General features: G+C 39.8%; 2 long non-coding RNA genes across 2 annotated transcripts in view; both read right to left on the bottom strand.

Annotated features, from left to right (window-relative positions):
• Positions 1-18,926, bottom strand: part of LOC123618915 (uncharacterized) — a 31,209-nt gene extending 12,283 nt beyond the window's left edge. The window contains exon 1 of the long non-coding RNA XR_006727400.2: positions 18,557-18,926. This is a non-coding gene — a long non-coding RNA (uncharacterized LOC123618915). The remainder of the gene's footprint in view (positions 1-18,556) is intronic.
• A 4,533-nt stretch (positions 18,927-23,459) lies between these two features.
• LOC141573763 (uncharacterized) lies at positions 23,460-41,190 on the bottom strand. Its single transcript, XR_012499881.1, has 3 exons — positions 40,455-41,190; positions 34,087-34,425; positions 23,460-26,090 (listed from the first exon to the last, which is right to left on the bottom strand). It is a non-coding gene; the product is annotated as an uncharacterized LOC141573763 (long non-coding RNA).
• Positions 41,191-72,089: the final 30,899 nt, after the last annotated feature.

Raw genomic sequence — 72,089 nt, 5'->3', positions numbered from 1 at the left:
CATCTTGAGCCTAATGCTAGGACCCACTTCCCTCACCACCCCTGCCCAAACAAAAGCAAAAGAAAAACAAGAAAACTTCCCTCTGGCTTCAAGTGAAAAACTAAAAATTCTTGTCTCTTGACAATGCAGAACAACGTTAGCCCCCTGGTCTCAACCACTCCCACCTGGGTTAGCCCCTTGCCTAGACCAAACAAACAAGACTGTAACTCATCTGTCTTCAGCTTTCAACCCAAAAAGCAAATTGCCTTTTTTTAAATTAAAGTATAGCTTTTTTTTTGCCCCCTTCCTGGTACCTCCCCATCTTAGAAAAGAAGAAATCAATTTAGAAAGGTGAAGCCATGTGGCCAAACGAGAACTTGAGTACTGATCCTACACAGTCGTCCTGCGGTCTCCACGGGGGATCAGTTCCAGGACCCCCGCGGACAGTAAAATCCGGACGCTCAAGTCCCTCACAGAAGCCGCACGTACAGTCCGCCTTCCGCAGCCGCGGGCCCCGCACGCGGGGGTTGGCTGACCGCAGCGCCCGCATCACTCTCTGCCGGTGCTTCACTGTGCCCGGTGCAATCCTGCCGAAAAGGTGCTGGGGCCTCCACCTGCGCACCTGGTTGGGGGCCGTCTGTAAACACCAGGCAAAAGTTCTAAGAGGCGCAAAGCAAGAGTTCTTAAGGGTAAGGGCTGAAACTGGTTCCTTCAGTGCCTCACACAACTCCTGCCAGACGGAAGGGTTCAAGACGTTTGGTGGCACGGGGGTGGGGGACTCTTTGCAAACCTTCACGTTATCTGCCCAAGGGTTTTGGAATCAAGACCCACCAGGATTCTTTCACTAAGGAAGGGATACTTAGCGGTGGCCCAAAAGGAGCTGCATTTACGACACTACTCTTTTAGGGGCTGACCATTTAATCTTCTAAATGACCTGTCATCATAATGCCTCTGGCTCCAAGACTCCTGCTTCACCACTCAAAAACCGTCCTCCGTGGCTCCCTCCCTCCAACGAGGCAACCCCAATCTCTCCCCCTCCTGTCCATTCTTACAGAGGACAAAGCTGGGCTTGTGTTGTCTCCACGAAGGTGGACACTCAAACCCACGTGTACCTCCTTACCCCTCTCACTGCCCCATTCCCTCTCTAACCACACCAGAAGACCATCCCTCCACAATCCATGGAGAATTAGGGCAGTTCTCAGATCACACCTGAAGAGACAAAAGACATTTTAGGTAGCATCAAGAAATTATGCATGAATGATAAATGCTGGAGCGGGTGTGGAGAAAAGGGAACCCTCCTACACTGCTGGTGGGAATGCAGTTCAGTGCAACCATTATGGAAAACAGTATGACAATTCCTCAAAAAACTAAATAGACTTACCATATGATCCAGCAATCCCACTCCTAGGCATGTATCTGGAGGGGATTCTAATGTGAAAAGATACATGCACCCCAATGTTCATAGCAGCACTTTTTACAATAGCTAAGACATGGAAGCAACCTAAATGTCCATCAACAGAGGACTGGATAAAGAAGTTGTGGTATATTTATACAATGGAGTACTACTCAGCCATAAAAAAAGAACAAAATAATGCCATTTGCAGCAACATGGATGAACGCAGAGATCATCATTCTAAATGAAGCCAGAAAGAGAAAGAAAAATATCATATGATATCACTTATACTTGGAATCTAAAAAAAAGAGAGAGAGACACTATGAGCTCATCTGCAAAACAGAAACAGACTCACAGACACAGTAAACAATCTTACAGTTACCAGGGAAAGGGGGTGGGAAGGGATACATTTGAGAGTTTGAGATTTACAAATGTTGGCCACTATATATATAAAAATGTATTTTAAAAAAATGTCTTCTGTATGGCACAGGGAACTATGTTCAATATCTTGTAATAACCTTTAATGAAAAAGAATATGAAAATTAATATATGTCTGTATATGCATGACTGGGGCATTGTGCTGTGCACAAGAAATTGACACATTGTAACTGACTGTACTTCAATTAAAAAAAAAGAAATGATGGCTGTTTGAGGCAACACAGTTATGGGTCACCTATATATGCACATATATACAACATGGGTGAATCTCAAAATCCCAAAAGCATTAGGTAAAGTACATGAAGTCAGAATCAAAAGGCTATGTAATGTATCATTCCTTGGCTATGACATTCTGGAAAAAGCAAGACTAAAGGAACAGTAATCAGGTCAGTGGCTGCCGGAGACAGGAGGTATCAGAAGTGGATTTATTACAAAAGGATCCTAGCGAAATATTTGGGGTGATCAAATACCTTCAGTGTGATGGTGGATAATGACTATGTAAGCATCTCAAAACTCACAGAACTGTATTCTAAAAAGGATCAATTTTACTACATATGGAAATTATACCTCAGTAAACTTGACTTAAAAAAGAAAAAAACACCACTGGGAGCAGCAAAAGGCCAGGCCCCAGGAGCTGCATGTTCAACCTGCTCCCCAGGTAACTCCGTGGCAGGCTGTCCACAGCCCACGCGCTAAGGGGCACTGCTAACACATGGGTTGTGTTCTAACACCTCTGTCCTTTTTAGAACGTGCAATGTGTGTACTTTCTGAACTGAGCATCATTTCACAGAGTTGAGGGGGACAGTAAGGTCAAGAAATCTGCCCACTGGGGAACCTGGTAGCGTGGCAGTGAGACTTAATTTAAAAAAAAAAAAAAAGGACAAAGTATGCTCCTGCTTAAAAAAGTGTCTGTGTTTTAGAACTTACAAATGGAACGGTCCTGAAGGTATGCTGCATGAGGCTTCTATTGTTGCCATAACAAATTACCAAAAACTGAGTGGCCTAGAACCACAAAAATGTATCATCATAGACTTCTTGTTGTCAAAGTCTAACACGGGTTGGCAGGGTTGAATCCCTTCCGGAGGCCCTAGGGGAGAATCCATTTCCTTGCCTTTGTCAGCTTTAGAGGCTCCTGCACTCCCTGGCTGCTGCCTGCTCGCATCGGCAAAGCCAGAATCGGCCAGGTGAGTCCCTTCACTCCCTGCATCACGCTGACTGCGATGCCCTGCCTTCCTCTTTCACTTGTTAGGGCCCTTGTGAGTATCCCACTTGGAAAATCCCAGGAAATCTCCCCATCTCAAAAGCCCTAACATAATCACATCTGCAAAATCCCTTTTGCACTGTAAGGTAACAGTACGTTCACAGGGTCCTGGCATTAGGACATGGACATCGCTCAGGGGGCCAGTACTCTGCCTTCCACATTTGCCCAAGCAGAAACCAGGCAGGTGCTTCGGGGTAAGACAAGGAGAACAACCCACCTGTCAAGTTTTCAGGCTTGGCTGATTTGCATACAGTTGGGAAGGTCACATGCTCTCATGGTCCAAACAGGCTGAGCAAGTCTGCTCACTAACAGGACCAGAGAGGCTGCTGAAGCCACGCAGGATCGCCCCAGACGGGCTGTGGCTTCCTTTTACTTTCACTATTGATGCTCTCGGAGAACTAGAAACAGCTATTTTAAAACGTGTTTGATTGTGCGCACGCACGCGCACACACACACACACCTTATTGGAGGTTTTTCTCTCAGGTTTTACTTGTGAGGATTAACACTTTAAGAATAAGTTAAGATCCAGAGAGGTACAGTGAAAACAAAAGTGGACCATAAACTTCCCAGCCAGACAACCCTTGCTGATTAAACAAACACCAAACCATGCCTGTGTGAGACCAGAAATTTTAAATAATATACCATTCATATTTCTTCTTTGGTGAAGTGTTTATTCAAAGTTTTTGCTTACTTTTTTATTTGTTATCATTGAATTTTGAAAGTTTTGGTTTTTATATTCACGTTTCCAATTTTTTATCAAATATATATTTTGAAAATATTTTTTCTTGGTGTCTGTGATTTTTGTCATTTCATTTTCCTAGTACAGCTTTTTAAAGACCAAAAGTTTTTAATTTTGATGAAAGTCAATTTATACTTTTTTTCTTTTATGGTTGTTTTTTGTATCCTAAGAAATGTTTGCCTAAATAAGATCCCAAAGATGTTTGCCCTACGTTTTCTTCCAAGACAGCTACATACAATAGAACTTTCTGTGATGATGGAAATGCACTGTAATCTGAGCTAATTAATAGAACAGCTTTAGCTAGCCACACCCGGCTACCAAGGACTTGACATGTGGCTGGAACAACAAAGGAGTTCAATTGTTACACTGTATTTAGTTTTAATTATTTAAATTCAAGTAGCCACATGTAGCCAGCATATGGGACAGGATATTCTAGAGGTGCTAAATTTAAATTTTACATTTTGGCCTATGATACATTTTGAGTTAATTTTTGTATATGTACAAGGTATGGGTCAAGGTTCATTTTTTAAAATATGAACGTCAATTAATCCAGCACCATTTTTGAAAAGACTATCTTCACTCCAATGAGTTACCTTGGCACCTTTGTCCAAAATCAATGGACCGTGTTTGTGTGGTCTGTTTCTCTGCACTCTATTCCTTTGACCTCTGCGTCTTTCCTTTCACCAATATCACATGTCTTCGTATATGGTCAACTAATCTTCCACAAAGGTACCAAGAACACATAACTGGGAAAGAGTTGTCTTTTCAACAAACGGTGCTAGAGAAAATGGATATGCAGATGAAAAGAATGAAACCAAACCCTTATCTTACACCATACGCTTACATTTTTAAAACATTTTGAATTGATGTTTGTTTAAGAACTGAAACGGAAAAACTTCAAGAAGAAAACACAGGGGGAAAGCTTCATGACACTGGTCCTAGAAGTGATATGAACACCAAAAGGACAGGAAACAAAGGCAAAAATAGACAAGTGAGGCTACATCAGAATAAAAAGCTTCTGTACAGCAAAGGAAACAATAGAGTGAAAAGGAAACTTGTGGAAAGGGAGAAAGTATTTGCAAACTGATAAGAGATTAATATCCAAGATATGTAAGGAACTCCTACAACTCAAGAGCAAAAAAAAAAAAAAAAAAAATCCAAACAACTTGATTAAAAATGGGCAAATGATCTGAGGAGACATTTCTCCAAAGAAGATACACAAATGGCTAACAGGTACACGAAAAGAGGCTCGTCATCAGGGAAACACGCATCAAAACCACAATGAGGTATGACCTCACATCTCTCAGGACAGCCATGATCAAGACAACAGAAAGTGACAAGTGTTGGTGAGGATGCAGAGAAACTGCAGCCCCTGGGCACCGCTGGTGGGAATGGAAGACAGCAGCCACTCCGGAGAACAGTACAGAGGCTCCTCAAAAATTAAAACCAGAACTACCACACGACCCTGCAATCTCACCGCCGGGCCCAAGAGAACTGAAATTGGGATCTCAAAGAGATATCTGCGCTCTCACGTTCACCGCAGCCTTGTTCACAATAGCCAAGGGGTTTGAACACCTGAAATAATTAAGTCAAGAGATGAATGGATAAAGAAAATGTGGCGTATACACATAGTGCAGTATTATTATTCAGCCATAAAAGGAGATCTTTTCGTACGCTACAACGTGGATGAAACTTGAGGACATTATGCAAAGTGAGAGAAGCCAGTCAGGACAAATACTGCATGATTCCACTCCCATGAGATATCTGAAGTAGTCAGAGTCATCAGAACACAAGTAGATTGGTGGTGTCCAGAGGCTGAAGGAAAGGGGAAATGGGGAGTTGCTATTTAATGGCTATAAGGTTCTAGTAATGCAAGATCAAAAAGTTCTCGAGGTCTGCTTTACAGCACCGCGCTGGCAGTTTACGATTCTGTACTGTACACCTACTTATTAAGACGGCAGATCTCACATTATGTGTATGATCTTAGCATGCTTTAAAAAAAACCACACACTGTCCCAATTACTTTAACTTTCTACTAAGCCTTGAAATCAGGTAATACGAATCCTCAGTCTTTTTCTTTTTCAAAATTGTTTTGGCTACTTTAAGTTCTTTACTTCTCTATATAAATTTTAGAAATAGCCCATCAATTTCCACAAAGAAGATGGCTGAGACTGCGATTATAATTCCATACAATCTACACATGAGTTTGGGGAAAAAAAAACTACATTTTGACAATATTGAGTCTCCCAACTTAGGAACACACACCACCTCACCCCTAATTTAGGTCTTTGGTTTCTCTCATCAATTTTGTAGTTTTTAGCAGAAAAATCTTGTACGTATTTTGTTACATTTATCCCTATTTGAATAGTTTGGATGCTACTGTACATAACACTTTAAAAAGTCTTCAAGTTCAAAATGTTTCCTGTTAGAGAAGTGTAATTCATTTTCATATACTGACCTTGTAACTTGTGACCTTGCTAAACTACAAGATTCAGTAGCATTTTTGTAGCGTCTTTGGAAATTTCTAACAGACAATAGTGGTATCTACAAACAAAGGCATTTTTATTTCTTCTTTCCAATCTGTATGCCTACTTCTTCTTCTTGCTTTACTACACTAGCTAGGAAAATAATAAATAAGAGTGGTGAGAGCCAACATCCTTGCTTCGTTCTGATTTTAGAGGGAAAACATTCAGTCTTTCACTATTAAGCATAATGTTAGCTGTAGGTTTTTCATGCATGCCCTTTATCAGGTGATGAAAGTTCACTTTTGTTCCTAGTTTTCTGAGACTTTCATCAGGAATGAGTAATAGATGTTTATACAATGCTTTTTCTATATCAACTGAGATGATCTTTTTTAGTCTGTTGATACAGTAAATTGCATTGATTGATTTATAAATAGTGAACCAATCTCACATCCTGGGATAAACCCCATGTGATCATGATGTATTTTCTATTCTTTTTATATACTGAATACTTTTCAACTTTCTTATTGTGATAAAACCAACAAACTTTACCATCCTAACCATTAACTGTACAGTTCAGTGGTATTAAACATATTCACAATATGTACAACCATAACCACGATTCATCTCCATAGCTCTTTTCATCCTGGAAAACTGAAACCCTGTACCCGTTAAATAACAACTCCCACTGTCCCTCCCCGTCAGCCCCTGCAAATCACCGTTCTACTTTCTGCCTCTATGATTTCTGACTACTCAAAGTACCTCATTTAAATGGAATCAGACAGTATTTGTCTTTTTGTGACCAGCTTATTTCACTTGGCATAAGTTTTATCCATGAAATAGCATGTACCAGAATTCCCTTCCTTTTTAAAGATGAATACTATTCTGTTGTATACATATGCCACATTTTGCTTATCCATTCAACTGCTGATGGACACTTGGGGTGCATTCATCTTTTAGCTATCATAAATAATGCTATGAATACAGGTGTACAAGTATCTCTTCAAACCCCTGCTTTTTCTTTTTAAATTGAGGTATAGTTGATGTACAATATTATGTTAGTTTCAGGTGTACACATAGTGACTTGACAATCAAACCCATTATGAAATGATCACCACAGTAAGTCTAGTAACCATCTGTTACCATACAAAATTACATTATTAACTACATTCCTTATACTGTGTATTACATTCCTGTGATATAAAAGTGGAATTGCTAGATCACACAGGAATTCTATTTTTAATTTTTTGAGGAACCACGATACTATTTTCCATAGCAGCTGTATCATTTTGCATTCCCATCAATAGGGCACAAAGGCTCCAATTTCCCCACATCCTCACGAAAACTTAATTATTTCCTGAGTCTTTTGATAGTAGCCACCCCAATGGGTGTGAAGTATAATGCTACCTTATAAAGTTATTTGGGAAGTCTTAATTGTCTGCACAGGAACACATCCTCTTTAAAAAAAAATAAAACCTAAAAACACAGCCTTCAAAACCACAGAACATAACTGATACTTATAAATCCAAAAAATCAGAGAGATAGAAGTAAAATGAAGAAGCAGAGGAACTACTCCCAATTAAAAGAACAAGAAAAGTCCCTTGAAAGAACAATCAATGAAATAGACCTCAATAGTCTACTATCTACTAGTTTTTGAAGATCATGACTTCAAAAAGAGGGTAATAAAAGCACTAAAGGAAATAAAATAACCCCATCCAAAAATGGGCAAAGGGCCTAAACAAGCAATTCTCCAAGGAAGAAATACAAAAGCTCAACAGGCACATGAAAAAATGCTCAATATCACTAATTATCAGAGAAATGCAAATCAAAACTTCAATGAGGTATCACCTCACACCAGTCAGAATGGCCATCATTCAAAAGTCCACAAATGACAAATGCTGGAGAGGCTGTGGAGAAAGGGGAACCCTCCTACACTGCTGGTGGGAATGCAGTTTGGTGCAGCCACTGTGGAAAACAGTATGGAGATTCCTCAAAAGACTAGGAATAGACTTACCATATGACCCAGGAATCCCGCTCCTGGGCATATATCCAGAAGGAACCCTACTTCAAAATGACACCTGCACCCCAATGTTCATAGCAGCACTATGTACAATAGCCAAGACATGGAAACAGCCTAAATGTCCATCAAGAGATGACTGGATAAAGAAGATGTGGTATATTTATACAACGGAAAACTGTTCAGCTATAAAAACCGACAACATAACACCATTTGCAGCAACACTGATGTTCCTGGAGAATGCCATTCTAAGTGAAGTAAGCCAGAAAGAGAAAGAAAAATACCATATGAGATTGCTCATATGTGAACTCTAAAAAGAAACAAAACAAAAACACAAAATAGAAACAGGCTCATAGACATAAAATACAAACTTGTGGTTGCCAAGGGGGCAGGGGGCAGGAAGGGACAGACTGGGATTTCAAAACAGAATAGATAGTAGTAGAATAGATAAACCAGATTATATGGTATAGCACAGGGAAATATATACAAGATCTTATGGTAGTGCACAGAGAAAAAAATGTGACAATGAATATATATATGTTTATGTATAACTGAAAAATTGTGCTCTACACTGGAATTTGACAGAACATTGTAAAATGACTATAATTCAATAAAAAATTGTAAAAAAAGATAATAAAGGAATTAAGAGACTATGAATAAACATGTATAATACTATAAAGGAAATAGAAACTATAAAGAGGAGCCAATTAAAAACAGAAAACTCAATGGCTGAGAAAAGAGCTGAGCTGAAGGCAATCAAAAGCAGACCAGACAGAGGAAAGAGTAAGTGACTTAGAAGACAGGATAAGAGAAATCACACAATCAGAGCAACAGACAGAGAAGCAAGTGATTCTAAAGGCAGAAAGAGAAAAACAAAGAGTTACAAAGGAGCCTCCATAAGGCTTTCAGCTGATTTCTCAACACAAACATTGCAGGCCAGAAGGGAGAGACAAGATATATTCAAAGTTCTGAATGAGAAAAAGCTGCAACCTAGGATGCTCTATCCAGCAAGACTATCCTTTAGAATAAAAGGAGAGAAAAAGAATTTCACAGACAAGGAAAAACTAAAAGAATTCAGCAATACTAAACCTATCCTAAGAAAAATATGGAAAAGTCTACTCTAAATAGAAAAGAAGGACACTATAGAAAGGAGAGAACCATTAATTGGAAATGAGATAACTACAATGAGTTGCAATAGAATAAACATGAAGATGTAAAACAGGACATCAAAATCATTTAAGGTGGGAGAGGGAGCAAGAAAATAAAGACTTTTTTTCTTTTTTTCATTCATTTTAGGATGTGTTTGGGCTTATATGACTTTATAGCAAACAGATATAGTAATGGGTCAATATACTTGAAAATCAGGGTAACCACAAATCAAAGAATACAATAGAGTCACAAAAAACAAAAAGAAACCAAGATAATATGAAAGAAGATATCACACCACAAAAAGAAAAAGAAATAAAGAGGAAATACCAAATCAACTGGAAAACTAAGTTCAAAGTGGCAATAAATACACATCTATCAATAATTACCATAAATGTCAATGGACTAAATGCTCCAATCAAAAGACACAGAGTGGCAGACTGGATAATAAAACAAGAACCTACAATATGCTGCATACAAGAGACCCACTCTAGGGAGAAGAACACACATAGATTGAAAGAGAGAGTACTGAAAAAGATACTCCATGCAAATAGAAATGACAAGAAAGCAGGAATAGCAATACTGATTTCAGACAAAATAGACTTTAAAACAAAGGCCATAAAGAAAGATAAAGAAGGACACTATATAATGATTAAAGGAGCAACACAAGATGAGAATATTACACTCGTAAACATACATGCACCCAATATAGGAGCACCTAAATACATAAAACAAATACTAACAAACATAAGGGGAAACTTGACTGGAACACAATCACAGTAAGAGACTTTAACACCCCCTTAACATCATTCAACAGATCTTCCAGACAGAAAATCAATAAAGCAACAGAGATACTAAATGACACAATAGAACAGCTGGACTTGGTTGATATTTTTAGGACGTTACATCCCCCCAAAAAACAGAATATACATTGTTTACAAGTGCACAAGGAACATTCTCTAGGATAGATCATATGCTAGGACACAAAAGAAGCCTCAGCAAATTTAAGAGGATAGAAATTATTTCAAACATCTCTGACCACAATGGCATGGAACTAGAAATCAATCACAGAAAAACAAAGAAGGAAAAAATGACAATATGAAGATTAAACAACATGCTATTAAAAAACCAATGGCTCAAGGATGAAATCAAAGAAGAAATTAAAAAATAACTTGAGACAAATGACAATGAAAACACAACCACACAAATCCATGGGATGCAGAAAAAGCCATCCTATGAAGGAAGTTCATAGTGATACAGACCTTCCTCAAAAAACAAGAACAATCTCAAGTAAACAATGTAACTATCATCTAAAAGAATTAGAAAAAGAAGAACAAAGAAACCTAAAGTCAGCAGAAGGAAGGAAATAATAAAGGTCAGGGAGGAAATAAATAAGAGCTTTAAAAAACAATAGAAAAAAATCAATCAAACCTAGGGCTGTTTTTTTGAACGAGTAAACAAAACTGACAAACCTCTGGCCAGGCTCACCAAGAATGAAAGAAAGAGAACACAAATAAACAAAATTAAAAATGAAAATGGACGAATTACAACCAATACCACAGAAATATAAAAGACCATAAGAGATTACTATAAATAACTATTTTGAAACAAATTGGACAACCCAGAAGAAACAGACAAGTTTCTGGAAACATTCAGTCCACCAAGACTGAATCAAGAAGAAACAAACCACTTACACAGTCTGATCACTAGAAATTAAATAGAATCAGCAATTTTAAAAAAAATCCCTGCAAACAAAATTTCAGGACCAAATGGCTTCAGTGGGGGAATTCTACCAAACATTCAAAGAAGAACTCATACCAATTCTTCTCAAACTCTTCCAAAAGATTGTAAAGGAGGGAATACTCCTAAACTCATTCTGTGAAGCCACCATCACTCTGATACCAAAACCAGACAGACACTACCAAAAAAGAAAATTATAGGCCAGTATCACTGATGAACATAGATGCAAAAATCCTCAACAAAATATTAGCAAACAGAATCCAACAGCACATTAAAAAGATCATACACTGTGATCATATTGGATTCATGCTAGGAACACAAGGATGGTTCAACATACGCAAATCACTCAGTGTGATACATCACATCAACCAGAAAAGGGACAAAAATCACATGATCATATCAATAGATGTAGAAAAAGCATCTGATAAAATTCAACACCCATTTAAGGTAACTCTTACCAAAGAGAGTATAGAGGGAGCATATCCCAACACAATAAAAGCTATTTATGGCAAACCCACAGCCAGCATCATACTCAACAGTGAAAAACTGAAAGCCTTTCTGCTAAAATCTGAAACAAGACGAGGATGCCCACTCTCACCACTTCTATTCAACATAGTTTTGGAAGTCCTAGCCTCAGCAATCAGGAGAAAAAGAAATAAAAGGAATTCAAATTGGAAGAGAAGAGGTAAAACTGTCACCATATGTGGATGACATGATACTATATATAGAAAACCCTAAAAGCTCGCCCAAAAAACTACTAGAGCTGATAAAAAGAACTTGGCAAAGTAGCAGGATACAAGATTAACATACAGAAATCAGTGGCATTTCTTTACACTAACAATGAAAGATCAGAAAAGGAAAGTAAAGAAACAATCCTTTTAATATTGCATACAAAAAAAATAAAATACTGAGGAATAAATCCGACCAAAGAAGTGAAAGACTTACATGCGGAGATCTACAAAACATTGATTAAGGAAATTAAAGATGACTTAAAGAAATGGAAATATATCCCATGCTCTTGGATTGGAAGAATCAGTATTACTAAAATGGCCATATTGTCCAAGGAAACCTACAGATTTAACGCAATCCCTATCAAATTACCCAGGACATTTTTCACAGAAAGAGAACAAATAATTCTAAAATTTATATGGAATCACAAAAGACCCAGAATTGCCAAAGCAATACCAAAGAAAAAGAATGAAGCTGGAGGAATAACCCTCCCAGACTTCAGACAATACTATAGAGCTACAGTCATCAAAACGTCATGGTATTGGTGCAAAAACAGACATATGGATCAACGGAACAGAACAGAGAGCCCAGAAATAAACCCACAGACCTACAGTCAATTAATCTTTGACAAAGGAGGCAAGAATATACAAAGGGGTAAAGACAGTCTCTTCAGCAAACGGTGTTGGGAAAACTGGACAGCTGCATGTAAATCAACAAAGTTAGAACACTCCCTCACACCATACATAAAAATAAACTCAAAATGGCTCAAAGACTTAAACAGAAGACAAGACACTATAAACCCCTTAGAAGAAAACATAAGTAAAACATTCTCTGACATAAATCTCAGCAATATTCTCCTAGGGCAGTCTACCCAGGCAATAGAAATAAGAGCAAAAATAAACAAATGGAACCTAATTAAACTTACAAGCTTTTGCACAGCAAAACAAACAATAAGCAAAACAAAACAACAATCTACAGAATGGGAGAAAATATTTGCAAATTATACAACTGACATAGGCTTAATTTCCAGAATATATAAATAGCTCATACAACTTAATAACAACAACAACAAAAAATAAACAACTCAATCCAAAAATGGGGAGAAGTCCTAAACAAGCAATTCTCCAGTGAAGACATACAAATGGCCAACAGGCACATGAAAAAATTCTCAATATCACTAATGATCAGAGAAATGCAAATCAAAACTTCAATGAGGTATCACCTCACACCAGTCAGAATGGCCGCCATTCAAAAGTCCACAAACGATAAATGCTGGAGAGGCTATGGAGAAAAGGGAACTCTCCTACACTGCTGGTGGGAATGTAGTTTGGTGCAGCCATTATGGAAAACAGTATGGAGATTCCTTAAAATACTAAAAATAGATTTACCATATGATCTAGCAATCACACTCCTAGGTATATATCCAGAGGGAATCTTAATTCAAAAAGATCCATGCACTGCAATGTTCACAGCAGCACTATTTACAGTAGCCAAGACAGGGAAGTAACGTAAATGTCTATCAACAGGTGACTGGATAAAGAAGCTGTGGTATATTTATACAATGGAACACTACTCAGCCCATAAAAAAGAATAAAATAATGTCATTTGCAGCAACATGGATGGACTTGGAGATCATCATTCCAAATGAAGTAAGCCAGAAAGACAAAGAAAAATACCATACAATATCAGTTACATGTGAAATCTTAAAAAAAAAATGAACTTATTTACAAAACAGAAACAGACACAGAAAATAAACTTAACTTACGGCTACCAGAGGGAAAAGGGGTGGGAAGGGATAAATTGGGAGTTCAAGATTTGAAGATACTAACTAATCTATATAAAATAAATGAACAACAAGTTTATACTGTATAGCACAGGGAACTATGTTCAATATCTTATAGTAACTTACAGTTAAAAAGAATATGAAAACAAATATATGTATGTTCACATATGACTGAAGCATTATGCTGTATATCAGAAGTTGACACAAAATTGTAAACTATTCTTGAATAAAATATATATTTAAAAAATTTTAAGTAAAACAAGGAGACATAGTTATAGGTCAACACATATGAATCCTATAGTAACCACAAATCAAAAACCTAAATAGATAAACAAAAACTAGAGAGAAAGGAACATAAGCATACCACTGAAGAAAGTCATCAAGCCACAAGGGAACAAACTAAAAGAAGAAAAGAATAAGAAGAACTGCAAAAATAATCACAAAACAAGTAACAAAACGGCAATAAGCACATACCTGTCAATGACCACTTTAAATGCCAATGGACTAAATGCTCTAATCAAAAGACACAGGCTGGCTGATTGGATGAAGAAACAAGACCCACCTATATGCTGCTTATAAGAGTCACTTCAGAGGTAAAGACACAGACAGAGTAAAAGCGAAGGGACAGAAAAAGATATTTCATGCTAGTGGAAACAATAAGAAAGCTGGGATAGCAATACTCACATCAGACAAAGTAAACTTTAAAACAAACTCTATAACAAAAGGCAAAAAAGTGCATAAGTTATACAGTGATAAAGGGATCAATACTAGAAGAGGATACAACATACATTAAAATGCATGCACCTAATGCAGGAGCACCTAAATATATAAACCAAGTATTAACAGACACAAAGGAAGAAACTGACCATAATACATAACAGTAGAGGACTTTAATGCCCTACTTACATCAACAGACAGATCATCCAGACAGAAAATCAATAAGGAAACAGTGGTCTTCAAGGATACATTAGGCCAACTGTACATAATAGGTATCTACAGGACATTCCATCCCAAAACAGAATCCACATTCTTTTCAAATATACATGGAATGGTCTCCGGGAAAGATCACATACTAGGCCACAAAACAAGTCTCAAAAAATTTAAGAGCACAGAAATATACCAAAATGAAAACACCAATTTGAAAAGATACACGCACCCCAAAGTTCATAGCAGCATTACCTACAACAGCCAAGATATGGAAGCAACTTAAGTGTCCATCAACAGATGACTGGATACATATGGCATACATACACACACACACACACACTAGAATATTACTCAGCCATAAAAAAGAGTGAAATTTTGCTTTCTATAAAAACATACATAGACCTGGGGGTACTTAGCGAAGTAAGTCTAACAGAGAAAGATAAGTACTGTATGTTATCACTTATATATTGAGTCTAAAAAATAAAATAAATGAATGAATATAACAAAACAGAAACAGACTCAGAGAACAAACTAGCAGTTACCAGTGAGGAGACAGAAGGAGGGAGGGGCAAGATAGGGGCAGGGGATTAAGAGGGACAAACTACTGTGTATAAAATACATTAGCTGCAAGGACACATTGTGCAGCACAGGAAAGCAACCAATATTTTACAATAATTTTAAATGTATAATCTATAAAAATACTGAATCACTATGTGATACACCTGACACTAATATAATATTATAAATCAACTATAATTCAATTTTTAAAAAGATGTAAGTTCTGCAATATGCAACCTGAGCTTTTACCAACTGTGTTCTAGGACAATAAACAATTTTTTTAAGGAAAAAAATTCTACTCATATATATTTTTAAAATATCTTCCCTTTCCTTCTTCATTTTACCTACAATGCTACTACCCTTCTCCAGGCAGCCATCATTTTTTACCTGGACTTCAGCAATGGTCACTTAATGGTTGTTCCTTCTACTCATAGCCTTGAAGCTCCCAGCATTCTCCTACCCTACTTTCCAAAACCTTTTTTCACAGACTCAGAGACTCTGACTCCTTCTTCCTTATTTATCCTCATCTCTCACAACTTCCTCCTTTACCAAAGCCACCGCCCCGAATACACACATACACCTATAATAATTAACGTCGGACTTTCTAGGTCCCGGAACAACGGATGCTCTCTTCTGCATCGTGTCTTTCCACACGCTGTTCCTTGCTTAGAACGCCCATCTCCTCCTGCCTTCACTTGACTTCTACTTAACTTTCAGACGTCAGTTAAGGTATCCTTTTCCTGGAAATCTTTCAGTGACACCCTAAGCTGGGGCTATGTGTTCTTTATCCCTTCAGCACTTAATAAATTGAAGTTATTTTGCTGTTACTTCCCTCCAGATTGTAACTTCCACGAGAGCTGGGGCTGATTTACATCCTGTTCGCCACCCTAGTCCTGCTGTTGTTAAATTCAGAAATCCTTATTTTATGAATAGAAACACATACAAATCAGAACAGAGGAGCCAACGCTGAATCACAATTTAGGTATACCGACTGCACTGACCATGGGCTTAGTCAAAAATATTCAGTGCCCACCACATCCTTCTAGTATTGTGTGAGCATTGTAGGACTTGGATTCAGAAGACCTTGAGCAATTTCCTTTTACTTTCTCTGGAATTTTTTTTCCTTTTCTGAAATGTTTTCTTCATTTCTTAAATGGGGTAAGAAATGCCTATATCACAGTGATACAGGAGAACCGATGAGAGGAAACAGAGGGAAAGCATTTTATAAATCAAACAATACTACACATACATGTATATCATTATATACATATATGTATCATTAACTATTTCATGTTGCCCAAAATCTAATGGCTTATTTTTATCCATCAGTGCTTTCTACTACTACTACTTTCTAACATTTTCAAATTAATTTTTATTTTAATAAAGTACACAATAAACACAAATTTACCTTTCCTTTTCTGAAGTCTAAAACTCTCGTTTTAAAATCCTAGCCATCCAATATCAATTTTATGAGCAGATTCTTAAGTAGTTGCTATGTGTTACATTAAAATTCTTGACTCCTTTATTAAATTAAGAAATTATTGCTTTGGACTAAGGGCCACACTAACATTGTAAGATTTCATTATTTCATTCAAAACAAAGAAAACACAACAAAAATGTTAAAGGAAACTGTTTCTCAATAAAACATTATAAATCTTCAGGATTTCATCACAATTATAAGGCATAACTTTTCAGGAAGATTCTTCTCTCTTAAAAAAAAAAAAAAACAGAGAAAACAAAGTCATAAGTTTCCTGAGGTGGAAGAACATATAATAAACACTGTCTTATTCTTCGGTGTCCAATATGGTAAAGAGAAAAAATGGGGACAAATGATTTACATAAGTATTAAACAGAAATAGTACATTCTCAATGAATGTTTATTATGCTTGTTGTGGTTATTCAACAGATCACACTCTGTGTTACATAATGTATGTTGAACTGAAGTAGTGAGACCAAGGACACCTAGCTCTTTCAAGCCAAATTCAAGAAACTGGAAGACTGGCAAGTAAACTCCACAACAACTTTTTAATATATTGAAATGAAAAGTTGAAAATAAATGGAAAACATCAACCAAATGCCGACTTTTTCCAACAAGGAGCTATGTAAGGGCAGACCGATGAGTTTTGCAAACACCCCTCAGTCACTTAAGGGGGTCAGGATCTATCAGCTATTTGGACATATTTTAGATGCAAGGCACCATACGCCAATCAGTGTGGAGTCATGGTAGGCTTACAAAAAGCTAGTTACATTCTGACAAAGCATGTTGTCTGATCAACAGACCATAAACAGAAACTATCACTGGCACTCAGGGGCAAAATCCAGCTGGGTTTCTTTATCCCTAATCCCAGTTTCAGCTGTGGGTTTTTTTTTTCTTCCCAGAAAGAACAGTAGTTTGATTTACTCAACACTCTGAAGAAGTCAGGGTGTGGTCATCCTTCTCTAAATAATATTACAAATGGATTTTCCCTGAACTCTTGCAGCAACAGGATTTTTCAAGTAGTTACTGGTAGGAAAAGGTGAGACAAAGGTCAAAATGCACGTCTGCAATGAAATAATAAACACTATCTTTTAAGGACCATCCTGGAGACAACGGAGGCAAAGGCATTATTGAGACCAAAAAGGTACAGCACAGAACACGAGTATCTTTCAAGCTTCCAACACGGAGCCACAGTAACACCTGAAAATACTTTTGCCAGCTCTCCTGTTAAGGGCTGACAATTTTAAACCAAATTACTCCAGTACACGTTAATAATCGCCCCAAATGCAGATCCATCACATTTCCTCCATCATCAGAACAGGACTCAATCTACCACTGAATTCAGAAAAATCAATGAAAAGTTTCCTCTAGCCTTTCTAAAACACTTACCAGCTACAGAGACGGGGAAAGTCAGATTGCGGAAACCTTTTCCAAGGCAAGGATATAAGTGGGAGTGTGCCTAATAAATCAATAACTGAATCCCTCCTCCCTGGCGAGCCAACAGAGTGGAGCCGGCCCTCTGTTCTGCAGGGGAGCACCCTCGGCGCGCATAATCTGTGTCTGCATTCCCCCCAGACATCCTGGCTGCTCTGAAATGAACAACTCTACACAGACGCCCTTCGCACCGCCTGAAGCCTGGAACTGGTGTTCTGAGCCCTCCATGTGCGAGGGACAATGCATAGCCATACGACACGCTCTCCTCATTACCTTTGACGCAGGTTCTGTGCGCTGACGAGCAAACTGAGGCCCAAGCTCACACAGGCAGTGTGGCCCAGCCACGGGGGGACCCCCCCCGGGGGGGCCCTGGCACTAAACTACCGTGGAGCTTTCATCTTGCTCAGTGCCCGCGCTAGGCACCCGGCTCCCTGAGGGCAAAAGGGGGTGACTTGGGTGCTCTAAATACTCACTAGTCAGGTAGTGAATGTGGCGTGAACTCTTCTTTGTGGCCACTCTCAAGCCGCAAGCCCTCCAGAAGAATGGGGACACTGAGGCCAGGTTAAGTGGCTTGCCAGAGGTCACAGAGCAGGTAGTGGGCAGAGGGGGGCCTCGAAGGCTGACCTCTGCCAATCTCAACGTCCGTTTGTACTACTGCCCAGAGCTTCTACCAGGCTTACTGGTCCCTAAGATCCTGCAGACTTTCAGGGGAAAAGGCCTGGGTCGGGGCTTCCCTCCGGGATCGTTTTCCCGTCAGCAGCCTCCGTCGACAGGGAAAAGCGGCGGCCCCACCCGCCGCCAGCGGCGAGGCTTCGCGCCAGGCACTCCCTCCCCCGCCTTCACCCCTTTGCCACCTCCGCCCTCGCGCCAGCCTCGCTGTGCGCCTGCGCGCCCCGGCCCGGCCGTGGGCCCGTGGGGCTCCACCTGGCCCAAGGCCGCCGCCAATGGCAAGGCGGGGCCTCGCGCTCGCCACGCCCCCTCACGGGAGCGCACGCTTGCACCTCCCGCTCTGCCGGCGGCCCCGGCTTAGCCGCGTGCTGCGAGCGGTGCGCGGGCGCCTGGTAGGGGTTTGGGCGGGGTCCGAACGCGGTTGAGCCGCTGAGGCCGCCAGCTCTCCTGGAAGCGGGGATGGCAGGGGTATCGGGGGTGTCGGGCAGGCCTGAATGGAGGAGGGGCGTTTCCCCGGAAAAGGAAGGAAGTGGGTGTCACGGGCTGCACACGCTGCCCTTCTGGTGTTGTCAGGGGGAGGTCAGAAAGAATGGCTCCAGATTTTCCCACTTTATGTCTAATTCAAATCACTTGCACCCTCATGAACCTCAGCAGTTCCTTGAGAGTGGCGCGTGCTACAGTAATGATCGTCTCTAGAGCAGTCTGGGCGAGGTTTCATCTTCCAGTAGGAGTCGTGGGCGCAGAGAGATGGTGTCATCCCAGGGCGTCCACCCGGCCAGGGGCCTGCTCTAGACGCTAGTCCAGGGCACCCTTAGAACTCCCGTGACACTTTGACTTCTTCCATTAATGTAACCCAATTACAGGTATTCTTGTGCAGCTTTCTCGTGTATCGTTTCATAACGAAAAAAAATAAGCTATCTAGACGGCGATGTTATATTCAAGTATGTGCCTTATGTCATGTTCTTATGCCAGGGGTCGCTCAGTTAGGCCACATATCCCTCGAGAACCAGACGCTTTCTGTTGTTTTTGACACTACTTAGAAGCTGTCGTGGTCTCTGGTAAGATGCCACATTCCTGATACAGGACTTAGGTGAACAGGTGTCCCCCATTTGTTGTATCTGGCAGCAGACAGCTGTGCTTGATTATGAGTTCCCATGGACAGTTTTTTAGGTTGACACCTGGGTGCAAATACTATGGGGAAATAGCTCCAGATCTGCTACTGTACCCCCAAATTTCATTTTCTTGTTAATATTGAGTGGCACAAGGGTTGAGGAACAATGAGAATTGAACAAGTAACAAACAGCGTTACTGATTTGAGATCTTAAAGTTCTGGTTCCTCCTGGCCACCTTCTCCCGGAAAGATTTTAGAACTCGGTGACTGTTCACTGATTGATTTTAATCACATCTTTCTTCATAACATTTGAAAGTATCTTTCCTGCATTTGGATTCATAGGGCCTATGTTGAAATTTTGACCCAATGGAAGAACTAGAAATTGGATTGGGGGGGAGACACATGTGGGATATTAAGCATAAGAAGATCCTAGTTAGTGGAGAATACAGCAAGAGCTTAGCGAAAGAATGAAGACAAAAAAAATGCAGTGGATGGCAGATGTAGCAGGTTATTCTATGTTCTAATAGAAATGATAAGCTCCATTCTTGAGCGTGATGATTTGTATACTGCTTATGGTAACCAAAAAAAAAAATACCGTTTCCTCACTGGAGGACTCCTGAGAATACTGGCAATAAAGGAGAAAAAACCATATGGAGGAGGTGAGAGTTTAGGGGCAGAAGGAGCATCTGGGATTCAGTAGATCTCAGTGCACATTGTTTTAGTGTCTCCACCCTACCCCCAAATTAAATATCAAGGACTATGGTGAAGGAGTAACCAGGTAAAGGAACACAGGAATCTGCCCGCAGCTGGACACTGTTGTGGAAATTTCTGGAGCAGATATAGCCAGTAAGGGCTCAACTGCTTTGTCTTACGTAGGTATGCAAATTGAAAGGCACCTAATAACTTACTGAATGATGAGCTCCTTAAAGTAGAGAACCTGTGCACCGACCATACATGTCATCCAGGCTGAACCTCCCAAATAATGAATAAAGATGTAGTGGCAACCTGTAGTTCTCCTAAAATGAAGTTTTTGAGAGTACTTGCTGAATGAATTGTGTATTTCAAAAGCATAAAGCCCATGGTTGAAGATTTTTAAAAACACAAAAAATCTGTTCACTTTAGGGGTCTCATCTTGCAACAGGTTCAGAGTGTTCAACACAATGTTTACAGAGGTATTCAAATGGCTACATTATTTTCTCAAATCCTATTTCCAGGATCCCTACTCCATCTCCCTTGGCAGCCTTAATGCTCCCCGTAAAAGACAGTAACTTAGCTGTAAAACAGGAAGAGTATTTTGATTTCCTACCCCGTGAGGCTGAAAGGTGGAAAGAAGGGGAAGGTAGGCTGTAACAGGAGTGAAGTCCTGAAGACAGAAGAATAAGCCTCAAAAGCTGAGATCTTACGATGACTGATTGGGGGATGTCCCAGGTATAGTGAGCTAAAGGTTAAACACAGGCTAACAACAGCCCAGAAGAGAACAATTGGATAATTCATTAATTGTGCTCTGTTTACATGCCCTCCCGCCCTCACCTTGTAGGCTAAGGTAGGTTCTACCTGGATTAGAGGCAAATTTGGTGAACCAGATAGGATCTTGGAGCTCACGGCTCACTCTCCTCACCTGGCATGTGAACAAACAGGTTAAGCATTAACAGGTGACTTGGCCAACACCACACAGCAAGTTAATGGCGGAGCTAGGATGAGAATCCCTCTCTCCCTTTACAGAGCCAATAACTCTTTCCATTTGTCTCCCAAGCAGCCATCGATTTCTTCCCACCCTGTAAGTGCATGACATGCCATCCAGCTGCAAGGAGAGTCTCTTTTTCCCTCCCCTTGACTTGGTTTATGGCTTCATTTGACCGGTAGGATGCTGTAGAAGTGACATTCTTAAACTTTCAAGCTCAAGCCCTAAGAAGTCTGTCAGCTTCTGGGAAGTCAGCCTCCAGGCATTAAAGGAGCCTGGGGTAGACTACTGAGTGGTGAGACACAGGACATGGGTGGAGAGGCCCCGTGGAAGAGCAGCAGATGCGTGAGGGAGGTCTTCCTGGACCTTCCAGCCCAGTCCAGCCACAAACTGATGGCAGCTGAGTGAGTGACCCCCACCAAATCACATGGGGCTGAAGACCTCCCCAGCTGAACTCTATCCCAATTCCTAGCCCAGAGAACCATGAGAAGCCCCACCCTTCTGACTTACTCTGTTCATTTGATTATCGTAATTAAGAAGTCAGGACATTAGACTATGGTTAGGTGTCAGAAAGCGCAGTCCCACCTCACCCAGCTTCTAAACTCTGCATCTGAATTTTACCCTAGGAATAAAATCTTGATAGAAAAATTTTGCTTTAAAAAAAAAAAAGTTATTGCCATTTGCCATACCTCTGAAAATAAACACGATTTTCTTATAGATGCCTTGCTTTGGAAGCTATAGTTCATTTTCTTCTCCCCTAGGTTTTGGACTGGAACAGGGGCGAGGGGAATATGAATATATCTACTGTTATTGCTGGTTTGTAAACTGCTCACCTCTTAAAAAAATCCATTCACTGCTTACAGTTGAAACAAGTATGGTATTCATGGCAAAGTTGAGACATTACGAATTTAATCTGGCTCTGGCAACCACATATTTTAAAGAAAATTAGTTTTGTATGCTCTGTAACAAGTTGTGGATGAATACTAATAACTTTTATTTCTACGTGCACATGCCTGCAGGCACAAACACCACACTCGTTCCGTATCTTTTATTCCTAAGGGATTTCTAGCTTCTCAGCTCAGCTTACCTGGTAGCATCTTTTTTTTTTTTTTTTTTTTTACACCTGGCAATGCCACGCCAAAGATATGAGGTGCCTTTTTAACTGTTGCCTAGCAACACTCAAACACTCAAGACCAGAAGCAATGGGCACAGCATCTCACTGTAATTCTGGTAGGAATCATATTGTGCCTAAGACTTAATTAGCCAAATTGAGGTTTTTGTGTGAACAGCAAAACTAACATGTCTGCTATGGCAAAAACATGCCCTGGGACACGTACCATACAGAGAAGAGCTGTTACATTTCTACCGCATCTTGTAGTTGTTGTGAAATTGTTACAAGTCAAGATAAATATCTAGGAGAAAGTATCCACATATTCTTTGCAGATTATTATACCTATATCAAATACTTCTCCATCTGTGGTCTGACCTCTAAACCTAGTTTTTCTAGCTTATTTTCCTAAACTATGTTTTCATCATAATCCAAGGATATAATTTTATGAATCTTCTGACATTGGCTTTCCAGACTATCTCTGTAGATTCTGCTTTGAAGTTTGTAGTTTCGCAAACAGCTCCATCACCAAAAACTGTGGTATGTATCATGTTTGCTATTTAAATTGTCTTCTCAACATGATTTCAGAGATTTTGCTGGTCAACTGACTCCTAATATTTCACTGCCATAAATTAAAGATATCACTAACCGAGTTCATCAGTGAACAAAAAAAAATCTTTAACCATATGAATTATTACTCTTTCATTGTTTATTGGGAATTTTTCACTTACAGTTTCTCTCTCGTAAAGCTGAACTGTCCAAGAATATTTTTTGCACGAAGCACAACAGAATGAGGGCTGAGATTGTTCCTAGCTGAAACATTTTAACATTTCACTTCATTTTGAAAGAGCTGAATTTGTTTTTAAAACTAATTCTTTAGGAAAAAGAAAATTCTTACTTGCCAAAGAATGGCATAAGAGTGCTATGAGAAGGTAACTTTAATCTCGTAAAAGAAATGAAACTGGTAAGAAGAAATCACATGGTGCATTTCTGTCATTAGCTGATGAGATGCATTACTTTCCAAGTAGTTTAAAAAGAGGAGCCCTGTCTCATATAAAGCTGCTGGATGAACACATGTGCCCAAAAAAGGCAAGGGCCGGCCAGCATCTGGCGGTTCCAAGCTCCTGTGTGTGCCCTTTTTGCAAAGCCACATTAACCAAGGCAGCTGAATTTTGAAAGTAGCTACACAGTCACAGTGAAGAGCAGGGGGAGGGTATAGTGCAGTGGTAGAGTGCATGCCTAGCAAGCACAAGGTCCTCGGTTCAAACCCCAGCACCACCATTAAGAAGAAATAAATGAACAAATAAGCCTAATTGCCTCCCCCTCAACAATAAATAAATAAAAAGGTTTTTTAAAAAAGAATTTTAAAAAATTAAGACTGTTCGAACCTGCCTTGGTTATGTTCGGCTCAGATTGTACTTTGGGCATTAGCTCTGTGACCACGAAGGGTATCTGACAGGGTCAGACCCGTAGGGGTTCTCCTAACCCCACAAGAGCAGTTCAACGGGTGTTTCAGGTTCCCTGTGTGTCTGCTCCACCCCCAGGAAAGGTCCCAGCCAACTCATGTAATGGCCCTTTACAGTCCTGGTATGAAGGCTGCAATTGACAGTTTAAGAACTAAAGAATGGCTTGTCATTTTGTTTAATCTCTCTGAACACGATTTTCCTCTTTGGTAAAATGAAGATAATCCCTCATGCCCTACTTTTTCACAGGAGTGTTGACGGGGTGGGGAATCAGACAGTAAGGAACGTGAACTAAACATTTCCCACGATCCAGACCCTCTCAGCACATTACAAGCCTTGTTCCAGCAAATCCTCGCAACAACTTTATGAGATCGATCCAGAGATCAGACTGAGGCTGAGAGAAGTTCAACACCCAGCCCAGGGAGGATCTGGTAAGGGGCAAAGGCAAGATCTGAAGCATCTGACTTGTAACTACTCAGCTGCCCCACCTCCAATACAAGATAGATGCAAACAGCTATGACATGGGAAAACGACAGGTCAATATCAAATATCACTATTATCAAAACTTCCTAGTGGGAAACCTTTATTTAAAAGTTGCATATGGGTGTGTGCATCGACATACATTATTTTTCAACATTCCTATTTTTTTTATTTGAGGGGGATTATGTTTCTATTCAGATGACTTTTTTAGATGGCAGTCATATATGAACAGTGTAGAAAATCTGGAAAACACAGAAAAGTCTTAAGAAAAACAAGTGTGATGGCAAGTCAAATATAGAAGCATGTTGGAACAGCAGCAACCGTCTCCTCTCGAGAAAAAGAAAGAAGTCCAATAGAGTGCTTTTCTGTCGGAGGAAGAAGAGAGCATTTCAGCACCAGCACGTAGTTAGAACACTGCCATTTGTTAAGTAAGGGTCAGGATGACATACTGACCACAGCAAGCTGTCAAAGCTTTTCAGCTATAATTAGATCAAACAAATCAAAAGAATAGCTCGTCAAGCAACAGAATGAGTCAACAGAGGTAGGATTTAGCAGACGCCCAGAGACTCTGGTTTTGCTAGTATCCCTGAAGAAATGTTTGTTTCTCAAAATTCCAGATCGAGAAGAAAGATTTCAGTAGTTTAGCAGTCTACACAGGGTGATTTAGGGATGTATTGATTTGTGAAGAACGACCTGAGGACTGATTCAGGCAAGTGTTCATTCTGGGACCGGAGCCAAGGGTCAGGGAATTCCTAGAATTCAGAGTTGCACCTTGGACTTTAGAGAGACTTGGAGACAGGCATGTGAGGTGAGAGCAGGAGACTGGACTCTGACCACCAGGGGCTCTTTCAAAGCAGGAGGTGATTACTAGAAACGCGCAGTCAGGAACGTGCTTTTAGGTAATTACTGGAAAGAAGAAATCTAAGACAAGAACCAGAGAATCCCAGAGGACTAGAAAGACTTCCAGGGAGCCTGCTGAGAATGAATTCAGAGGCAAAGGAATCTCACGATGACGTCAAACGGACCTGGCCCTATCTCCATTCCTATCAGAAACGGAGGCCCTTCCTGTCTTTCCCTGAGCTGTCTTACATTCCCCTCTAATGTCACCTTCACTCACACTGAGAGGAATGACATTTTGATATGGTTTCACTGGACAGCTTGTCACCCACAAGGCCTCTCCCCAGGTTCAGGGGCTGCAGCGAACCCTCTGAAATCACCACGTTTTCGTTCAAACCTAATCCTCGTCGGTACCAGCTCCACCCGTTCCATGGCATCTTCAGCTACTAACTTGGGAAAGGGAACTTTCCAGGAAAAAAGACTGATTGTGGTGGGGAACACACACAGGCACCCCACACCGGCAAAGTGCCCCCAGGGACGCGTGAAGCACTTTTCCCAAGATTATGTACAAAGTTCTTGAATTCCACCAGTCCTGCCCTTTGTTCTTCTGCAGGCATGAGCAATCCAGGGCTCTGATTCCAGGCCAGTTATAGGCAACCTGTGGGAGCAGAGAAAAAACTGACCTTGGTCTGTTTCAGGAAAACGTTCCTGAGCTGATAGTTCATGGAGCCTTCTTTCTGAAATGCTGTGACCTGCATCACCTGAGACACTTACTCTAGACTTAACTGTTACATATAAGGGAGGATAAACTGTGTCACGCCAATAAAATAATTTGCATAATGAATAGGCACCATGTCTTATCCCCTTAAGCAGAGAATGTGTTTCATACACCCATTGATTTAAGAAAACACAAACCCCAGAATGTCTGAAATATCAGGAAAGGAAGTTTTCAATTCATGTAATTGTTTCCTGCACTAACCAAACAATAATTTGACTTTATATCCGTCTTCCTTTGCTTTAAAAAAAAAAAAACCCTTTTCAATTTTAATTTCTCACAAGCAGTTTTCATGAAGAACCACTAAAAAGGAATCAAAGGAATTGAACAGGGAGACTCATTCTGCTCAGGCAACAAAATCAGCAAACAATGAAAGCCATTTCAGGAACTAAAGGTTATAAAAAGAAATACAAGCTGTAATCCTTGCCTTCAGTGCTTTAGGACAAAGTAACCACCTTTATCCACGCCTTCCCTCTTATTCCAGTCATTTCTTCATTCATCAATAGTAACCATCTATTCGCTTCTCATCCGCTGCATAGTGACCATAGATTATCACAAATCACCTCTGGTAGGTTGTTGCACTATTGTGTAGGTAAGCCCAACAAAGTGTTATTTTTAGAGCATAGATGTACATATAATTACATGTAGCATTTAAGTCCTCCCAGTCTCCTAATTCTAATTTTTTTTTTTTAATGGAGGCACTGGGGATTGAACCCAGGACCTCATGCATGCTAAGCACACGCTCTACCACTGAGCTGGCTACGCCTACCCACTCCTAATCCCAATTTTGATATGCCTGTTTCCTTACTCTGAGAAAAAAATTCACACATGGGTCAGTCATTTCCCACAAGAAAGCAGTTCACTGCTCGTATTCAATAAACTTTCTTTAAAGGAAATGTGGATAATTTCTCAGTAATGCTTTTTTCTCCCTTTAGATTATGGAAAATAGAGAGTTGAACATTGAATGAGCAAGTTTAAATTAATTGTGACTTCATGCTTTTATGTTTATGCATGTCGTTAATTATGGGCAAAAACTATTCAGCGTATAGTTAATGAGATTTTTCTCAAGCAATTATATGAAGTTTCCAACGAGGAGATTGGACTTGCATTTTTTATGTGTCCATTTAAATTTCAGGATCAATATTGTGAAGAGGAAAGATATTCTGATACAAACTTAGAAAGTAACTTGGATTTCTCTTTTTATTTCCATTTCGTAAATGAGATTCAGCTAAGACTAATTCTGCTCCGTGTCTGGTAGTAATGAAACTGCTTTCTTTTTTTCTAGCCTACTATGTCATTCTTCCCCAATTGTCAAACAGATGTTTTATTTTTTTAAATTTTTTTCATATTCTATTCATGGCTTTATTTCCTTCATTTAGTAGTTCGTATGCAACACATTTTTCTGAATTAAAACACCAGTAATGGAAATTACACCCACGGTTGATTGATGCTCCCCTCAAATTGGTAACCTTGGCCTAATACACCAATTTATTCTAAAACCCATAATTGCCTGCATGTATAATCTAGTTTTCAATTTTGCCCTGACACCATTTTTTTTTTTTATTGAAGTGTAGTCAGTTACAATGTGTCAATTTCTGGTGTACAGCAGAAGTTTTATTTTTATAAATAACCACATCTATATTACACACAACATATGTTTTAAAATAACTCAGTAAACCCTGTAAAACACTCATGTTGACGTCTTCCCCAAGAAGAGTCAGAGGGCTGACCTAAGTTTGGGTCGTTTATGGTGACGACCTAGCAAAATGATCAAGGGAAAAAAAGTGTTCCAAGTTCCTGTTCTACTGATTTCACTTACGGAATGCCAGCTGGTTTCAGCATTTCCCTGTTTACATGAATACTAATTTCAAGCTTTTCAAACAGCCCTTGTTTGATTAAGGAAAGTTAGGAACAGGACATGAGCGAGTGGGCAAGTGTTTAATGCAGCCTGTGTGCCTCGGGTTTCAAATAAACGCGTGAGACTCTGGTGTCTGGAGAGTATCTACTGGATCTCTTATTCTCAGCTGCATAATCTTCCAGATTAAACTGCACCAGAAATCACCCATGTGCCCCCGCAGAGGGTAAATCATCAGATATGGCTCTGCCCCTCCCCCCTTTTCTACCTTCACCCCCGACTCTGCACATGATTATCTAAAACATGCAGGCCTGATATTTTCACTAAAATCCTGCAATTACAAGTATTACATAACCAGCCCGCTGTTGTTTCCAATTTAAAAATATTTTTTAAAAAGTGACAAAACCAGCCTGCCATAAATGTGATTTAAGGATAAGTCTGTAAGTAACCTCACTGAGGGATTCTGAGATAGATCAAAAACACTTTCTTCCAATTCTTTGCCCCACGACTGATCCATCTTTAAGTACTTTAAAATACATGATGGAAAATAAAGAAATATTTCTGACCTGAGTATATGGACGTTCACTGGGACTAAGGGAATTTCACTTGAAACTGATTTTTCTTTTTCACACGATTTCAGCTTTTGCAGAATTAGCTCTGATGTGAATAATATTCTCACATAATTGCAAACACATTTTTCATTCCGTATAACTTTCACAAGATATTGCTCAAGGAAGCCCCTAATGCAAGCTTTGTTCAGAGGAAAAACCATATTTAAAATTAAAAAAAAAAAAAAAAGAGTAAACACTGCAATTACCTAAAAGGAGCCTAAACAGAGAAACAGCATGGGAACGTTTTTAAGAGTGGAAATGTGTAAAAATATGTATTAAAAAAAAAAGGTTCAGATATTGATCCAAATAAACAGGAGATTAAAAAGACATCACAAAAACAGTGTGAAAATACGGACAATTCAATACTTGACCCTGATGTAACTGAGTAGCATTGTAGGGGGGAAATTCATATCTTACTCCAGGACAAATTCCAAATGGATAAAAAAATTTGAAGACAATGAAAACTACTCAAGCGCTTGAAGAAAAACAGGACGCTCTCTTAATGATCTTGGAGTACAGTTGCCCTTTCCAACCAGGAGTCAAATCCAAAAGCCATGAAAGAAAATACCGATAAATTCAACAACATGAAAATAAAACTTCTGTGGCAAAAGCCACCCCAAGCAAGTCAAAAAACAAATGAGAAAGTGGGAAAAAAATATTTGCAACTCATTGTACTAATAAAGATCTTACCTTCCTAATATAAAAGGGCTTTTTCAAATTGAGGGAGGGAAAAGGACTAGAAGTCCAATAGAAAATCTTAAAAGAAATAAACAATGAAAACATGAAATACCATTTTTCTCTAATCACTCACCAAAAAAATCTAAAAGACTGAGAACACCAAATGGAAAATAAACATTCTCCTGTATGGCTGGTGGAAGCATAAATGAGTGCAATCTTTAAGTTAGTGCAAAGGCAGGGCATTTTTGGCAATAGCTGCTCTCATTACTAATGACTCTATCTTTCACTGGCAGATTCTGCATTTCTGAGTATACTTGTTAAGTATACTTAACCACACATAAGGTTGTTCCCTGCAGAACCGTTTATTAAAAACAACCCAAAAGTCAAATAAATTAGGGTACATCCATGCAGTGTAATACTCTACAGCTGTTTGAAAAAAACAAAAGTGAAAGGATTTGCATACTGATACAAAAAGATCTGCAGGAAATTAGCAGGAATAAAGTGAAGGCTCAACGGTGTGCTCAGAACTTCAGCTTTTGCACAAAAAGAGACAAGCTTGTATCGAGATCTGCTGGTATGTCCTAAAAAGCCTGCATACACACACATGACTGATAATAACTTCCAGGGTGTGGTCAACGATCGTTGGGAACTAAGCAGATGTGGGAACAGGATGGAGAGACATTTCAATGTTTGGATTCCTTGATTTTTTCAATAACGTACATATGCCTATTCAAATATTAAATGTAAATTAACATGTTTACCTAATCTAAGCCTAGGAGATGATTACATTTCCTTCTGGTTCTCTCTCTCTCTAATGGCACATTTTCTGTAAGTGCACATTGTGCTAGGAATTTAAAATTAATTAGGTTTGGTTGAAATGTATCATTGAAAGAATAAATTGCAAAAATCATTTTAATGGCATACTTGACTTTTCTTCGTCAATGTAGGCTTTCTTTTTGTACAGCTCTGTCCTTTTGTCTCCACTTCAAATAAACTCATTCCATTTTGCTTAGAAACATGCGAGGACGTTCACTGATCAAGGAGCCCAACCTTGTCACTGAAGAGTTTTAATCAATTTGAAGCTTTCATAAACATATAAAAGCATGTTAAAGTTTTTTTTTTTTTAATGTTAAACTTTACATTTTTTATCACGCGCATGAAGTTTCACTGAGGAAGTTAATTGGCCATCTGCATTCCTTATCCACTTTTCCTCCTTCTTAAGTGAAATATAATATCTTAGTTTTACCCTAAGATTAAAAACCATTCCTTGAAGTGGTAAGAAATTGGCTTCAGCACGTGCAAGGGTATTTTCCTGCCTGTGTGAGATCATCACCAAACTGCACCATCCTCCTCTTAGAGGCCTTCTGCTCTTTAGCTTTAAATGCATGAATTCTTTTTTTTTTTTTTAACTTGACACAATTAAGATTTTTATCCCAGTTCATTCCAAACCCAATTTAAACTTTAAGCACTCCCTTTAAAAAAGGCTTGTTCCTCCTCCCGACCCTGGTTAGTGGCCCTCAACCCACCTTGTAGGTATCTTTTGAAACGCTTCCCACAATTATTAAGTAATTAGTTGTATCGTTTGTTGTTTCACGTTTAGTCTCCCTGATCGAATACAAGGATCTGAACCAAATCTCCTGTATTGGCCACAGCTTATTCCCAAGGCCCCAGGAAAGTGTAACAAAGGGCCTTGTACAAAGTAGATTCTCAATTTCTACTTGTTGAGTAAGTGAACAAATGAAATGTCTTTGTTTCTTCCCAACATCCCTTCATCTTCCAGAAATCTAAGCTCCTAGAGGTTAGAGAGTGCTTCAGAGGAGTTGGTTAAGTGTAGTTACAGCACAGCACAAAACCAAATTCTATACCTGATTCATTTATTATGAATATAACAAAGCAGTCATTTATCTGTGGCAGCACTAATATTGACAGACCCAGGAACTCAACATCCTTGAAATAACAGAACGTGGCTGGCTTGGTTAGAAATAATGCTGAAAATTTCAAAATATATTTTGCACCAATAATCCTGACCACTAGCATTTCTTACATTTTACTAAGACTATCAACTACAGCCGTGAGGGGTTGGTTACCTATCCCCAGGGTGGGTTCTAGATAGAATCCTGTGGACCTCCAGCAGGCAGTTTTTTTCTGAAAGACCCACAAAACTGAGCCAGCACTGGATATTAAAAATATTTACAGGATGTACAAATGGAAAGTATATCTTCCATCCAAAAAGGTTTAATTTTCCTTGGGTTGTTATAATGACAATTTCTTTAACCTGATATGATAACAGATTTTTAAAATGTAATCATGTATTTATTTTATGGTTTGCACAAGATGTACCTTTAGTGCATCCAGATTTTCATAATCCATCAAACAGTTTTTCAGTATGTGTTATGGCAGGATATTCTAGAACTGCCAAGAAAAGTAAATTCACAGAGCTGCCTGCAACTCACTAACTATAACAAATTAGCATAAGCAGCCCCATTTTAGAAGGAATGGCTTTTACAAGTTACACAGAAAAATAATGTGATTTTGCATTTTTATCATTAAAAACTGTCCGTGTTGTATATGGTTTTATCATGAATATTAAACACAGCCCAGACCGTTTAACACAGCCAGTTAGGCTCTGTGAAGTGGAACTCCTTAATGAAACAGAACTGGTTATGATCTTAAGAATAACTAGGAAAACTAGCTTAAAAGTACCTATTTTTACGGATTTCTTTCTACTTTAAAAAAAGCATATTGAATAAAACCTCTCAACACTTGTCAGCTCTCCTGTGAACATACCATATAAATGGACTGGCACCGACTGCCAGGAAAAACGAAAGGCCAAATTACTCTCTTCCACCCATGCTGTGAAGTTCAGAAAGAAATCTGTCCTAGACCCGTACCATACAGATAGCAGACAATGAGCCATTTAGAAGGAACTGAAGGATGGATAAAATTCCTCAGATTTCTCTGCACAATAGCAGAGATCTTATTTTCTTAGTCACCCTCACAAGTTTAAATGCCTCTGGCTGGTTGCTCACAGCACAAAACAAAGGTGCATGTTTTCAAATGTCTAATTTGCTTAAGCTCTGTGAATTCCAGCAAAAAAAAAAAAATTAATAACTGCAGAAGGCAAAGGAAGGTAGGGTTGCAGGCTTACCTAATTACAAATGTATCCACAGTGCGATCGGTTGCCAGTGCTAATACGGAGGAGGGATCACTAGTACCCAGATAAATTCAGAACTGAAAAGAGTTGGAGTCCCTTTTGTACACTGTCCTGGTAAACATGGAACCATTAGGTCACGGTTGATAGCCACCCTAAGAGTATTTTCTTTATACAAAACTTAAGACGCCAGCTCCTGAATTTTGTAAATGCAGCAGTTCATAACGCAGGACCATCCTTTCAACCCCTCCATCCTGAAGTGGGAAAAGGGTTGAAAAGCCTGTTAGGACCAGCCTGCGTTAGAAGGGGTGGGAGCGTGTGGGGGACAGGGGAGTGATGCAAACTAAGTAAGGTTTAAAGAGAAATTAGGAGACGCCTGCCCTGCCGCTGACCACCGCCAAACGGCCCGCTTCCCAGCAGGACTCTCGACTTTAATTTGGCTGTTCGTTCTTTCTTCCTCAAACTCAAAACATCAAACTCACCCTTCACTCTCCTTTTCCCAAAGTGCTCTTCCACCTGTGGGTCCCTGTTGAAGTGAAAACACCTAACTGCCCGTCCTAGAAACCTGGGAGCGGCCTGGTTCCAGCCCCTCCCAGTCAGTCATCCAGTCCTGCGGAATCTACCTCTGAAATAGCTTCAGAGAGGTTCCCATTTCTTCCATCCCTCCAATGGCCAACAGCCTCCTAAATTATCTCCCCCCTCCACCCGTCCCCGGCTCCAAGTGATTTAAGACTGATTATACCTCCCCCAAATTCACACCTGACTTTCAGAGTCATCATACTTTTTCTCATCTTATTTCAACTCCAGTTTATCTCCGTGGCTTTATCTGGAGCCTCTCCCGCACACAAACACCAACACGCTTTGCTTTTTGGTTGCCAAGAGCACAGTGCTGGATCAAAACCGAAAACCTTTGCGTTTTTCCTTTTTCCCTTGCCAGGAATACTTTCCTTCTCTGTTGCCTGATGAGCACCACCTCATCATCCCTTTTGCCTCAGCGTGGAAAGCCCTTCCTTTGGGAAGACTTTCTCACCTCCAATGTCAGGGAGCTACTGTGGCCCCGAGCTCCTCTTCTTCCCAGCACTTGGGCTGAACGGGGCTGTTTCCTCGATGGAGCTCCTGTGAGCTGGGTTCATTGTTCACCACCCACTAGGCCCGGAACCTAGTAAGCCTTTGTAAGTAAGGGTTAAATGAACAGACCTAAGTCTAACATCCAGGACAGAATCCAACTGAATGCATTTCATACAACTCGTGCGTCACCAAGTGAAGTTTTCCAGGCGTTTTGACTTATTTTAATAGAACAGGATGTCCCAAACACACCAGGTTACAAGAATGACCTGAGTCACCTGTTAAAATGACAGAGTCCTATCTCTGAAAGAGACACAGAGGAAACTGGTAAAAGTGTCTCATATCATGAGACAGAACCAACAAGAACGAGATAAGACACTGCTCAGTTCCAGACCCAATGAAACCATGTGAAGGAATAAATGTTTCCTATTGTTTTAAACTGCTAAGCTTTGGGGGGACGTTGTGACATAGCCTTAGATAACTAATACAACCATATTTTCCCACACATTTAGATCTTACCAGTGGTCCCATGTCCACTTCATTTTCATCTCCCAACTGGCAAAAACGTTGTAGTTCTTTTTTCTTAAGCCTGCAGAGAAGGTCCTGTCATGTGACTCCTGCTTTCATAAGCTGAGTGCCAGGTTGGAGTGCCATCACAGACGGTCTGGCTTGGGCAAGGAACACCTCTTCAGTCCTGTCGGCCAGCCATGTAAAGACTGGAGTGTTCTGCTGCCTGTGGTTGCCTGAGGTTTGGCTTGAATGGATGGGGAAAAACCGAGAGATCTTTCTGGTAGTGATGCAGTGCTGTGCATTTGTCCACAGTAGGCCAATTCTGGTGTCCTCCGTGCCTTCTGAAGCCTAGAAACAGAGGGCAGAGGACTGTAAGTGACTTTAGCTTGGGATGCAGGATCCATTCACTGTGCTCTGCTAAACCCTAGAGTCTGAGCTGAAAATATTACTCTCTATGTTGACCGAGGAGATGCGCACCCAATTTTCATCTGGCGAATTGTATGTGTGTGGCATCACCAGTCTCCGGAAGAGTATTCCCTGCATAGTTACCCTCCAAGCCCCAGGAGTACTTTGAAAGGAAGCCAGCACCCTCTCCCTCCTGGATGTCACCTACAAGAACCACATTTGATTTCACTAATGAATTATCAGCCAAAGACTTAAAACAAATGTGTGCCTTCGCCTTAACGCCAGCTCTTCCCCTGTTCTGCCGATTTTTGATAGTTCTGGTCCTTTGGCTTACCTCTGAGTGGACACCTGATGACTTAAAAATCTAAAATCCTAAACCCACTGGTGTGATTCTGCTTGTCTAGAAAAGCAAAAGTCCATTTGTGAAACATCCAAAGGAATTAGGAGAATGTGGGCTGTATGTTGCTTGGTGTTGCCTAGCAATATGGTCAGGGCACAGGAATCAGAGAGGGTGAAATTCACACCCACAAGGAAATTATATTATTCATAAACACACACAACACACACACACACACACAACACACACATCTCTGGAAGAATGTTATAAACTGTGAGTACAGCATTATAGCCACAAGCAGAATGATCTTCAGAGCACTGCAGAATAAACATGCTGGCTGATCTGTTATTTATGCTTCCAATGTCTTTGTGAGTATGGGTATCACTTAAAGGAAAAAACATTATATGCCTGTGAACGGAGTTTACAGATACCTACGTTGACATGAGCCCTGTCAATATAAGTAAAACCCACATTTTAAAATAAATATAATATGTAAAATTGTAGGAAGAAGAAGTCAATACATAGGAACAACTTTAATCTCTTTGCCCAGCCTTATTTCAAAATATTGAAGTTCGCTATTAATTTTCAGAAGAGTCAAGTGTGGTGGTACTGAGCACGCTCATCCAAGGCAGACACTTGACTTCAGACCCTGACTCTGTCTTCTGCCATCTTATTTCCCCGCGCCTCATCTGTGAGTTGAAATAATAGTCATATTTAACTGATGGGGCTGTTGTTAGGATTAAAGTAAGGGAATCCACAAAAAGGACAGAGATAAGGACCGGTGCTCCGGAACCTTGCTACTCCTTGCTACTGTTACTATGCAAAAGACCTCTTAATTGCCTTTCAAGAAACAGAGAGGCCATCAGTTAACCCAAGCAATGAGATCAGTAGGGGTTTTGCCTGTAAGAAGGCTGGTCAGGTGTCAGGAAGAGCAGGTTGTAAGCCTCCAGTCCCTCCCCTGCCTGAAAGGAGAGGTGAAAAGTCACCCCTACTCCTTCCTCTCGTAGCCCAGTCAGTGGTTCTTCCAAAGTCAGAGAGCCTGCCGGCTCAGTTCTGAGAGTGAGACCCCACTCGCTAAAGGGAGCTCCACCCTCAGGCAACACAGCCCAGCATCCTGTCAGCCCCAGGCTCCCCTCCCAGAACAGCTTGCTCCTCCATGCCTCTTCCCAGGTTACCCGCCTGGAGGTCCCCTCACAGGACTTCCCCGTTTCTTCTTTCCAGCTGACTTTGGAACTGTTCTCAGTTTGGGGAGAGCTGTGACTTCTTGGGAACGCACTGCACTGCTTTCCCAGGCTACGCAGCGGGGAGCGGGCAGGTGGGGGAAGCACGAGGCGTCCTCGTCTCTGCCTGAGTTGCCATCTCTAGTTCCCAGCAGTGTTTGTCTCTTAAGACCGAGGTGAAAAAAAAATCAGAATAGCTGAGCTGCCAGCCCACTCCTGGGGGGAGGTAAGTAACTAGGAGGGCTTCCTGAGCAGCACTGAGTAAAAACAATATGTGTGTCTTACTATGCAGAAGATGCACAGTGAGTGATTTGTGAGAACAAGAAGAGTATATGGATTCTATTTATTTGTTCTATACGTGAATCAAGAAACAATTTTTAAAAGATATTTTAATCTGTTCCTAATATCATTTTCCTTGTATGAATTTGGGGATTTTTTTTCCCTTTGAAATACTTTTGAACAGAATTAAATTGTAAGTCCTAGGGTTACTTATTATGGTTTAGAAAATTCCATTTATTAAGATAAAAATAAATCTTTTTCTTTGGTTTTTAAAAGTCCTTAAAAAAGCAATCAGTTATGTCATCAGAATGTATAATGGAAGGAAGAACCCCATTTGTTTTAGCAACAAAAAGCGTAAATTCCTAGGGTTAAACTTAAGCAGTGAAGAAGACATTTAAAGGTAGTGAGGTTCAAAAAGGAGACTTGGACAAATGGAACGATATCCATGATTTCAGATAATAAGGCATCATAAAAATGTTATTCTCCCTAAATTATCTATACATGTAAAAAAAAACTTCAACTTTTAAAAAGGGTTTTTTTAAAAGATACAAGTTGATTATAACATTAATACAGAAAAATAAACAAGCAACTGTACGCAGGAAAGTCCTGAAAAAGGAAAGCAAAGGTTGCCTAGCTGTGTTAGCTATTAAAAGGTAAAGCTATAATAATTGGAAAGGAATGGTACCTGAACAGGCAGGCAGCTCAGTAGGACAAAAACGGACTCAAATACAAAAAGACACTTAATATATGAAAAAATGGCATCTCTTATCAGTGGAGAGAGGTGGTCTGTTCAATAAAAGATGTCTGAGCAACTGAGTAGCCCTCTGGGAGGGGGAGGGGAATTAAAGTTGGATGCAAACCTTTACATCCTTCACCATGATAAATTCCAGATGGCTTGACATATTTAGAAATAAAAGAGAAAGAAAATCTCAAGCATGACAGAGTAAATTGTTGGGTAATTTTTCACATAATCTTGGACTATGGTAGGCCCTTTGAAATATAGTATAAAATCCAGAATCCATAAAAGAAATTGATTTGTACATAAAGTCAAACAATTCTGTAGGCAAAACAGTAAGAACAACAAAAAAAATCAGCAAAGTCGAAAGACAAACAACAAACTTTAAAAAAATTGTTATTCTTATAAAAGATTAAGGATTCCTACAAGTAAATAAGAAAAAGATTAGCATTCCAAAAAAGAGACAGTTTGCAGAAAAAGAAATAAATGGAAAAAAGCTCCAGTTAACTCATAAGATACCATTTTCACCTATCAGACCAGGAAAGATCAAGCAAAATTCACTGTTGGAGAGAGTGTGGTCAAACAGGTACTCCAGTTTTACTGCTGAAGGTTTAAATTGGTACCACACCATCATGGGCAATTCAGCAATACATATCACAATTATAAAGAGACATATATTTTGATGCAGCAATTTTACTTGCAAGGATTTATCCTGCGTATATGCTCAAGCATATGTGAAATAATCTGGTGACTAAGTTATTTAATAGATAATTTTCCATAATAGCAAAAGATTAGAAACAATCTAAATGTATGTCAATAGGAAATTGTAAAATAAATTGTTACACCTATAAATGGAACATTATGTAGCTGTTAAAAAGGATGAGGAAGCTCTTTATGTAGTGATGTGAAATGATTTCCACGATCTACTGCAAAGACAAAGGAACCGCAGTCATCAGTTATCCCCATAAGAGAGACAACTGGGAAAGAGACTTTCACTGCAATGCCTTTATCTTTGGAAAGGTGAACGCTGTAAGTGACTTAGTTCAGAAATAAATAAAATTGAAAGAAAAAAGCCCTTGCCATTTTGATTGTTTTTATGTCAACAGTTTAGTATTTTATTTGCTATTTTGACAATCCCGCTATAGCATATAGCTAAAGATGTTTCAGGACTTTCACACTATCTTTGTTTTTGTGGAGTTAGGTTTTAAATATAAATCCTCCAAGCAAGAGGAATGCCAGAGAAAGCCCATTTTTTTTAAATGTGTTATTTTCTACTGGGATATTACCTGATTTCATTCTTCAGGTTAGAACTGGTGGTAGGCGGAATTCTGAGACAGCCCCAAGTTCACAGTAAGTTTTGTTGGATCACAGCCATGCTCATTTGTTTACATGTTGTGTGTGCCTGCTTTTGTGTTGTGAGAAGCCACATGGCCCGAAAAACCTGCAATCTTTGCTGTTTGTCCCTTTATTGGAAAAGTTTTGCCCACCCCTGGTTTAGACCATTTTGAGTTAGGTCTCTTATTATTTGCAGCCTAAAATCATTCACACAATTATAATCTCTTTCATTCTGATGAGAAGTGAAATAACACTAAACCAAGACTGATAATAATGTTGACGCAGATTTTTTAAGCAAACTTTTACTGAAGTATGGCATATATACCTAAAAGCTTATAAATCATTACCGTACAGCTCAGTGAATTTTCACAAAGCAAATACTCATCACCAAACCCCAGGAGCTCCCTTGTCCCCTCTTTAGTCACTATATCCCCTCCCCAAAGACACTCACTGTTCAGATGTTTTCAGAAGAGACCTCCATAGTCTTATTTTGACCATTCATGAACTTCATATAAACAGATCTGTAGTATGTCCTTTTGTGTCTGACTTCTTTGCTCAGTGCCTGTGGAATTCCTGTATGTTTTTGTAGCAGAAGTTCATTCATTCTCATTGCTATGTAATACTCCACTGTATAAGTATGTCCACTTATTTTATCCATTCTACAGGCAAGGGACATTTGAGTTGTTTCCAATTTTTGACTATTACAAATAGTGCTGCTGTGAATAATATAATTTTTGGTGCCTGTATAGACACACACACGTATATAAGTTACATACGTAAGTTATATATGTATATGTTATATATGTGTGTGTATATAACTTATATATACTGTTGGAGTGGAATTGTGGATCATTCATTCGGGATTTTTACCATGGATCTGCAAGGACCATTCAAAGTCAGAAAGTACACAGTTTCATTCACCAGAAATTGGTCTTGTTCCCATTTTACTTTAACATCAAGATTAATTTAGCAGAGTATCAGGCTCAAAAGATCACACACAACCAGATGAATAACTAAATTAATTGAAAAGTTAAAACAATCACCAACAAGCTGATTCTCCCTCCCAAATCTACACTGTTACTTTAAGGAACTTTCAAGCTGCCTGCTTAGAGACTAATTGTTTGAGCAGCTGAATTCAAATCATTGCTTCCTTTGGAACATCGTCGGTAAGGCTCAGATTGCCTTGGCATATTGCTAATTCACAGAGGTGCATTTTCTGGGACGTATTCCTCACTTTGAGGAAAAAGTGATGAAAAGTTATAGACGGATGGGGTGGCAGGGAGCCTCAGTAGACTGAGAGCTCCAGAAAAAAAGAAAAAGATAAAAAGAAAGAAAGGTAAAATTACTGCAGTCAAGTTCCAGCGACTTTCCTACTTAGCAACCCTGTTATGAAGCAAAGCCACAGAAAATCAAGCATTAAAGGGCACTTTCTCCTATTCCAGCCACTCCCAACTGGTACTTCTGCCTTGTTCCCTCTGTCACTCAGGCAACATTCTCCAGGGGTTTGAAAACAGTTTATCTTTTTTTTTTTTTTTTTTAAGCAGTGCCCAAGGACTGCATGCATAGCATATCGTCTTAGACATACCAGGACGATTAAGGGAACTGAGAAAGAGTCTATAAAGGCAGCAAAGAGAGCGACTATTAGGCATGCACAATTGATTGAAGTTCTCTTTCCACTCATCGGGGTTATCACACCACCAGAGAAGATTCAGCCTGATTATCATCAAGATGAGTCATCAGTAGCCACAGAGGGCTAGGGTCAAACTCAGGGCTCTGTGGTTTGGAGCTGCTATCCTCCTAACAAGACAGCAAATTGCAAGTTGAACTATTTTGGCCCCTCCTGTTGGGCCAATTCTAAGATAAGGATTTCTTTATGCAAGAAAGGAAGAGAGACAGAGAGAGAGGAAGAGACTGGGGGGATGGAGGGGTAGGGCAGGGAAGGAGGGAGGGAAGGGAAGGGAGAGGGAGCATTCTTGGCAGGATCCTAGAAATATTTCACCACGAACTTTCCAGACCATGTCTTCTATTCCCAGGGGTCTGCTCCAGGTGTGGCGGTCGGGCATACCTCTGGTGGTGGTGGTGGGGGTCCTCATCTTCCCTTAGAAACCTCAGTATTTGCGAATGGACAGTATCTCCCTCGCCTCCAAGGGCCAGTGCCAGCCTGCCAGCTCTGGAGCCCACCACAGCCTCTCTCCAGGACAGTCCATGAAAGTCTGAAGAGAAGAGGAAGGGCAGAAAGATTTTTCCCTCTGTGCCATCCTCACCGAATAACGCACAGGAGACTTGGGCAGAATATTCCAAGCTTTGGACATAGATTCCCGCAGCCACACGTGGCGGTCCTGTATAGGGCAGTGCTGCCTGATTTTCAGTATTCTCTCCCACCTCAAACCAAAACAATTTCTCCCCTAATTTTCATTTAGAGAATACCACTCCAGAATTCTCCGGGCAGTTTATGGGCCCTTTAGCAATCGGTAGGCTCCATATCATCCATCAGTCTTTGCTTCTGTTTTGCAAAGCTCTTTGCTCTTAGAAGCTCTTAACAGCATCCTATTTTGATGTTTAAAATCTCTCTCTCTATCTTTTTTTTTTTTTTTTTTTTGCTCCTAAACTTTGGAAGGAGAACTCTTTCCTCCTGGGTTTCCAGGAGCACTTATCTGGAAAGCTTTTGGCCGAAATTTATGACACTGCTATGAGGTGGCGAAGGTCTGCTGATCCCGTTTTATGGCCGAGGAAGCGGAGATAGGAGTGAACACTTTGCCGAAGGTCAGGCTCCGAGTCGGGGCGCCCTCGGAGGCAGGACTCCGTGTTCCCAGCGGCCTGGCCAAGCTCGGCTGCCTCGCCTCTGTTTGAACTGCCTTAAAAATAGGACTTTCAAGAATTCCGATGGGGAGATTGAGACTCTGTAGTGCTTTATTTGTTAATGGTGACTTGGTAACTGCATGTATTAATGTTATTCATTGACTTACAGCCAAAAGCCATTCATTTACTAGCTGTTCAGCCTAGAGGGACTGTTTCCCCGGTTTGTCACTTATTGTAACACTTCCCTGTAAGGATCTGAGAGTCCAGTTACATCAGACACCAGAGCCAAAGTGTGAGTTGTTGTCCTTCTGGCCTCTATGAGAACATATCACGATTCCATACACAGTCCTTACCGTGGCCTCAGTTTGCTGCCTGGTAGGCCACCCTCCAGCCACCCAGGGGCTTCTAAAATTGAATCACCCACTGGTTCAAGAACACTCACTCCCCTGCCTTCCGGTCTCTCTGACCCCCCCTCTTCAGTCCACCCCTCTATCCTTCAAAATCTCTATATCTTCAAGGTTCATCTTAATCACCTCCCGAAGAAGGCACTTGTTTTCCCACCAACCCTGGGTCTCTTCCTTTGAAGCTCCTATCTGACGCCATCTTCTTTTACAATCAAATTTACTGGCCTTCTTCCCCTTATGTGTTGATTATAAACTACTTAGCTTTACTCATTCTTGCCTGCTCTGGGAGGGAAGACCCAGTTCTGCTCGGAGCGCAGGGAACTGCTTCCTGCAGGGGTGGGCAAACATCTTCAGCAACAGACCAGTTAGTCAATGGTGTCGGCTCTGCCCGCCATCCACAGTCGCTATTGGTTCTTTTTTGCTTTCTTTGTTACAACCCTTTAAAAATTAAAAAAAAAAATAAATAAAAAAATAACTGTCTGTAGCTCTCAGATCAGCTAGGGGCTGGACTGGACCCTCTGGCCATGGTCTGCCTGACCCCTGGCTCAGTAAGGATTTCATGAATTGCCATCGATGGTCTTGAATTATGTTGGAAATGACTTATTTTGTATTTCCAGAAATTTTAGCACAATCGATGACTTTTGCACTGGTTAAAAATAACAGTATTTGGTTTTTTGCTTGTTTGTTTTTTAAAATAGCAGTATTTGTAATGAGAATGTTTTCTTCCATTTTTCTAATATTGTGAAAGATTAAAGTGAAAGTTAAGTTGTGCCACAAAACCCAGATACACTTTTATACTCTTAACTTCTTGTACTTCTAAAAGAAACTTCATACGATAGTATCTGTATCTATTTTATTTTAGAAGTCCAAACAGTCAAAACATGGGTGGGACCCAGCACTCATGTACGTGGAAGTATAAATTTGCAAAAATCCATGCATGCAGCTTTTTTGCGTCATTAAAGGGCCAAATTCCATCCCCTTTACAAAGATTCTGCCAGAGCTACTGAGGCCTCTTGGCTCTTTTAGGAAGTGGGATAATAACACTAGCTCGCAGCGCTGATAGGATTGTTTTTTTACGGTGTTGCAAAATGTTTCATTTGTCCTGTCAATGATTGCTCTGAAGCAGGATCTTGGACAAGTTAATATTTATAATACCTGAAACTAGAAAGAGGGACAAAGAAATGGTCCCTTTCAAGTCTCACTGACCTGGGTTCCGGATTAGCGCCCTCACAATGCCATCCTCACCACCTCCCTGGCCCCAGGAAGACTGCGGAGTAACAAGCATTAAACGTTTAGTCATTTCCTGCATCACGTTTGTCAGACATCATGGCCTTCCCCTATTAACGTATCTAACCGAGTTAGAGTTCAAACAGCCGGTTTCCATATCAGCAGTTGTTTAGTTTAATATCTTTCCAACAAAGGTGCCATAGGGAGCTTCTCCGAAAACCTCCTGTTAATACCGCAGCCTGTCTTCCTGAGGAGATCCAGCTGAGAACAGCGCCGACTCCGTGCTGCTGATAATTTCCCGGTGTGTGATTTGTGAAAACTTTTGCAGATGAAATTGTCTTAAAGATGTCACATCGGAAAACCTCTGAACCTCACTGAAATTAAATTGGAGGCTGAAGGGCCTGTCTTGATTTTATTGGTCTGCTGAAGGTTAGTCTGTCTTGGGAGAGCACACATCCCCGATAATGGAAGGTTGCTCTGCTTATGGAAAAGAAAGATGGGCGGAAGTGTGATAATCCCAGCCTTGAAGACAGCATTAATTACAGCCTGTTGACCTCTCCCTTTTGACAGGGAAGCCGTAATGTTTTCAAAGAGACAGTTCCGTTAGCTACGTGACCAATTAAGGAAGCAGGAAACAGCAAGAAGGAAGGTATAAAATGGTCTTGTAAAAATACTTTTCAAAATTAGAGCTACTTAACACATAATAAGAATATTTGGTTTAAAGCAGTAGAGAATTTTGTTTCAAAAATAACCTCCTGTAAAAGTAAGGCTCATCTATGGTAAACTTTTAAGATATCTTTGTCTCATTAAAACAGCAGGCTTTCATGCTGGAAATAGCCATAATTTTTTATAAAATGTTCACTTATATTTTACATTTAGAAAATGCCATTTCCTACATCTGAAATGGCTTTTGAAGATGGAAAATGCAACAAAGTAAAATTGTGCTGAATTCATTGTACTCTCTAAACTCTGAACAACCCTGGTGAATCACTATTTCCTATTCTATTTTTTAACTTTTTGCCATGTATTTGTTTCCTATGTTTTGGAAGTAGGTCAGAAGAAACTATGGAAAATATATTGTCTCTTTGGGTTTTAATTCCTAGCCTGGATGTGTCTGGATTCAGGGTCTCCTAGGTTGAATTATCTTGTCATTTATTTAGGTCAAAAATCATCAAATATTGGTGATTTCATAAGTGGCTGCTGACGACCACTTGGCTATTTCTCCTTTTTTATTCCTGTGATACTGTTTCTGACCCCTGTTGATTGGCAGTGGGTAAATGAGAGGTGCAGGATGAAAACTTATTCTTGCATAATAGACAGGATAACAGATAGCAATCGATTAGAAATAACAGACAAAATAATAATAATAGATACATACAGCATTGCAAATCAACTATATATTTCAATGAAAGTGAGAAAAAATAATTAGAAAAATGTTTTAAAACAAAAAATAAAAAATAATATATAGATGTGACAGATAGTAAGAATAGATTACAGATAGAAAATGATACACGACAGACAGAATTTCTGGCTCCAAGCATTGTGTATCTACGGCAGAGTATTTTACCTCTTCCAATCATTTGGAAGAAACAATACAAACTCTCTCTTTTTCAGAGTAAACAAACCCTCTATCACAAGCATTCCTTTATCCTGCTCCAAGTCAGGGATTTCGAAGTCCTCCACTCCTTTCCTCTATTAGCTGATCATAGTGATCATCATAGTTAACATTTACTGAATACCTATTAAGTGCCAGGGTGTCTAATAAAGTCTGTACATTTTCTCATTTTCTCCTCAAAAGAACCCTATGGGGTATTAGTATTATAATCCCCGTTTCACAGATGAAACTCTTGGGAGAGCATGACAGCTCTGGTTGCTGAGCCTACATTGTATTTGATTAAGCGGAGAGAGGACCTGAGAGATGGAGAAAAAAGCTAAGCAGTCAGCCTGCATATCCTTAGGTCACATACACATGGCCTTGGTGTCAAAATCTGGGAATCTCTATTGATGTGGTTTGGTACCATTCCTGTGATCCCTGAATTTGAGCTTTAAAATCTTACTCTGTGGCACGGTGATCTGACACCGGGACTTAACCTCTCAGTGCGTCATTATCCTTATCTGTAAAATAACATAAAATTATCTGCCTCAGAGAGGCACTGAGATGTCCACTGATACTTGAAGTTCAGAGGAAGATGAATACATAGTACAACCTATTCCATATCTAGAGAGAGTCACTCTTTGCTTATTTTGCTTTCCTAATAATTGCTATTTCTTATCTGTAAGTCTGTGACAACAGATGGACAAGGAAAAAACTTAGATGCCATAGAAAACATTCCGATAGATTTCAGTTTTACAGATTTATAGTTTCTTTTTCCAAACTGTACTGTTCATCAAAAATAACAAAAATCTTTTGAATCTGAGATGCATCTTGAAAGGATGGAGAATTTCAGTAATTTACAGCCCCGTACGTCCTCCACACTCTGTTACAAAGACTAGGAGAGAAAAACAGACGGAATTACTGCGACTCTCCAAAGAGCATATGTCCATGGAAACCTTGCTACAAAAGCTAATCAGCCACATGAAAATGATTGACTTTTCTGAAGATTGCACATGAGTCAACAGCACAATGAGACAATGTTGTTTTAATTCTCCAGGTTGCAGAATTGTCCAAAGAAAAGAGAGCTGATTTTTTTTAATGATCGCTAAAGACATCTTTGAAGACAGTTGAATCTGGGTTGGCAAGGCAAAAAGTCAAACAGCAGATCAAAACAAGAGAAGAAAACTGTGACTAAAATAAAAGTGATGATATGTTCGTGCAATTGAAACAGTCAAGTCTGTGTAAATGAATTCAAGAATTTGGTCTGAAAGGTGCTGGTAATTTCTCACCAGTTGTTGGGTAGACCAAATAGTTTAAAACAAACATTCTGTAGGGGCTGAATTAAGACCCTGGTTTTAGAAACACTATTAGTCAGGCAGATGGTGATAATAATGATCACAAAGTAATGATTCCAGACACGGCTAAATCAAGCTGCCCTAACGGTCCTCCCATTCTCTGCCTACTTCCTGTGTCTCAGTCTCACCTCCAGGCACACCCATGGTCCTGTCATTTCACAGAGCTTTCTTTCAACTAGGAACGAGGTGCTTTAAGGAACACAGCTGTCAAAAAGGCACACACAAAGAGAGAAGAAACTCTGGGGAGACAGGACACAAGGATAAACCTCTGTTCCTAAAATTCCACGACCACTTGCCTCGTTCACCTATACACCTCAGCTCTAATTCAGAGAAGCACTTTCCATGAAGACATTTTATTACAATGATTTAAACACGTTTTTTTTCCCCCAAATCAGCTAACTCACTTTTCTTCAGATTAGCTAATTTCCACAAAAATATAATTGATTAGTGAAAAAAAACAGACCTGACTAATGAGCAAGCTCTGGGAATAGGCTTCTGGGTATCTGAGAAGCATCAACTCATACAAATAAGTTGGAACAATGACTCCGGCTGGGAAAAGAACAGAGACGAAACAAGCAGTTGCCCAGGGCAGCGAATTACCAAGGGCAGCAGACTCTTAAGTGGCTTCCGTGGGAGCCAACACAGCCTTTGAATCTGGATACTACCCGCTTTGCTAGGGGAAGGAGAATCTGTAGATCGGGTCCTCGCTGAAGTTAAGCAGCCACTCCACTGGGCCCGTGGGCGGATGACAGATGGATGTTTTAAAAGTGAGTATTTAGAGTTCAGGGTGCAATTTAATGCTTTCACTAGTATGGCTCTGTACGAGGATGCTGCATTGGCGAGAAGCCAAGCTCGCCTTCTGCCTCTTCCCTCCAGCCCAGCACAGGCTGTTGAGTAGAAACCAAATGGCAATCACCAGGTAGCAAAGATTTGTCTTTGTTCTGGCTTCTAGAAAGCTCAGAGTCTTCTTTTCTTTTTTTTTTTTTTCCCCCATGGCTGGCAACTGAGTTGGGCTATTGGATATATACATCTAGCAAGCAGTTCATCACATTTTCTTAACCATATTTTATTTTCTTTCCCCAAACTCACTCCACTTTATTTTATTCTTGGACAGAGCATGAATTTGTATAAATTGCTTCAAATCCCTCTGTGGAAAGCGGCAAAGAGACAAACACATAAAATAGAGTATAGAAAGAATGTCAATATGGTAGATTGTAAGATCTCAGAGTCCCTTTGGCTGAGGAAAGACATCGCTCGTTTAAATTTGTTAACCCAGGAGACTCTAGCTAAGTGTGAGCAGATATCTCAAGCATTCATGTTGCAGGGCTCACAAACTCAGGGAAAAGGAGAATTTAGGAAGGTCTGAAGAAGACAATGGATTGCTGGATGTCTGTAATATTAATGCAAGTCTGCAAGAAATAATTTTCATCTCCTTCATTGAACTTCCTAGTCATCCTTTGAGCATTTTTCTTTTCTTTAGCTAAGAAGAAAAACAGTACTGGAAACTGATTTTAAATGGGGCTTCATTCAGCTAGGTTGATCTCTTGGCATTTTACATAATGTTGTATTACATTTGGGGGCATCATTTTAAGAGAAATGGTAGAATCCAATATTCATATGTAGTTTCATTAGGCGGCTGTTGAATAAATCTAGCAAATCGCGTGGATGCTTTGAATGTAATTATGAATCTCTATCCTGGAGGTCGACTCAGCGTTCTCAGGAAGGGGTTGGTCTAACTGTCACCAACAGACCTGGGGCAGTCACTCAGCTGCTCCCAGCTCCTTAATCTTTAAATTGAGGGGTATGAAGGGCTATAGAATTTACCCTCTGCTTTTCACGATCATTAGCAATTTTGATCTTCCTAGCAACCCCGAAAGGTAGGCGGGGAAGCTGTTGATTTAATAGACGAGGAAATGGACACTCAGAGATTAAGCCACGTGTTTAAGATCTTAGAGCAACTGAAATAGAACACCTGAGACCAGAACACAGTTCTAACTCCAGAGGTCAATTTGATTGCGGTTTTAGTATAATATTGTTCTACTGGAATCTCCTACCTCACTTCACATGTGGGAAGAATAGAGAGAGAAAAACATCCCTCGGGGCAAATGTTGGGATGGACGCCAGGCTGAACACACTATTGGTCTGATCCCTTATGGACTGGTTTTTGATCCTGTAGAAGAATGTATAGTCTAGCTCTAGGGAGAGCCAGCTGATTGACAGCTCTGGGGGCTCACGGGTTTGGGGTAAGGATGGGTTGAACCAGCACTGCCTTGCGTTAGGTGGGGCGCTTAGCAACAGTGCTACTATCCCAGGTGGTTCCACACTGTAGCATATGCTCAACCTTTTAGTAAAGGCCACGGTCTTATTTAAAAACAAAATATCCAAAATTTCTATTATGAGCTTCCTAAATCCCCGTTAAATGAAAATGCAGTATTTTCCTCACTCTTCTTCCAATGGTGACATTTTAAAATACCATTTTCCTATTTCATTTCCTATCTTTAGGGAGGAAACTATGTGCAGTGTGGCAGAAAGGACCCCGTTCAGAATTCAAGAAAACTGGGTTCTCGGCCTTGTTCAACTCAGTTCTGTGACTTGGGGCAAGTTACGTAGCCTCTCGGGGCCCGTGTGTGCACAGGAAATCTAGGGGTTTTCCTATCTAAGCTTTGAGATCTCTTTTAACTCTCAAATCCTATGATTCATTTCTAACGTAAGTTTCTCTTATTTGATGTTTGCTATTTGTTCTGTGGGGTGTTAATTCATTCTTGTAAGCCTCATTTAATTTCTATTGGATAATATTTCTATTATTGCACTCTGTGATTACTAGTAACAAGACCCCCTCCCTGATGGACTCTGCTTGGTTCTTCAGCGTAAACATTATATCATTTATCATATTCCGGCAAGTGTTACAAGTATCCGTATGCTTATCACCTGCATCAGCTAGAACAAAAAAAGCCAACTCAAATTGCCCTAAACAATTAAAACAAAAAAATCTATTGACTCATAATTAAAATGAGATTAAGTGTTAGTGCAAATTCGGGCGAGACCTAATCAGGGTTCTCAACCCGTTTCTCTGTGATTTTACTGACTCTACTGAACTTTGTTCACAACTTTTATTCTACAGATAAGAGCAAGAGGCTGCAGTGGTTATGGGTGTCCTCTTCAGACCCAGCTGGGGCTCTGGGAAGAATACCCTACTGTCTAGTTTCTGTTTTAGGAACCAGGAAACTTTCCTTGGAGCCCTCAGAAGACTCCCTTTTGTGTTTCATTGGACTAAACTGGGTCACTCAATCATTCCTGAACCAACCACTGTGGCCAGAGGAATGCTATTTCAGGCTTAGGCCTGGGTGTCTGAACCATTTGGGGGGGGGGGGCACTACCATGACAGGCTTAGATCAATCAGAGCCCACCCCCAGAGTTGAGTCCAAACCCTCAGCTACATCAGGTCTTCACAACGTGGAGGAGAGAACGTTGGGGAGTCGGTCATTCCATCCCGTCTTTTCAACTCAGAGACCACGGAAGCGGATATTGCATTTTCTGACCCTCTGCATGCTGGGTACCCAGTTAATATTTGTCGAATAAAAGTGAATTTTAGGTGGTGGTGTAGACATACACCAAAACAGAAAATAACGCCCAGCTCTCTCTGCCTCTTCTTCTCTACTCGATTCTTGTAATGGCTGAGTTCATCCTCCCTAACTTTGCCCACTATTTATATTTTACCCTTCTTATTTTTAGCGCTAAGTTTTCCTAAGTCTGAAGATAACCAAATATTTCCTGAATAATATGTCTCTGAATATGCATATTCTCTAAATATGACTATAAGCCTATTTGCAAATCTAGCACTTACATTTAGAGTGTTGTTGGCAGGACTCTGAAAATCAGTTTTTCTTTTCTTTTTTTTTTTTTTAATAGAAAAATGTACTACAGCAGAAGGATTTGTTTTCCACAGAGCAGAGCCAACTTTTTTCATTTCAATGATTTTGATACTTCCATAGATAATTAGATATTCATCAAATATTACACGAATCAATAACAAATCAGATCTTACTGATTATAGAATCCTCCGCCACAATAAATCGAATTTACAACTGACAGGTCTGCTGCAGGAGAGAGAAGGGGCGTGGGAGGGGGTGGAGATGCTTTTTTAAAAACCATGAAGCACCTGGGTTTATTCAGCCCCTCTCTCCCATTCCAGCCCCTCAGGCAGCCTTGCTTCCTCAGGAGGTACACAAGGTACTGTGGCCTGGCAGGAGGTAACACACATAAATGACAAGGAATAAGAAGACCCCAGATGGGTTTAGTCACATCCCTCTTCCAAAACAAGACTACGGCCGCTGCCTGATCAGATCGGGGCGTCGGGGAGTAGAGGATCCAGGCCACACAATTCAACAACACAATTCAGCCTTTACTGAGCACATGCTCTGCCAGGTTCAACCTTGTAAGATGCAGTCCCTGCTCTTGAGGCGGGGAGGTGGACAAGGAAACAGTTATAATTCAGCAGGGTAAAGTCAGAGGAAGAGGTAGCATGTAAGAGGCACATGGGGAGGACTGCCTCATTGCCTTAATTCCAGGAAGCACCATCCACTTAAAGCACAACGTGAACGATGCCCCTGCGGTTGTGCAATATGGCGGCCCTGACCCATGCCCCATCCTAGGCTGATCAAGAAAGGCTTCCCAGCAGAAGGGATACTCAAGCTGAGGTCTGAAGGAAGGAAGGGGAGATTATTTGGATAATTCACACTCGGTTCAGGAGGGTGCATTCACACACATACTTTAAACATCACCCAGCCCATAAAGAGAAGCGTGGACACACATCCTCAGGGGAGGAGACAGAAAAGGAGCACTCCCGTCTTTGCCCTCTCCTGTTGTTGGGTGAGAAGGATGAGGTTAAAGGATGGTGGGATGCATATGAGCCTCGGGTCTTTGGGAAGCTTGCTGGTCCTTAATCAACAGTCATCTTCCTGAGTCCTTGCACATCTGCTAACACTGGAGAGTTTAGGAGAAAAAAAGTCTAAACTCAGGGCATGTCTTGGGGTATCTTGAGACAGACTGTCACTGTGAACAAAACAGGAATGTTTATGAAGTTCTCCTTGTTTATGAAGTTTTACTGAGCTTGTGCTTGGCAACCCACACAACCCATAAAATAATAAAAAGAAATGGATTAGTAAATATTAAAATAATCCTACTTGCCAGATATGTGAACTTTGAGAAACTCACTACATAATTCAAGAACCCAATTCAGCGTCAGTTTTCACAGAAGCAGTCAGATTTAAGCAAAATCAAGTAAGTGGAACAGCGTTCAGTGTGCACTGATGGACGTCTTGCATAAACTCAACTTGACAGATGTGAAAAGAGATCGTAAAAACATTGGCATTTTAAAAATGTGTTATTGACGTCATTTTTGAAGCCAAACATTGCAATGCCGTATTGTTATTAGGAAATCTGGAATCAGATGAAATTTGATCACTGGTTGTTATCACGTTGGTGACATCATTCACAATCCTGCTCATATCTCTTTGGATTTTGAAAATGGAACTGCCAGAGCAGGGCTCTCAGGAGGCACACTTAAAAAGATAAATTATGAACTATGGAGTCATTTTGGGAACCATTTGTGAGATAAGTACTGATCGTTCCAGAAGCACCCCTAGAGAAAGGACAATTTTTATGGAATAAATTATGCCCCTGGATGAGAGCCTTCCCCAGTATTCATTAGAACTTCCATGAGACTGGGCAAAGGTAGTATTTTAGGTTGAGAGTGTCAGAGTTATGTCCTTTGGGCTCTCAGAAGTTCATTTTGGTTTCCACTTGTCTGTCTTTGTAACAGTGTGATTCTGAAGGGGAGATTCTGGGTTCTCCACTCTTCGCACACCACTGTAGATGTTGCAACTTGTGTATAACGTCTGGGTAATATTCTTCACTCCAAACTTTGTGCCTAAGCAAACCATTCGAATTCCAGCTACAAGCTTACGTGAGCTTGGTTGTGATCCCGCGGCATCTAGGCTAGTCGTGAACCACAGGAGACTTTAGGATGAACACGAGTTTCTCATTTATCCCTGGTCATTTTACCTTTTACAAGACAGGACTACTTCCAAATCTTTACTTTTGCAGGACGAGCTTCTTTTTGAGGGAGATAAATGCCTTTTGCTTACATTTACACAGGGCATTCACTGCAGATGTGCAGATGTACTTGAACTTCTAGCCATCGGTAAGTATAAAAATCCCATCACTGCCCCTTTTTAATTCATATCCATCAACTCTCTGGTTAGGCACTCTGTTCTTATATAACCGAAGACATGGACAGTTAAACTTTTTATAACAAAAGCCAGACTTGCTTGTTAGGTTTGCAAGATGACTTTGTCGTTAAGTAACAATCACTGGTGAAGTTTATGCCAGAATATCAACCTTGAAAGGTCATTATTTGAGACATTCACGCTAGCACTGACTACCTCTGCTATTACTTACATTAGACTGACAGCGTTTTATAAATGGAGGGGGCCGTAGTGATCATCAGGGCATCGGAGGGGAAATTCCTTCAAAGCAGAATGAAAACAATAGCCTGAAGAGAAGGTGCTCACAAAAGCACTAGGTCTGTATGGTTTTCTGCAGCCACTCATCTGAATCAGACAAAAGCATTTTTTTTGTTTTGCATTTGTGTGCCTTTTAAACTACCTTTTGAAGTAAAACATGTACTGAAAGCTCCACATTCTAAGATTACGGCAAAGCTTAGAAATGAATGGAAAATTTTAGCAGATCATCTGTATTCCCAAGGGGTCTTTTCTCCTTAACTGGGTCCCTTTATCTCTCTCCACGGCTGGGCTCTTGCTGGACATCCATAGAGGAAACGTGAGCAATTACCAAGATTTTCACTCAAAAGTCTGATGGCAATTTTTTTGTATTGTAGATGTGACCATATGTCTGCTGAAACAACTAAGATATTTAAATTCGGTTAGAGAATCATGAGTTCCAGTCTGTCTCCTTGGTATCAAGAGTCAAAATCTATTGGAGAGACAAGGCTGGCACTTACACGTGCATGCCTGAGGGTGCCCACACGTGCACGCGTACAAATGCACAGAACCTGCTGGAGGCCCAGTAGCACCGCCGTGAAAGGTTCAGACAATGTGTCTGGTCTGAGACAGAATTTGCAAATAAATAAATAAACAGTGATGAAATAACAACAACAACAACAACAACAACAACAACAACAACAACAATAATAATAATTAGACCTTTCGACCTGGTCAGGATTCTGACATCAACTCAAGAGAAAATCTTTATTTGATCCTTTACTTTCTTTACTTTCCCTACAGGTTCTTATAATTCCTTAAGGAATTGATTACCAGATCAGGGATACCAAATGCTTTAGTTTGCTTAAACTACAGAAATTTATTCTCTTACAGTTCTGGAGGCTGTAAGTCCCAGATCAAGGTGTTGGCCAGGATGGTTCCTTCTAAAAGGTAATGGGGAAAATTTGTTCCAGGTCTCTCTCCTAGCTTCTGGAGGTTTGCTGGCAATCTTTGGTGTTCCTTGGCTGACAGATTTATCGCCCCCATCTCTGCCTTCCTCTTCACATGGTATTCTCCCTGCATGTGCATCTCAGTGTCCACATTTTCCCTTTTTATGAAGACATCAGTCATAGTGAATTAAGGCCCACCCTACCGACCTCATTTTAACTTGTCTAATTATATCTGCAACAACTCTATTTCCAAATAATTCCAACAACTTTATTTATAAGGTACTGGGGGTTAGGACTTCAATATGTGAATTTGAGAGGAGGGAAGATGATTCAACTCACAGGCCAGAGAAAAAGTAACTTAGCTGCCCAACAATTTTCTTGGGTCATGGAGAACAAAAGGAAACAAAAATAGAATTAAACATAATAATAAAATCAAAAGTGCACTCATCAAAACTAGTATCCTGATTCACAAGAAGACACTGAGGGGTGGTGGGAAGGGACAGACTGGGATTTCAAAATGTAGAATAGATAAACAAGATTATACTGTATAGCACAGGGAAATATATACAAGGTCTTATGGTAGCCCACAGAGAAAAAAAATGTGACAATGAATATATATATATGTTCACGTATAACCGAAAAATTGTGCTCTACACTGGAATTTGACACAACATAATAAAATGATTATAACTCAATAAAAAATGTTTAAAAAAAAAGAAGAAGACGACGACATTAAGTATCTATGGAGTAGGTATTCCCTAATCATGGGATTAATTGAAATTTCCAAGTGTTTCCATTTTTGAGAGAAATGAAAGCTCCCACACTGTGCATCTATAAAGGTGACCTAATCTTTTTCACTAAGTGAAATGGAGTTAAGACTATAGAATCATGAATTATAAGAGCCGTAGGGAACCCTAAAGACCATTTGGAGTCACGGAAGAAGAAACTGGAGCCCAGAGACGTTCAATGAGCTCAGGTCACACGGCTAGTTAGTGGCAGATTAGAGACTGAAACTTTGATCCCTGATTTTGCTTTCCAACGCAACGACCTTTCCATCGATCCCAGAGTAAGGAGCCGATCATGTCCTACTCCACCAAGTTATATAGAATGTCACATGATCTATTGCATGCTTGCTACTAAAATTTCTATTTGTAACTAAAAGTTGTCTGAATCACTAGTTGGAATTGAGACATATAAGGAAGAAAAGAAGCAAATGGATTTCCACCCCCTCTCCTCCACATCCAAGTCTTTGACACTCTCTCATGGTTAAAGGAGTAACTAATTCAGAGCTTAAAGGGGAAAATGTACCTTATTCAAAGGAGGGTTCTAATGCACATCACTTAAAACAAGTAATCAAATTTAATATCACTAAGAGGGGAACAACTTGATGTCATATTTCTTCTGATAGGAAGCAATACATATATAAATCACTCACTAAATGCTGTCCCAAAGATAAGCCGGATCTAATCAAAACTTTAGGATCAACCTCTAAATTTACAGAAAATACCAGGAATAAAAGAACAGAGTAAACAATACCATGAGGAGACAATCAGACAAGGCTAGAACATGGGTCCTTTTAAAAGTCAACTAGCTTAGTCTCTTCAAAAAGTCAGTATTACGTAAATAAAAAAAGATATGGGAACTATTTTAGATAAAAGAGACTTACGAGCAATAACCAAAATGCAATGTGTAGACTTGGATTAGTTAAGGGAAAAAAGACCCTAAAAAGAACATTGTGGGAGTGATAAATTGGGAATTTAGGATTAACAGATACACTACTATATATAAAATAGATAAACAACAAGTCCTATTGCACAGCACAGGGAACTATATTCAATATCTCATAATAACCTATAATGGAAAAGAATCTGAAAAATAATATATACATATATAACTGAATCACTTTGCTGTACACCTGAAACACTGTAAATCAACCATACGTCAATAAAAATTAATCAATTAATCAAAAATAAAATATAAAAGACATTTGAGGGACAAATTTTAAAAACTGAATATGGATCAAATAGTTGGTGACATTTAGGAATAAACTGTTAAGTTTCTGTGTGACAGTAATGTGGTTAAGTGAAATGTCCAGAAATCAGCAACTTACTTCCACATGATCCAGCAAACAAATAAATTTATCATCAGAGATAAAGCTAGCAAAATGTTAACAACTGATTAATCTAGGTAATTATTATTTGAGTTACCTTGTACAATTCTTTCAACTCTTCTGTGTGTTTGAAATTTAGAAAGTTAGAAGAAATAAGGTTAGGTTAACTTTTTTTTTTTTTTTTTTTTTGCTTTAAGTATTTCTATAACAAAAGTAAGAAAATCAGGTGAATGAAAATTAGACCCTATATTCTTCAATCGTTTTTATTGTACCCTACACAATAGTAGGGGTTAAATGAATAATAAAGATTAAATAAATGTTTGCTGATTATGACCAATACTGCTGACAGAGAGGACTGATTAAGTGAATGATGGTACAACCATACAATGAAAAACTAAGCAACCATTTTTTTAAATAAAAAAATTATTTAAGTACTAATTTACAAAGCTCTCCAAGATATATCGTCAGGTGAAAAATACAGGGTGAAGAACAATGGCTAACAGTTATGTTAATATATTTTCTAATACATGAATAAACCATCCTTGGAGGACCACACAAAAACCTTCATGCTGCGTCTATGAAAAACCCACAGCTAACACCAGACTAAACGGTGAGAGAAAACTTTCCTCTGAAGATCAGGAAAAAGACAAGGATGTACAGTTTTCAATGCTTCTGTTCAACATTGTCCTGGAAACTCTAACTAGTGCAATTAGGCATGGAAAAGAAAGAGAAGATTCAGATTGGAAAAGAGGAAGTAAAATTATCTCTCTTTGCAGACAACATGATCTTAAATATTGAAACAGCAACCAAAAACAAAACAAAACAAAACAAAAAAACCCACCAAATACATCTAGAAGAGCTAATATTAAAATTCAGCAAAGTTGCAGAATGCAAGGTCAATATACAAAAATCAGTTGCATTTCCATACACTAGCAATGAACATCCACTAGGAAGGCAATAAGAAAAACAAGACTAGAAACAGAAAGGAAGGAGCATTAGTGAGGATACAGAGAAACTGGAACCTTCGTACATCACTGGTGGGAACGTGATGGAAAATATCTTAGCAGTTCCTCAGAAAGTTAAGTTACCACCAGTGAAGAGTTACCATTGAGCCAGCAATTCCACTCCTAGGAATATTTGTCCACACTTGCATGTGTGCACTCACAGCAGCATTATTTGTAATAGACAAAAGAAGGAAACAACCCAAATGTTCATCAATAGATGAATGGATAAACAAAATGTGGTATATTCATATAATGGAATATTACTGAGTCATAAAGAGGAATGAAGTTGTGCTAAGTGAGAGAAGCCAAAAACACAGGTTGCCACATATTGTATGATCCCATTGATATGAAATATCCAGTGCTGGTGAATCCCAAAGACAGAAAGTAGATGGTGGTTTCCAGAGACTGGGTTACGGGGAATTGGGAGGTGTAAAAAGTTTCACTTTGACATGACGGGGTATTCTGGCATTAGACTGGGTGGATGTTTGCAAGACAATGTGACTATACTAGAAACCATTGAATTAATATACTTAAAGATGGTTAAAACGATGAATTTTACGTTTTATATGAATATGTTTTACTTCAATTAAAAGTTTAAAAAAATACATTGGGCTCCAGAGAAGGGACCTGAATGAAGGGGCATTAGTGAGACACTTTCACTATGTATACCCCTGCCCCTTCTGAATTTTGTATGACATCCATCTGTAAAACACACACACACAAAATTCAAAGATTAAAAAAAAAATAAATAAACTTCTAGGTTTCAACTTTTACTGATAAAAAGTAATAAATTCCAGATCTGGGGGTGAATGGATCATTAGACCAGATTTTAAAACTGCCAACTCTGAGAGCCTTTTAAAAGTAGGCTATCTTCTCCTATGTCTAATCAGGCAAGGCTGTCCCTGACTATGGATCAAGTCACCTCTCAAAGCCCCAAAGTAAAGAAGATCAATACTTCTGAGCGATGAGACTGGTGGTATCGTTTCCTTCCTCAGTCAATAACAGAAAGTAACACATTACAAAGTTAACCCTATTCACCTCTGCCGTGTACCAGGCTGCCTCCGTGGGCTCCCATTCATTCCTCAGCTGAACCGGACTGGATTCTGTGTGTGTGTGTATGTGTGTGATTTTCAGAGTCGCTAAGAAACTGGATGAAAATATAGACAACTGGACCACACCGAGACCCACCGAATCAGAATCTCAGCGTCCCAGTGGGCAGGACCCAAGAATGGATATTTTAAACCACTGTCCTAGTAAAAGAGAAGTTCAGTATGAGGAGCAGGTGACAGGAGGTCAGAGGTGGGAGGCACCTTAATTGGTTTCCAAATACCTAAAGCTTCTACTTCTAGGTCAAGGAGCCAGCCATTTACAAGGCGGCTGCTTCCCAGAACCTTGCCTGCCTTGGGGCTTAAATTCCTTCATTGGAAGGTGCCATTCCTTCCGGTTAGGGCAAGGGAAAAACATTATGCAAATATCAGTGACTAAGGTCTTAGTATGAATTAAAGTATGAGTTTGTTTTCAAACCTGTTAACTGACTGTAAGGCTCATAAAGGCCAGACCAAAGCAGGTCACAAGTTTCAGTGTTGGGTAAGACGGGGATGGGGTCAGCAAGCGTCACTGATTTAGACTGGCAAGCCAGAGGGACACTCCTGAGTGTGCGTGGGGTGTGAGGGAGGGGTGGCAGAGGGGACGTCAGAGAGAGTTGGAAGGAATATTAGTTATACATTCTCTGTGTAACAAACCACCCTAAAACTTGGTGGCTTAAAACAACGGTTTACTATCTCTCACGACTCTGTGGGTCACACTGGTCTCACCCAAGCTCACTCATGTGGCTGCGGTCAGCAGGCGGGTCAGCTGGGGCATGACTGGGCCTCTCTCCTCTCGCGGTCTCTCATTCTGGGATTCTTCACTGTGTGGTGGTCACAGGGCAGTGTTCCAGGAGGCAAAGGCAGAACCCAGCAGGAAGAACTCTGGTACGTTCTCTTGGTCAGTGAATGTGCCGAGACCAGCCCAGACTCAAGGTGTGAGAAACAGACCCTACCTTTTGATGCAAGGAGCTATAAAATATCTTTGCCATGTTTTTCAATCTACCACAGGAGGCATCGTGAGGACCCTAGACGTCCAGAGAAGAGGCTTCAAAGTTGAGGAGGGGAAGCAAGGGAAGATTGCTAAGAGGAGGTTCAAAGATGTGAAGGTGGCGGGTGGGGACAGCTCAGTGGTAGAGCCCGTGCTTAGCACGCATGAGGTCCTGGGTTCAATCCCCAGTGCCCCCATTAAAAACAAACAAACAAACCTAATGGCATCCCCCCCCAAAAATAGAATAAAATTAGAGTATAAAAAAAAGACATGAAGGCGAACATTGCCTAATTCAAATATTTCCCTTGGACTTGCCAACTACATCCCTCCTTAAATTCAAAGGCAGGAAGTCAGACAATACATGTCTCTGCCTTTCCTTAAATATATAAAAGTAGTTTCCATCTACCAGTAAGGAAATTTGAGCTTTTCTCAACTCCAAACTGATTAAAGTCATATAAAGTTTAGAACTCAAGCGCAAGCAGAGACTGCTAGCTGGTCAGGAATGGGGCGGCCTCCTACAGAGCCGAAGCATATGCACTTACGTTCATGATTTTGGCTCCACGTTCACAGCATCGTACTTTTCACATATTCTCTCCTGTGACAAAGGTACCAGTCTGAGTCCCAGTTCATTGAAAACAGGGCTGAGAGAAGCTAAGAGAGTTGTTCAAGGTCACCCGAGCTAGCGACGGCAGAGCCGGCATTCAAACCCAGGTGGGCTGACCCAGCTCCCACCCTTCTAACCGCTACACCGTCCAGCATTTTATAACTGTTTGCTGTCAGTGATGATCATGTGGATGGTGGATGGTGACAATGGCTTTGTTCCTTCAAAAACCAAGATTTACAGTGGTTCTCATTCTGCTTCTTGAAAAGAAATGATGTTGTAAAGAGGAAAAAAAAAAAAAACAAAGAAATCAACACTATACAAACTACTACCAATGGGCATTTTCCACGGAGATAAAGAAAGCACCTGTGGAGGGCTTCCTAGCTGGCGTGACGGTTCTAGGGGCTTTCATATGTCACTCTCCTTAAGGCAGATACTGTCCTCAGGGTATCGACGAGAAAAGAGGGAAAACAGAGGTAATTAGACTTACCTAGGGTCACACCCTAGGTTTTCATTCTTGGATTCTTCCTAAAGTGCTACTTTCCAAAAGGACTTTTGGAACATAGCTTTCTTTTCCTAACCAAACTCTGTAAACAAAAACTGATTTGAAGATTTTTTTCGGAAATGGCCAAGCACAGGATTTCAGCAAACACAGGCCAAGTTATCTTGGGGAAGACTTTCCCCTCCCATCACATCTGTCAGAAACTTTGCACCATTTGAGGAACAAAAGCTTCTCTGAAAGCTGAAAAATTCAATTTCCCAAATCCTCCCATGGCACCGAAAGTGAAATGGTCAGTGGTAATCTTTGAGACAACCAGTTTACTTGGGGACAGACAGAACAGTTCAGGGAACAGAAATTATTTCCGATCCTAAGTCCTAGTAGGAAAGGCTGAAGCAAGTAAGAATTGCACAGTTATTAGGAAAAGCTTAGATAATTCTGGTTTTTAAAAAAAAAATGGCTTTGGAGACTTTAACTCCCTTTAAAACAGAGAGACTGGGAGCCTTTCAAAATATAATTGTCACGGATAAAACAAGGCATATCAGCAATATTAGCACAGATTTTCCTTCCCACGCTTCTCAATTAAAAGGTTTCAATATCAATATCTTTTATCTCTCAGCAAGCATTAAGTATCAGACCCTGCCCAAGCTGCTGGTCACGTATGTTCTACATAGCCTACAACTCACCCATATCAAGTGTATAATTCAGTGATTTTTAGTTAGTTTACCAAGTGGTGCAACCATCAGTGTAAGTCAATTTAAGATTACTTTCATCCCCTCTAAGAAGATCCCTTACGCCCTCTTATAGTTGACCTCTGTTCCCGGTCCTCATCTCAGGCAACCACTCATCTAGTTTCTGTCTATAAGTTTGCCTTTCCTGGCTATTTCATGTACATACCACACGTGCATGCATGTATGTGGCTTGACTTAGCCTCATGTTTCTGAGGGTGAGCCATGATGTAGCATGTATCCGTAGTGTGTCCCTTTACGGTGCTGGAGCGTGTGCCCCTGCCACACTGTCTGTCGGTTCATCACTTGATGGGCAGTTAGGTTGTTTCCAGCTGGGGGCTATTACCAATAAAGCTTCTATGAATGTTCACATGGGAGTCTTTGTGTGAACACGTTTCCCTTTCTCGTGGGTGGATACCTAGGAGTAAAATTGCTGGTCACACGGTAGTTTCATGTTTAACTTTTTGAAACATTGCCAAACTATTTTCCAAAGTGGTGTGGCTGATTTCTGAGATGAGGAAGATCACTTGCACGGAACTGGTCTGAAACCCAACTGCTGCTCCCAACACACCCCCAACCAGAAGCCCTGGCCTGCACTTCCGCGGGCTCCCGTCTGGATTACAGTTGTGAGGAGAGGTTTAGGGACAGAACTGCTAAACGGAACCCTAAACAGTCACCATTGCTGCTTCCCCTGGGTGGAAAGGCTTCTCTCCAGGGAGACTTTCTGAGCAAAGTCATAATGGGCATGCAAAGTCGAAAGGAACAGAAAACAATTCCCAAATAAGGCAGCCTGCAGCAACTGTCTACTGTTTAATGAAACAAAATTTCACTTGAGATGATGAAAAAGTTCTGGAAATGGAGAGCGATGATGGTTGCAAAACATCATGAATATACTTAATGCCACTGAATTGCACGCACACACCAAAAAATGGTTAAAATGGTAAATTTTATGAGATGTATATTTTGCCACAATTGTTTAAAAAGCAAAGAACAGCAGCTGGTTACATCATCCCTCTGCGTAAGCCCCTAACCGTCTTCGCATCACACTCAGAATAAAATCCAAATTTCTTACCAAGGCCAAGAAAACCCTGCATGATCTGGCTCCCGCCCCTCCTTCCACCAGCCTTGGGCCTCTGCCAGCCTTGGTCACTTTGGCCTGCTTTCTGCTTCTTGAACGTTGAGCCTGTCTTGCCTCTAGGCCTTGGCTCCTGCTGGTCCTTCTGTCCAGGAGGCTTTCCCCAGTTCTCCGGGTGGACTCAACCTCATCCCTTTAGCCTCAACTCAAACTCATCTTCCCAGAGACCCTCCTTCAAATAGCCTCCCCAATCCTGTCTCTCTTTCCTCCGTGCTGTTTATTTCCTTCCCAGCACTTGTACAAGCAGCAATTTTTTTTTTTTTTTTTTTTTTTTTTTTTACTGTTTTATCGTCTGCCTTCCCCCTTCTCTGTTTCACATACCTTCAACCCCTAGCACAAGCAGACTGCCTGGTACGGAGCAAAACTTTGATAAAAATTGGTTGAATATGATAAATAAATAAAAGGATCTCTCCAGTGTCAAGGAATGAGGCTTAATTATATTTTTAACTACATTAAGCTTGCCTTTAAACATTCATTTTGAAGTTAATTTTCTAATAAAAAATAATAGCCCTCATTGGCCTAGTTTCACACTAATGATTTTTACAAGACTCTTTCCCACAAATAAGTGTAATATGGAAAAAAATAATCTGGGAAGACTTATTTCCCTTGTATCAACTATTTTTTTAAAACCACTTATATCACAGGGAAAAAGAATATGACAATGAATATAGGTATGTTCATGTATAACTGAAAAACTGTGCTCTACCCTGGAATTTGACACAACATTGTAAAATGACTAGAACTCAATTTAAAAAATGTTAAAAAAAATAAAATAAAAAAGTAAAACTACTTCTATGAGACCCAAAAAGATTAAGATATTTCTTAAGCTCCTTTACACACAAATTATTAAAAAAAAAACAAACCAACAAAAAACACCAAAGATCATAGAAAAAGAATCGCATGCCCTTCTAACTAAATATTTTCCAGAGCAAAACTAATTCTTTTGCTTAAATTCAAAAGAATGAATGCTAAATGCTAAAATTATAATGAGGAGTGGACAAAAAAATTTCTGAGACTATAACTCAATAAAAAGTGTTTAAACAAATTTCTGAGGGAGAGGGAAGAAAATTGAATTCACATATTAAAATTCTGTGATATCTATGGCACCTTAACTCTTGAATACTGGCTACATGAAAAGTTTACTATTTGTAACAAAAGTGACAAATTCAGAATTATTTACCCAAAATAGCAGTGCCCCTATTGGGCAAGACTGCAAAATCTAAGGAATCACTCTGCAACTCTGATTCTCTGTCCTGAGGATATTCAGCACCCTGCCCTGAACTGTCTTCCAAGGCAGTGTTCCATCATCCTGTCCCCATTAAAACCCACCAATTCTATGTCCAATCCTGCAAGCCACATTATAGGCAGAAAGCCTGATAAACTCTACCATTAACGATGTGTTAATGGAAACCAAAGCATTTATGGGCCAGCACAGATTGTCCCCTGACAAATGTGTTAGCAGCAGCCTCTTAAAGACAAAGCCTTAAAAGACAGTGTGTGTGGGGAGGAAGGGTATAGCTCAGTGGCAGAGCACATGCCTAGCACTCACAAGATCCTGGGTTCAATCCCCAGAACTTCTGTTAAAAAATAAACTAAATTACCTACCCCCCAAACAAAATTCAAAAAATAAGTTAAATTTTAAAATAAATAAAAATTTTAAAATAATAAAATAAGAAGGTGTAGCTGCATGGCTTCAGGAGTGAGATCCACGAAGCACAGGAGGAGACGAAGGTTTTAGAAGAAAAAGCAGAGCCTGAGGTGCCCATGAAACACTGGCAGAAGAGGTGACCAGTGATGTGAGTCTGAAATTCAGGAGAGAGATTTGGGCTAAAAAAATCAGCACATGAATGATCATAAGAACCATGGCCGCATGAGTACTCAGATTATCCAAGAAAATTTGTGCAGTGAGAAGCGACTCCTCTTGGTCTGCCTCTGTCCCCGAGCGTGCTGCCTCACTCTTTCTCAGTTCAGCATTTAGAGTGGTCCTTTTGATGACTTGATTCTTTTTTTCAAAACTCCCCAAAGACCACCGCCATCTGCCTGAGAAAAGACTAAGTCCGGACAACAGCTTACAAGGACTAGGGGATCCAGAGCCCATTATTTCTCTGACCTCATCTCCTATGGTTCCGGGCATCCTGCCACCGGGGGCATCCGTTCTGTTCTCAGACATTCCCAGCGTGCTCCTTGCCTTGAGGTCTTTGCACTTCCGCTCCCTCTACCCGGGATGCTTTTCTCCTCAATACCCATGTGTCAGTTCCTTTACCTTTTTTTAAGGCTCTGCTCAAACACCATCATCTCAGAAAGGTCTATTCTGATCAATTCTTTCTTTTAATTCCCACCTCCCCCTACCCCATATTCCCTGTCCCCTGGCTCTGTTTACTTTTTTTTCTAAAGCACTTACTAACGTCTAGATTTCGTAATAATGTATTTTATTTTGGGTACACTTACAAATGTCTCCAAGGGCAACGATTTTTGTTTGTTTTGTATCCCTAGTACCCAGAATAGTGGCTGGCATATGGTAGGCTCGATATACATTAGTTGAATGTCAAATGAAATCTAAGACAGATTTCTGGGAACTCTAATATTAAGTAATAGGCAGAAGTCATCCCCCCTATAGAAACTGATAAAAAGCTTCCTAAAAGACAAAAGAAAGTTAGGAGATTATGGTTTAAACGAATAAAAGGGAGATGTTTCAAGAAAAAGAAGTGATCAGGAGTGTCAGAGACCCCTGTGCTGACCAAGAGTCAAATGAGATGAAGACTTAAAGACATCTAGTGAGGTCTGGTAACAAAGAATGTGCTGACCTTGGAGAGAGAAGTTTCAGTGACGTGTGGCTAAGACACATCAGAAACATTTCAACAGAGCTTACTAAAAGTTAGGAGAAAAGAAAAGAAGAGAAAATTTTAAACCATGAAATCATCAAACTTATAAAATACAGATATCAGGTTTTACAGTTTGTTTCAGTTGTTGCTGTGTAACAAACCATCCCAAAACTTAATGATTTAAGACAGCGACCATTAGATTATCACTCACGATATGGATTGATTAGGTTCAGCCGAGCAGTTCTTCTGTTTCACGTGATGTCAGCTGGGGCTGCAGACATCTAGGGCAGGGGTCAGCAAACTTCCCTGCAAAGGTCCAGATAGTAGATATTTTAGGCTATGCAGGTCAGAAGGTCTCTGACATGGCTATTCAACTCTGCCATTGTAGTGAGAAAGCAACCACAGATATTATGTGAACAAATGGGCATGGCTGTGTTCCAAAAAACTTTATTTACAGAGTCAGGTGGCAGGCCACATTTGGCTGAAAGCCATAGTTTGCTCACCCTTGCTTTAGGGCCTGAGCTAGGGTGGCACATCCAAGATGGCTCCTTCCTGGAGTGCCCTGTTACTTCTCAGTGTGGCTTCTTCACGTGGCTTGGGTGGTTTACAGCATGGTGTCTGGTTCCAAGAGTGAGAAGTGGAAGTTGACAAGGCTTCTAAGGTTTAGGCCTAGACCTTTCACACCAGGAGGCGCTACCAAATGGAACAGATTACCACCCAGTTCTCAGAGTTTTGCTTATGAAAGTTGTGCTCCATTCCACATTCTGTCCAGAGATCCTCACCTTAGCAAGAAATTCAGTGACTTGTAAAGCCATCCTTTTCCCCCAACATTGATCCTTTCAAGACTTCTTTTTTCTTGTATCATCAATTGGAAGAGGGTATGATTTATTATTTTAAGACAGCCTGAGAAATTAGCTAATTTCCATTAGCCTGGGGAAGCTCTAGGCCTTCTGATACCCAGCCTTGATAATGCAATTTTCAGTGCACTGGATGTAAGCTATAAGGCACCATACCCATTAAACTTAGATGATAAATGTGATATAAAGTCTTAGTAGTAACATGAAAGCATCCATACTTAACTGCTTGAAGATCTATCAGAGTGATGTTATTTTGTAAAAAGTAAGTGAATCATAATCTATAGGTTCTCTATATTATATTCATTTATACGAACATGTTCATATGTAATGTAACTTACATGTTCACAAATAAACATATAATCTACATGTTCTATGTGTAGTTATAATTTATGTTATAATCTATATGAATAAATATTACTTTACTCTCTCATCAATTTTAAATTTATTGAATACTTATTAACCATTAGGTCTGTACTAGGTCATGGTGGATACAGCCATCACCTTGTTCTTAATGCAGGATGATAACCAATTAGGTGACCCTGAGCATACAGTAAAACAAAGATTGCATGAGATCAAGTAATTTTCAGGGGACTGAAAAGAAAGGAGGGGGGGCATTTAATTCTCATAAAAATATTGAACCACAAGGAAGTTGAGGGTATACACACAATTTTACTTTGATGTTCTAGTGAACCAAAATGGTTTGCTCTATCCAGACTACTTTATCAAATACTATCATCATATTGATAAGAAAGTAATACCAGAATAGTTATGAAAAAAATTGATTCTACCCTTTAAAAAGTATGACCAAAAAAGACTAAACATGCTGTCCAGAATATGTGGTTGTATGCCAGGAGCTATAAGACATTCCCAGATGAACATACTACATCTTCCCCATCTCAATTTTACTTTAATATTTGGGAGAAAAAAATTTTTAACTAATAAGGACTTTATAATTCTTATCATAATACAGTAAAACTACAAAATATCTTTAAAGCATTTACAGGTGGACATTTTAAAATCCCCATTAAACAACACTTAGATGAAAGGGGAAATAAAAACCACAATATCAGTATTTCTTAAAAACAATAATGAAAGCACTATATATGAGAAATTATGGGGGATACTAGAGCGGTGATCAGAGAGAAATTCATAGCCTTTAATACTTATATTCATAAAAATAAAAGAAATAAAACAAGTGAATGATACTCCAACTCAACAATTAAGTTAACCAAAAAGACTTAAGGAAAGAAGTAATACATATTAAAGCAGAAATTAAGGGAGTAAAAACCCCAGAAAAATAAGATAACTAATTAATAAATAAAAATGGTGGTTCCTTGGGTAACACTAGGTAACCTAATGAAAAATGTACACAATTTTTTTATAAAAGGAAAAGTGAGAAATGTTTTAACATGGAGGAAATTTTTAAAATCATGAGCAACTTCATTCTACAATCCTGCACAAACAAAGTTGAAAACTTAGATAACTTCCTAGGAATACAATTTTACAAAATTTATCCGGGTAGAGAGAAAATGCTTAAGCAGACAAGTTTCCATAAAAGTATTTAAAAGAACATTTCAAAGAATACCCCATAAAAGATTATCACACTCAGAAAGTTTCACAGGGAAATTCTACCAAGTCTTCAAAATTTGAATAATCGCAATGCTATGTGAATTATTCCACAGCACAGAAAATAGGAATGTCTAACTTTTGTGTAAAGCAAGATTAACATTCATTCTTAAACTTGATACAGTATAGCACACACACACAAAAAGACCCAATGATCAGTCTCACTTATGAAAATTGATGAAAAAAACCCTAAATAAAACATTAGCAAACATGATCCAATATTATGATCAAGTGGAATTTGTATCAGGAAGGCAAGAATGGCTTGATATTAGGAACTCCTTTAATATAATTCACCATATCAATGTAAGAAAAACATTTATGTGATTGTTTCAATAAAGGTTGAAAAGACTTTTGATAAAATCCAACATTCATTTCAATACTAAATAAAATAGGAAGATGGGTATTTCCTTAACATGATAAAAAATACTTAAGTCCAAAACCTAGTTTTCTATTTAACTGGAAAACACTAGAGACATTCTCACTGAAGTCAGGAATGTAGCACGGATGAAATTTATCTCCACTACTCCATATTTAACACTGTATTGGAGGTATCAGCCAATGCAATTAGACAGGATAAAATAATCTGAGTCATTAGAACTGAAAAATGAGGACTGAAACTATCTATTTTTGCAGACAATATGATAGTACACCTTCAGAAGCCAAGTGGTTCAATGATAAAACTAACTCAAACAATAAAATAATTCAATAATAGAGCAGGATATAAAGTTAACCTACAGAAATCAATAGGTTCGTATACACAAACAGTAACCAGTTAGAAGGGATAATAAAAACAAAAACCCTGTTTACAATAGCAACAATAACAACAAAGATAAAAATATTTAGGTATTAACAAGAAATGTGTAAAAGTTATATGAGGAAATCTCATATAAGAATTCCTGACATATATGGAAGTATACTTCATGGAAAGACACATCTTGTTTTTGGAAAGTATGACCCATCATAAAGATGTTTTCTATCCATAAATTATTAACGTAACACAATTCCAATAAAAAGTACCAGTACGTTTTTGTTTCTGGAGCTAGACAAGCTGATTACAAACTTCACATATATTTTTAAAAGTAAAATACACAAGACAAAGTAGAAAAATGGAAAAAGAAAGGCAAGACTAACCCTGATAGACATTAAAACAAACAGTAAGACCTCTATAATTAAGACTGTGGTATTGGAGCATAAAATAGACAGACTAGTAGAAGAAAAAAAAAAAAGCAAGTCCAGAAATAGACCCAAGTATATATGGAAATTTAGTGTTAGACTATATATTTGGGATAAAAACCCAGAAGTGAGATTGATGGGACAAAGGGTAAATATAGCTATTTTTGGATATGTAGACATTTTTAGATATTTATTGCCTATTTCCTCAAGGGCTCACCAACAGTGTGTCTTGTCAAGCTTTTGAATTTTGGCCATTTAGATAAGTGAAGTGGTATCTCACTGCAGCTTTAATTTGCATGTTCTTATTGTGGGTGAAGATTAATATCTTTTCATTTGTTTAAGAGCATTTTGTATATTTTTATATCTTCCTTGTTTGTGAAGGTATAATTTATATACAACAAAATGTATAGATCTAAAGTGTTCAGTTCAATGAATTTTGACAATGGAATACACCTGTGTAACCACCACTCAGAACAAGATCTAGAACATTCCCTTCACCCCAGGAAGTCCCTTGTGTTCCTTTCCAGCCAGTCCTCTCACCCGCTCCAGAAGTAACCACTTTCTGATTTCTATCACTTATAGATTAGTTTTGCCTGTTCTTGGACTTTGTATAAATGGAACATACAGTATGTGTATCTATTTTGTGTACGTGTCTGATTATTTTGCTCAACCTAATTTTTTTTTGATTCATCCATTAACCCATGTTGAGCACTAGTTCATTCATCTCCATGTATTACTGAGGAGAGTTCCATTCTATGGATTTAATACAATGTTTGCAAAATTAAACTTTATCTTCTATACGGTTTCTCACTCTTGAAGAATATGGAAAGGGAGAAGAATAGAATGAATCCTATGGTGTTTGATTGAAACTGGAGCTATCAGTATGAACTCACAGTTTTTAATATGTGTAGACAAATACAGAAATAACTACAGATGTGTGTGTGTGTGTGTGTGTGTGTGTGTGTGTGTGTGTGTGTATACATACACGTATTCCCTGGCTCTGACAGCCCAGGAGCAGTGTCATTCCAATAGTAAAGCGTACACTCACCACCTATACCTTCGTTTCTAAATGCCATCCTCCATGAAAAAGAATCAGGGCTCTTTGGAGAAATGACCAATTCCAAGGCTGAGGCAGAGGAAGTACAAGGTCAGTTTGGAACACCTTCTACCAGACAGGAAGAACACTTTGAAAACCTGATGTAGCTATCTCAAAAGGACACAGGAGGTGGTGTAAAGGAACTTTCACTGGCCAAATTTCAGACGACACGAGCATCAAAAGGAATGAAAACAGGAATGGATTATAACACGTTAAATTTTCTAAAATCCACAAGTCCCTGTTGTTACTAAAAATAAAAAAAATTAATGTGGGATACAGGAAAAGTGGTTTTTTTTAAATAGAATAATACCAACTAATATATGTAAAAAGAAATGATAGAAATACAAAAATCACCACTTTATCATCATCATAGGAATGACTGATTCAGACAAAAATCACCATAGTGTGGAAGGTTGTTGGAAAACAGGATAGTCACATGATCTCATGTGAATTCCTTATTAATTATACAGGGAAAACGTACTGTTGTAATGGTGGACGCAGCAGGCACCATACCAACGAAGTGATCGAAGTAAACACTGCCAATACTGATATGATGTGTCCCTGAGGGGACACACTGGGAAGTACACTGTATTCCATCCAAAAATGCTGAATCTCATCATAAGGAAAGAATTACAGAGTTCCAAATTAAGGGACATTTGGCAACTGGAGCTTGGGTTCCAAAAATATCAATGGCATGAAAGACAAGAAGAGGAGACTCAAGAAATAAGACAAGCAAATGCAATTGGATCTCAGAGCAGTGGGGGAAAAATACACTTTAAAGAACATTATCAAGATACTTGGAGAAATGTGAATATAGGCATTATGTTAGATAATATTATTGCATCAATGTCAAATTTCTTGAGTATAATAATTAAATTGTGGTTATATAGAAGCATGATTTTGTACTTTGGAGATACAAGCTTAAGTCCTTAAGGGTGAAGTATCACCATACCTACAACTAGCTCTTAACTGGTTTAGGGTGGTGGGGAGGAAATATTTACAGGGCTTTTTGTGTGTGAGTACCTTTCCATATGTATGTGTGAAGAGAGTGAAATATACTGGATGTGGCAAAAATCTAACAATTATTGAATCTGAAGGAAAATGGGTGTTGATTGTACCTTATCTTGTTTCAACTTTTTTGTAGGTTCAAAATTAAAATTCGGGAAAAAAACATTATTTTTACGTTAAGTGGATACAATACAATTCACAGATTTTTTTTCATTTGAAACAGAAGACTTCCAAAAGATGTTTAGATTGACTATGCTTGCTTTGAGCTATGACTCAAGACTCCACCCCCCCACCTCCTCCACCAGGAAATAAAAACTATCTTCAAGGTTACTTCAAGGTGAAAGGTTCCTCAATGGGAGGGTTTAAGGAGGTTTCTGAGGGGGATGGGATGTAGCCCTTTGGGGCTGGCTGGCTGCCTCAGTTCATTAGAGCAGGTCAAGGTCACGGCTGGGAATGGTCATACATCCCTTCCCGCTCTTCTGTCAGTAGCCACCATCCCTTTGGGGAACCGCTGATTCCCGCTCCATGTGCTTCTGTTTGGGTTGCCACTTGTGGGACCCTGTCCCCTGGCCAAAGGATGAATGAGCAATCCAGGACTGGCTATTACATACCCCAGCCTCGTGGCCGCAGAGATTAGCCCAGGGAAGGGTATGGGACCTAGGCTGGGCCAATCAGGCTCCTATCCTGATAGTTTATTAATGGAGGCGTACCTTCCTCTGGGTTCCTTTGGACAGTCTAATGTAACTCTGGAGCTTTCTGCAGCCAGCAACCCAAATAGTCCAGACTATTGGGCTTAGGAGCTGTGCTGTCCTACAGGGTGAGCTGCCGGCAAAATGGAAAGGGTCAGCTTTGCTTGAGGTCTTCCAAGTTTCTGCAGCAATATGACTACAGTTCCCTCATGGTGACCTTGTGGCTCCTGGGTCACCTGGTCCTGAATTATAGTCTCACCTTATCCTCAACTTCACTTTCTGCTGTTTCAGTTACCTGGGGTCAACCCCAGTCTGAAAACAAGTGGAAAATTCCAGAACTAAACAATTCGTAGGTTTTACGTCACACACGGGTCTGAGTAACACGATGAAATATCGCGCCACCTCGTTCCTTCCCACCCAGGATGTGAACCATCCCTTTGTCCAGCACATTCCGCCCTCTCGGTTATCAGATCCACAGTCGAGGTGTCACAGTGCTTGTGTTCAAGTGACTCTTATCTTACTAATGGCCCCAAAGTGCAGGAGTAATGATGCTGGCAATTCGGATAATGCCAGAGAGAAGCCACAAAGTTCTTCCTCTACATGAAAAGGTGAAAGTTCTCCACTTAATAAGGAAAGGAAAAGAAATCATCTGCTGAGGTTAGCTAAGATCCTATGTTAAGGATGACTCTTCCAGGCGTGAAAACTGTGAAGAAGGAAGAAGAAATTTGTGCTACTTTTGCTGTCAAACCTCAAACTGCAAAAGTTACGGCCACAGTGCGTGATAAGTGCTTAGTTAAGATGGAAAAGGTCTTAAATTTGTACCATAGGATACTTTGAGAGAGAAAGAAACCGCATTCAGGCATTCTTTATTACAGTATATTGTTACAATTGTTCTGTCTTATTTTTATTGTTGTTGTCAATCTCTTACTATTCCTAATTTATAAATGAAACTTTATCATAGGTATGTATGTATAGGAAAAAAACCCAGTTTATTTAGGGCTTGGTACCTATATATCTGCAGTTTCAGGTACCCTCTGGGAGTCTCGGGCTGTATCCCCTGGGGATAAGGGGGGAACTACTGTACAGGCAGCATCTTAGGCCACAGACTTAGCGCTGTTTTGTGGATCACATTACATGTAAGGATGCGCGCGCGCGCGCACGCGCACACGCACACACACACACACACACACACACACACACACACACACACTCTACAAAATGCCTTCTTATTTACCTCCTTCCTACCCTCTCATAGGTCATTCATTCTTTCAATAAACATGGAAGACCAACCATGAGCAAGACCTGGAGCGCAGCGCCAGTCCCAAACTCCCCACTGATTGCCTACAGTCCCCCCCCACCACCACCACAAAAAGGCTTATAAACCCAGCCCTCTAGGTCCCACACCTAGAGGTTTCGAAGAGACTCCGTATATTTAACAAGCCACCCA

The sequence above is a fragment of the Camelus bactrianus genome, chromosome 17 (genome assembly GCF_048773025.1).
Source record: "Camelus bactrianus isolate YW-2024 breed Bactrian camel chromosome 17, ASM4877302v1, whole genome shotgun sequence".
NCBI classification, from domain to species: domain Eukaryota; kingdom Metazoa; phylum Chordata; class Mammalia; order Artiodactyla; family Camelidae; genus Camelus; species Camelus bactrianus.
This window is presented reverse-complemented; position numbering and strand designations above follow the sequence as displayed.